At 48.8% G+C, this 72,089-nt stretch overlaps 1 protein-coding gene across 4 annotated transcripts; it reads right to left on the bottom strand.

Moving 5' to 3' along the window:
- Positions 1 to 17,852: 17,852 nt before the first annotated feature.
- Positions 17,853 to 68,933, bottom strand: LOC309554810 (uncharacterized protein). Of its 4 annotated transcripts, none has more exons than XM_082256523.1 (9): positions 68,746 to 68,933; positions 63,016 to 63,141; positions 52,535 to 52,668; positions 49,046 to 49,163; positions 47,292 to 47,362; positions 45,050 to 45,125; positions 33,086 to 33,148; positions 32,931 to 33,000; positions 17,853 to 18,851 (listed from the first exon to the last, which is right to left on the bottom strand). In XM_082256523.1, exons 1-9 carry the CDS (start codon positions 68,857 to 68,859, stop codon positions 18,769 to 18,771), a joined length of 855 nt encoding a protein of 284 aa, XP_082112649.1. In that variant the 5' UTR covers positions 68,860 to 68,933; the 3' UTR covers positions 17,853 to 18,768. The 4 variants fall into 4 exon arrangements, with proteins under 4 accessions (XP_082112649.1, XP_082112648.1, XP_082112647.1 ...); XM_082256522.1 differs by lacking the exon at positions 45,050 to 45,125 and adding an exon at positions 33,466 to 33,541; XM_082256521.1 differs by lacking the exon at positions 17,853 to 18,851 and adding an exon at positions 30,671 to 31,248 and having other exon boundaries at positions 68,746 to 68,932.
- Between the last annotated feature and the right edge of the window lie 3,156 nt (positions 68,934 to 72,089).

Here is a 72,089-nt window from a genome sequence, read left to right as displayed (position 1 = left end):
TACTTGTCCAAAGAGGTGACCACTGGCAGCCATACTTGTCCCTAAAGGTAACCACTTGGCTGCCATACTTGTCTATAGAGGTGGCCCCCGGCAGCAATACTTGTCCATAGAGGTGGCCCCTGGTGCAATACTTGTCCACAGAGGCTGCCCCTGGCTATTATAATTGACTCTAGAAGTGACTCTTGGCTGCCATACTTGTCCCACGAACTGACCCCTGGCTGTAATACTGGTCCCTAGAGGTGGCTCCTGGCTACCATACTTCTCCCTAAAGGTGACCCCTGGCAGCCATACTTGTCCGTTGAGGTGGCCCCTGGTTGTGATACTTGTCCCTAGAGGTGACCCCTGGCAGCCATACTTGTCCCTAGAGGTGACCCCCAGCAGCCATACTTGTCCATAGAGGTGGCCCCTGGCTGCCATATTTTCCATAGAAGTGACCCTTGGCTGCCATACATGTCCGTAGAGACAACCCCTTGGCTGCCATACCTGTCCATAGAGGTGACTCCTGGCTGCCATATTTGTCCCTAGAGGTAACCCCTTGGCTGCCATACTTGTCCATAGAGGTTGCCCCCGGCAGCCATACATGTCCGTAGAGGTGGCCCCTGGCTGCCATACTTGTCCAAAGAGATAACCCCTTGGCTGCCATACTTGTTCCTAGAGGTGACCCCTGGCTGCCGTACTTGTCCATAGAAGTGGCCTATGGCTGCCATACTTGTCCATAGAGGTGCCCCCTTTCTGCCAAACTTGTAAATAGAGGTGGCCCGCGACTGCCATACTTGTCCCAAGAACTGACCCCTGGCTGCAATACTTGTCCCTAGAGGTGGCCCCTGGCTGCCATACTTCATCCTAGAGGTGACCCCTGGCTTTCATACTTGTCCCTAGAGGTGGCCCCTGGGTGCCATTCTTGTCCCCAGAAGTGACCCCTGGCTTTCATAGTTGTCCCTAGAGGTGACCCCTGGCTTTCATACTTGTCCCTAGAGGTGACCCCTGGCTGCCATACTTGTTCCCTGAGGTGGCGCCCGACAGCAATACTTGTGCAAAGAACTGACCCATGGCTGCCATACTTGTCTATTGAGGTAACCCCTGACTGCCATTCTTGGCCCTAAAGGTGGCCCCTGGCTGCCATACTTGTCCCTCGAGGTGACCTCTGGCTGCCATACTTGTCCACAGAGGTGGCCCCTGGCTGACATATTTTTCCCTAGAGGTGACCCTTGGCTGCCATACTTGTTCATAGAGGTTACCCCTGGCAGCCATACTTGTCCATAAAGGTGACCCCTGGCTGCCATACTTGTCCCTAGAGGTGACCCCTGGCTGCCATACTTGTCCCTAGAGGTGACCCCTGGCTGCCATACTTGTCCCAAGAGGTGGCTCCTGGCAGCCATACTTGTCCATAGACGTGACCCTTGGCTTCCATACTTGTCCAAAGAGGTGACTCCTGGCAGCCATACTTGTTCATAGAGGTGACCCTTGGCTGCCATACTTGCTCATAGAGGTGGCCCCTGGCAGCCATACTTGTCCATAGAGGTGGCCCCAGGCTGCCATACTTGTCCATAGAGGTGACCCTTGGCTACCATACTTGTTCATAGAGGTGGCCCCTGGCAGCCATACTTGTCCATAGAGGTGGCCCCAGGCTGCCATACTTGTCCATAGAGGTGACCCTTGGCTGCCATACTTATCCATAAAGGTGACCCCTGGCTGCCATACTTGTCCCTAGAGGTGACCCCTGGCAGCCATACTTGTTCATAGAGGTGGCCCCTGGCAGCCATACTTGTCCATAGAGGTGACCCCTGGCTGCCATACTTGTACCTAAAGCTGATCCTTGGCAACCATACTTGTCCATAGAGGTGGCCCCAGGCTGCCATACTTGTCCAAAGAGGTGATCACTGGCTGCCATACTTGTCCCTAGAGGTGACCCCTAGCTGCCATACTTGTCCCTAGAGGTGACCCCTGGCTGTCATACTTGTCCAAAGAGGTGACCACTGGCTGCCATACTTGTCCCTAGAGGTGACCCCTGGTTGCCATACTTGTCCATAGAGGTGGCCCCCGGCAGCCATACTTGTCCATAGAGGTGGCCCCCGGCTGCAATACTTGTCCCAAGAATTGACCCCTGGCTGCAATACTGGTCCCTAGAGGTGGCCCCTGGCTGCCATACTTCATCCTAGAGGTGACCCCTGGCTTTCATACTTGTCCCTAGAGGTTGCCCCCGGCAGCAATAATTGTCCAAAGAACTGACCCCTGGCTGCCATACTTGTCCCTAAAGGTGACCCCTGGCTGTCATACTTGTCCAAAGAGGTGACTCCTGGCTGCCATACTTGTCCCTAAAGCTTACCCTTGACTGCCATACTAGTCCATAGAGGTGGCCCCTGGCTGCCATACTTGTCCATAGAGGTGGCTCCTGGCTGCCATATTTGTCCCTAGAGGTGACCCCTTGCTGCCATACTTGTCCCTAGAGGTGAACCCTGGTTGCCATACTTGTCCCTAGAGGTGACCCCTGGCTGCCATACTTGTCCCTAGAGGTGACCCCTGGCTGCCATACTTGTCCATAGAGGTGACCCTTGGCTGTCATACTTGTTCATAGAGGTGGCCCCAGGCTGCCATACTTGTTTATAGAGGTGGCCCCTGACTGCCATTCTTGTTCATAGAGGTGGCCCCTTGCAGCCATACTTGTCCATAGAGGTGACCCCTGGCTGCCATATTTGCCCCTACGGGTGACCCCTGGCTGCCATACTTGTCCCTAGAGGTGACCCCTGGCTGCCATACTTGTCCATAAAGGTGACCACTGGCTGCCATACTTGTCCCTAGAGGTGACCCCTGGCTGCCATACTTGTCCATAGAGGTGACCCCTGGCTGCCATATTTGCCCCTAGAGGTGACCCCTGGCTGCCATACTTGTCCCTAGAGGTGACCCCTGACTGCCATACTTGTCCAAAGAGGTGACCACTGGCAGCCATACTTGTCCCTAAAGGTAACCCCTTGGCTGCCATACTTGATTATAGAGTTGGCCCCCGGCTGCCATATTTGTCCACAGAGGCTGCCCCTGGCTGCCATACTTGACTCTAGAAGTGACCCCTGGCTGTCATACTTGTCCAAAGAGGTGACCACTGGCTGCCATACTTGTCCCTAGAGGTGACCCCTGGTTGCCATACTTGTCCATAGAGGTGGCCCCCGGCAGCCATACTTGTCCATAGAGGTGGCCCCCGGCTGCAATACTTGTCCCAAGAATTGACCCCTGGCTGCAATACTGGTCCCTAGAGGTGGCCCCTGGCTGCCATACTTCATCCTAGAGGTGACCCCTGGCTTTCATACTTGTCCCTAGAGGTTGCCCCCGGCAGCAATAATTGTCCAAAGAACTGACCCCTGGCTGCCATACTTGTCTATTGAGGTAGCCCCTGGCTGCCATACTTGTCCCTAAAGGTGACCCCTGGCTGTCATACTTGTCCAAAGAGGTGACTCCTGGCTGCCATACTTGTCCCTAAAGCTTACCCTTGACTGCCATACTTGTCCATAGAGGTGGCCCCTGGCTGCCATACTTGTCCATAGAGGTGGCTCCTGGCTGCCATATTTGTCCCTAGAGGTGACCCCTTGCTGCCATACTTGTCCCTAGAGGTGAACCCTGGTTGCCATACTTGTCCCTAGAGGTGACCCCTGGCTGCCATACTTGTCCCTAGAGGTGACCCCTGGCTGCCATACTTGTCCATAGAGGTGACCCTTGGCTGTCATACTTGTTCATAGAGGTGGCCCCAGGCTGCCATACTTGTTTATAGAGGTGGCCCCTGACTGCCATTCTTGTTCATAGAGGTGGCCCCTTGCAGCCATACTTGTCCATAGAGGTGACCCCTGGCTGCCATATTTGCCCCTACGGGTGACCCCTGGCTGCCATACTTGTCCCTAGAGGTGACCCCTGGCTGCCATACTTGTCCATAAAGGTGACCACTGGCTGCCATACTTGTCCCTAGAGGTGACCCCTGGCTGCCATACTTGTCCATAGAGGTGACCCCTGGCTGCCATATTTGCCCCTAGAGGTGACCCCTGGCTGCCATACTTGTCCCTAGAGGTGACCCCTGACTGCCATACTTGTCCAAAGAGGTGACCACTGGCAGCCATACTTGTCCCTAAAGGTAACCCCTTGGCTGCCATACTTGATTATAGAGTTGGCCCCCGGCTGCCATATTTGTCCACAGAGGCTGCCCCTGGCTGCCATACTTGACTCTAGAAGTGACTCTTGGCTGCCATACTTGTCCCACGAACTAACCCCTGGCTGTAATACTGGCCCCTAGAGGTGGCCCCTGGCTACCATACTTCTCCCTAGAGGTGATCCCTGGCAGCCATACTTGTCCGTCGAGGTGGCCCCTGGCTGCGGTACTTGTCCCTAGAGGTGACCCCCGGCTGCCATACTTTTCCTTAGAGGTGACCTTGAGCGGCCACACTTGTCCATAGAGGTGGCCCCTGGCTGCCATATTTTCCATAGAAGTGATCCTTGGCTGCCATACATGTCCATAGATGTGACTCCTGGCTGCCATATTTGTCCCTAGAGGTAACCCCTTGGCTGCCATACTTGTCCCTAGAGGTGGCCCCTGGCTGCCTTACTTGTAGCAACAAATGACCCCTGGCTGCCATATTTGTCCATAGAGGTGGCCCCTGGCTGCCATACATGTCCGTAGAGGTGGCCCCTGGCTGCCATACTTGTCCAAAGAGATAACCCCTTGGCTGCCATACTTGTTCCTAGAGGTGACCCCTGGCTTTCATACTTGTCCCCAGAGGTGACCCCTGGCTGCCATACTTGTTCCCTGAGGTGGCCCCCGACAGCAATACTTGTGCAAAGAACTGACCCATGGCTGCCATACTTGTCTATTGAGGTAACCCCTGACTGCCATACTTGGCCCTAAAGGTGGCCCCTGGCTGCCATACTTGTCCCTCAAGGTGACCTCTGGCTGCCATACTTGTCCACAGAGGTGGCCCCTGGCTGACATACTTTTCCCTAGAGGTGACCCTTGGCTGCCATACTTGTTCATAGAGGTTGCCCCTGGCAGCCATACTTGTCCATAAAGGTGACCCCTGGCTGCCATACTTGTCCCTAGAGGTGACCCCTGGCTGCCATACTTGTCCCTAGAGGTGACTCTGGCTGCCATACTTGTCCCAAGAGGTGGCTCCTGGCAGCCATACTTGTCCATAGACGTGACCCTTGGCTTCCATACTTGTCCAAAGAGGTGACTCCTGGCAGCCATACTTGTTCATAGAGGTGACCCTTGGCTGCCATACTTGTTCATAGAGGTGGCCCCTGGCAGCCATACTTGTCCATAGAGGTGGCCCCAGGCTGCCATACTTGTCCATAGAGGTGACCCTTGGCTGCCATACTTATCCATAAAGCTGACCCCTGGCTGCCATACTTGTCCCTAGAGGTGACCCCTGGCTGCCATACTTGTCCCTAAAGCTGATCCTTGGCAACCATACTTGTCCATAGAGGTGACCACTGGCTGCCATACTTGTCCCTAGAGGTGACCCCTAGCTGCCATACTTGTCCCTAGAGGTGACCCCTGGCAGCCATACTTGTTCATAGAGGTGGCCCCTGGCAGCCATACTTGTCCATAGAGGTGACCCCTGGCTGCCATACTTGTCCCTAAAGCTGATCCTTGGCAACCATACTTGTCCATAGAGGTAACCACTGGCTGCCATACTTGTCCCTAGAGGTGACCCCTAGCTGCCATACTTGTCCCTAGAGGTAACCCCTGGCTGTCATACTTGTCCAAAGAGGTGACCACTGGCAGCCATACTTGTCCATAGAGGTGGCCCCCGGCTGCAATACTTGTCCCAAGAACTGACCCCTGGCTGCAATACTGGTCCCTAGAGGTGGCCCCTGGCTGCCATACTTCATCCTAGAGGTGACCCCTGGCTTTCATACTTGTCCCTAGAGGTTGCCCCCGGCAGCAATAATTGTCCAAAGAACTGACCCCTGGCTGCCATACTTGTCTATTGAGGTAGCCCCTGGCTGCCATACTTGTCCCTAAAGGTGAGCCCCTGGCTGTCATACTTGTCCAAAGAGGTGACCACTGGCAGCCATACTTGTCCCTAAAGGTAACCACTTGGCTGCCATACTTGTCTATAGAGGTGGCCCCCGGCAGCAATACTTGTCCATAGAGGTGGCCCCTGGTGCAATACTTGTCCACAGAGGCTGCCCCTGGCTATTATAATTGACTCTAGAAGTGACTCTTGGCTGCCATACTTGTCCCACGAACTGACCCCTGGCTGTAATACTGGTCCCTAGAGGTGGCTCCTGGCTACCATACTTCTCCCTAAAGGTGACCCCTGGCAGCCATACTTGTCCGTTGAGGTGGCCCCTGGTTGTGATACTTGTCCCTAGAGGTGACCCCTGGCAGCCATACTTGTCCCTAGAGGTGACCCCCAGCAGCCATACTTGTCCATAGAGGTGGCCCCTGGCTGCCATATTTTCCATAGAAGTGACCCTTGGCTGCCATACATGTCCGTAGAGACAACCCCTTGGCTGCCATACCTGTCCATAGAGGTGACTCCTGGCTGCCATATTTGTCCCTAGAGGTAACCCCTTGGCTGCCATACTTGTCCATAGAGGTTGCCCCCGGCAGCCATACATGTCCGTAGAGGTGGCCCCTGGCTGCCATACTTGTCCAAAGAGATAACCCCTTGGCTGCCATACTTGTTCCTAGAGGTGACCCCTGGCTGCCGTACTTGTCCATAGAAGTGGCCTATGGCTGCCATACTTGTCCATAGAGGTGCCCCCTTTCTGCCAAACTTGTAAATAGAGGTGGCCCGCGACTGCCATACTTGTCCCAAGAACTGACCCCTGGCTGCAATACTTGTCCCTAGAGGTGGCCCCTGGCTGCCATACTTCATCCTAGAGGTGACCCCTGGCTTTCATACTTGTCCCTAGAGGTGGCCCCTGGGTGCCATTCTTGTCCCCAGAAGTGACCCCTGGCTTTCATAGTTGTCCCTAGAGGTGACCCCTGGCTTTCATACTTGTCCCTAGAGGTGACCCCTGGCTGCCATACTTGTTCCCTGAGGTGGCGCCCGACAGCAATACTTGTGCAAAGAACTGACCCATGGCTGCCATACTTGTCTATTGAGGTAACCCTTGACTGCCATTCTTGGCCCTAAAGGTGGCCCCTGGCTGCCATACTTGTCCCTCGAGGTGACCTCTGGCTGCCATACTTGTCCACAGAGGTGGCCCCTGGCTGACATATTTTTCCCTAGAGGTGACCCTTGGCTGCCATACTTGTTCATAGAGGTTGCCCCTGGCAGCCATACTTGTCCATAAAGGTGACCCCTGGCTGCCATACTTGTCCCTAGAGGTGACCCCTGGCTGCCATACTTGTCCCTAGAGGTGACCCCTGGCTGCCATACTTGTCCCAAGAGGTGGCTCCTGGCAGCCATACTTGTCCATAGACGTGACCCTTGGCTTCCATACTTGTCCAAAGAGGTGACTCCTGGCAGCCATACTTGTTCATAGAGGTGACCCTTGGCTGCCATACTTGTTCATAGAGGTGGCCCCTGGCAGCCATACTTGTCCATAGAGGTGGCCCCAGGCTGCCATACTTGTCGATAGAGGTGACCCTTGGCTACCATACTTGTTCATAGAGGTGGCCCCTGGCAGCCATACTTGTCCATAGAGGTGGCCCCAGGCTGCCATACTTGTCCATAGAGGTGACCCTTGGCTGCCATACTTATCCATAAAGGTGACCCCTGGCTGCCATACTTGTCCCTAGAGGTGACCCCTGGCAGCCATACTTGTTCATAGAGGTGGCCCCTGGCAGCCATACTTGTCTATAGAGGTGACCCCTGGCTGCCATACTTGTCCCTAAAGCTGATCCTTGGCAACCATACTTGTCCATAGAGGTGGCCCCAGGCTGCCATACTTGTCCAAAGAGGTGATCACTGGCTGCCATACTTGTCCCTAGAGGTGACCCCTGGCTGTCATACTTGTCCAAAGAGGTGACCACTGGCTGCCATACTTGTCCCTAGAGGTGACCCCTGGTTGCCATACTTGTCCATAGAGGTGGCCCCCGGCAGCCATACTTGTCCATAGAGGTGGCCCCCGGCTGCAATACTTGTCCCAAGAATTGACCCCTGGCTGCAATACTGGTCCCTAGAGGTGGCCCCTGGCTGCCATACTTCATCCTAGAGGTGACCCCTGGCTTTCATACTTGTCCCTAGAGGTTGCCCCCGGCAGCAATAATTGTCCAAAGAACTGACCCCTGGCTGCCATACTTGTCTATTGAGGTAGCCCCTGGCTGCCATACTTGTCCCTAAAGGTGACCCCTGGCTGTCATACTTGTCCAAAGAGGTGACCACTGGCAGCCATACTTGTCCCTAAAGGTAACCCCTTGGCTGCCATACTTGTCCATAGAGGTGGCCCCTGGTGCAATACTTGTCCACAGAGGCTGCCCCTGGCTATCATAATTGACTCTAGAAGTGACTCTTGGCTGCCATACTTGTCCCACGAACTGACCCCTGGCTGTAATACTGGTCCCTAGAGGTGGCTCCTGGCTACCATACTTCTCCCTAAAGGTGACCCCTGGCAGCCATACTTGTCCGTTGAGGTGGCCCCTGGTTGTGATACTTGTCCCTAGAGGTGACCCCTGGCAGCCATACTTGTCCCTAGAGGTGACCCCTGGCTGCCATACTTGTCCATAGAAGTGGCCTATGGCTGCCATACTTGTCCATAGAGGTGCCCCCTTTCTGCCAAACTTGTCCATAGAGGTGGCCCCCGGCTGCAATACTTGTCCCAAAAACTGACCCCTGGCTGCAATACTGGTCCCTAGAGGTGGCCCCTGGCTGCCATACTTCATCCTAGAGGTGACCCCAGGCTTTCATACTTGTCCCTAGAGGTTGCCCCCGGCAGCAATAATTGTCCAAAGAACTGACCCCTGGCTGCCATACTTGTCCCTAAAGGTGACCCCTGGCTGCCATACTTGTCCCTAAAGGTGACCCCTGGCTGCCATACTTGTCCATAGACGTAACCCCTGGCTGCCATACTTGTCCAAAGACGTAACCCCTGGATACCATACTTGTCCATAGAGGTGACCCCTGGCTGCCATACTTGTCCCTAGAACTGACCCCTGGCTGCCATACTTGTCCATAGAAGTGACCCCTAGCTACCATACTTGTCAATAGCGGTGACCCCTGGCAACCATAATTGTCCCTAGAGGTGGCCCCCTGGCAGCCATACTTGTTCATAGAGGTGGCCTCCGGCAGCCATACTTGTCCCTAGAGTTGACCCCTGGCTACCATACTTATCCCTTGAGGTGTTTCCTGACTGCCATACCTGTCCCTAAAGGTGACCCCCTTGCTGCCATTCTTGACTCTAGAAGTGACCCCTGTCTGCTTTACTTGTCCCTAGAGGTGGCCCCTGGCTGCCATACTTGTTCATAGAGGTGGCCCCTTGTTGCCATACTTGTCCCTAGAACTGAACCATGGCTGCCATACTTGTTCATAGACGTAACCCCTGGCTGCCATACTTGTCAGTAGCGGTGACCTCTGGCAGCCATACTTGTCCATATAGGTGGACTCCGGCAGCCATACTTATCCATAGAGGTGGCCCCTGGCTGCCATTCTTGTCCCTAGAACTGACCCTTGGCTGCCATACATGTCCATAGAGGTAACCTCTGGCAGCCATTCTTGTCTCTAGAGGTGACCCCTGGCTGCCCTACTTGTCCATAGAGGTGGCCCTGGCTGCCATACTTGTCCCTAGAACTGACCCCTGGTTACCATACTTGTCCTTAGAGGTGACCCCTGGCTGCCATACTTGTCCCTAGAGGTGACCTCTAGCTACTATACTTATTTCTAGAACTGACCTCTGGCTGCCATACTTGTCCATAGAGGTAACTCCTTGGCTGCCATACTTGTCCATAGAGGTAACTCCTTGGCTGCCATACTGGTCCCTAGAGGTGACCCCTGGCTGCTATACCTGTCCATAGAGGTGGCCCCTGGCTCCCATACTTGTCCATAGAGGTGGCCCCTGGCTGCCATACTTGTCCCTAAAGGTGACCCCTGGCTGCCATACTTGTCCATAGACGTAACCCCTGGCTGCCATACTTGTCCAAAGACATAACCCCTGGATACCATACTTGTCCATAGAGGTGACCACTGGCTGCCATACTTGTCCCTAGAGGTGACCCCTAGCTGCCATACTTGTCCCTAGAGGTGACCCCTGGCAGCCATACTTGTTCATAGAGGTGGCCCCTGGCAGCCATACTTGTCCATAGAGGTGACCCCTGGCTGCCATACTTGTCCCTAAAGCTGATCCTTGGCAACCATACTTGTCCATAGAGGTAACCACTGGCTGCCATACTTGTCCCTAGAGGTGACCCCTAGCTGCCATACTTGTCCCTAGAGGTAACCCCTGGCTGTCATACTTGTCCAAAGAGGTGACCACTGGCAGCCATACTTGTCCATAGAGGTGGCCCCCGGCTGCAATACTTGTCCCAAGAACTGACCCCTGGCTGCAATACTGGTCCCTAGAGGTGGCCCCTGGCTGCCATACTTCATCCTAGAGGTGACCCCTGGCTTTCATACTTGTCCCTAGAGGTTGCCCCCGGCAGCAATAATTGTCCAAAGAACTGACCCCTGGCTGCCATACTTGTCTATTGAGGTAGCCCCTGGCTGCCATACTTGTCCCTAAAGGTGAGCCCCTGGCTGTCATACTTGTCCAAAGAGGTGACCACTGGCAGCCATACTTGTCCCTAAAGGTAACCACTTGGCTGCCATACTTGTCTATAGAGGTGGCCCCCGGCAGCAATACTTGTCCATAGAGGTGGCCCCTGGTGCAATACTTGTCCACAGAGGCTGCCCCTGGCTATCATAATTGACTCTAGAAGTGACTCTTGGCTGCCATACTTGTCCCACGAACTGACCCCTGGCTGTAATACTGGTCCCTAGAGGTGGCTCCTGGCTACCATACTTCTCCCTAAAGGTGACCCCTGGCAGCCATACTTGTCCGTTGAGGTGGCCCCTGGTTGTGATACTTGTCCCTAGAGGTGACCCCTGGCAGCCATACTTGTCCCTAGAGGTGACCCCCAGCAGCCATACTTGTCCATAGAGGTGGCCCCTGGCTGCCATATTTTCCATAGAAGTGACCCTTGGCTGCCATACATGTCCGTAGAGACAACCCCTTGGCTGCCATACCTGTCCATAGAGGTGACTCCTGGCTGCCATATTTGTCCCTAGAGGTAACCCCTTGGCTGCCATACTTGTCCATAGAGGTTGCCCCCGGCAGCCATACATGTCCGTAGAGGTGGCCCCTGGCTGCCATACTTGTCCAAAGAGATAACCCCTTGGCTGCCATACTTGTTCCTAGAGGTGACCCCTGGCTGCCATACTTGTCCATAGAAGTGGCCTATGGCTGCCATACTTGTCCATAGAGGTGCCCCCTTTCTGCCAAACTTGTCCATAGAGGTGGCCCGCGACTGCCATACTTGTCCCAAGAACTGACCCCTGGCTGCAATACTTGTCCCTAGAGGTGGCCCCTGGCTGCCATACTTCATCCTAGAGGTGACCCCTGGCTTTCATACTTGTCCCTAGAGGTGGCCCCTGGGTGCCATTCTTGTCCCCAGAAGTGACCCCTGGCTTTCATAGTTGTCCCTAGAGGTGACCCCTGGCTTTCATACTTGTCCCTAGAGGTGACCCCTGGCTGCCATACTTGTTCCCTGAGGTGGCGCCCGACAGCAATACTTGTGCAAAGAACTGACCCATGGCTGCCATACTTGTCTATTGAGGTAACCCTTGACTGCCATTCTTGGCCCTAAAGGTGGCCCCTGGCTGCCATACTTGTCCCTCGAGGTGACCTCTGGCTGCCATACTTGTCCACAGAGGTGGCCCCTGGCTGACATATTTTTCCCTAGAGGTGACCCTTGGCTGCCATACTTGTTCATAGAGGTTGCCCCTGGCAGCCATACTTGTCCATAAAGGTGACCCCTGGCTGCCATACTTGTCCCTAGAGGTGACCCCTGGCTGCCATACTTGTCCCTAGAGGTGACCCCTGGCTGCCATACTTGTCCCAAGAGGTGGCTCCTGGCAGCCATACTTGTCCATAGACGTGACCCTTGGCTTCCATACTTGTCCAAAGAGGTGACTCCTGGCAGCCATACTTGTTCATAGAGGTGACCCTTGGCTGCCATACTTGTTCATAGAGGTGGCCCCTGGCAGCCATACTTGTCCATAGAGGTGGCCCCAGGCTGCCATACTTGTCGATAGAGGTGACCCTTGGCTACCATACTTGTTCATAGAGGTGGCCCCTGGCAGCCATACTTGTCCATAGAGGTGGCCCCAGGCTGCCATACTTGTCCATAGAGGTGACCCTTGGCTGCCATACTTATCCATAAAGGTGACCCCTGGCTGCCATACTTGTCCCTAGAGGTGACCCCTGGCAGCCATACTTGTTCATAGAGGTGGCCCCTGGCAGCCATACTTGTCTATAGAGGTGACCCCTGGCTGCCATACTTGTCCCTAAAGCTGATCCTTGGCAACCATACTTGTCCATAGAGGTGGCCCCAGGCTGCCATACTTGTCCAAAGAGGTGATCACTGGCTGCCATACTTGTCCCTAGAGGTGACCCCTGGCTGTCATACTTGTCCAAAGAGGTGACCACTGGCTGCCATACTTGTCCCTAGAGGTGACCCCTGGTTGCCATACTTGTCCATAGAGGTGGCCCCCGGCAGCCATACTTGTCCATAGAGGTGGCCCCCGGCTGCAATACTTGTCCCAAGAATTGACCCCTGGCTGCAATACTGGTCCCTAGAGGTGGCCCCTGGCTGCCATACTTCATCCTAGAGGTGACCCCTGGCTTTCATACTTGTCCCTAGAGGTTGCCCCCGGCAGCAATAATTGTCCAAAGAACTGACCCCTGGCTGCCATACTTGTCTATTGAGGTAGCCCCTGGCTGCCATACTTGTCCCTAAAGGTGACCCCTGGCTGTCATACTTGTCCAAAGAGGTGACCACTGGCAGCCATACTTGTCCCTAAAGGTAACCCCTTGGCTGCCATACTTGTCCATAGAGGTGGCCCCTGGTGCAATACTTGTCCACAGAGGCTGCCCCTGGCTATCATAATTGACTCTAGAAGTGACTCTTGGCTGCCATACTTGTCCCACGAACTGACCCCTGGCTGTAATACTGGTCCCTAGAGGTGGCTCCTGGCTACCATACTTCTCCCTAAAGGTGACCCCTGGCAGCCATACTTGTCCGTTGAGGTGGCCCCTGGTTGTGATACTTGTCCCTAGAGGTGACCCCTGGCAGCCATACTTGTCCCTAGAGGTGACCCCTGGCTGCCATACTTGTCCATAGAAGTGGCCTATGGCTGCCATACTTGTCCATAGAGGTGCCCCCTTTCTGCCAAACTTGTCCATAGAGGTGGCCCCCGGCTGCAATACTTGTCCCAAAAACTGACCCCTGGCTGCAATACTGGTCCCTAGAGGTGGCCCCTGGCTGCCATACTTCATCCTAGAGGTGACCCCAGGCTTTCATACTTGTCCCTAGAGGTTGCCCCCGGCAGCAATAATTGTCCAAAGAACTGACCCCTGGCTGCCATACTTGTCCCTAAAGGTGACCCCTGGCTGCCATACTTGTCCCTAAAGGTGACCCCTGGCTGCCATACTTGTCCATAGACGTAACCCCTGGCTGCCATACTTGTCCAAAGACGTAACCCCTGGATACCATACTTGTCCATAGAGGTGACCCCTGGCTGCCATACTTGTCCCTAGAACTGACCCCTGGCTGCCATACTTGTCCATAGAAGTGACCCCTAGCTACCATACTTGTCAATAGCGGTGACCCCTGGCAACCATAATTGTCCCTAGAGGTGGCCCCCTGGCAGCCATACTTGTTCATAGAGGTGGCCTCCGGCAGCCATACTTGTCCCTAGAGTTGACCCCTGGCTACCATACTTATCCCTTGAGGTGTTTCCTGACTGCCATACCTGTCCCTAAAGGTGACCCCCTTGCTGCCATTCTTGACTCTAGAAGTGACCCCTGTCTGCTTTACTTGTCCCTAGAGGTGGCCCCTGGCTGCCATACTTGTTCATAGAGGTGGCCCCTTGTTGCCATACTTGTCCCTAGAACTGACCCATGGCTGCCATACTTGTTCATAGACGTAACCCCTGGCTGCCATACTTGTCAGTAGCGGTGACCTCTGGCAGCCATACTTGTCCATAGAGGTGGACTCCGGCAGCCATACTTATCCATAGAGGTGGCCCCTGGCTGCCATTCTTGTCCCTAGAACTGACCCTTGGCTGCCATACATGTCCATAGAGGTAACCTCTGGCAGCCATTCTTGTCTCTAGAGGTGACCCCTGGCTGCCCTACTTGTCCATAGAGGTGGCCCTGGCTGCCATACTTGTCCCTAGAACTGACCCCTGGTTACCATACTTGTCCTTAGAGGTGACCCCTGGCTGCCATACTTGTCCCTAGAGGTGACCTCTAGCTACTATACTTATTTCTAGAACTGACCTCTGGCTGCCATACTTGTCCATAGAGGTAACTCCTTGGCTGCCATACTTGTCCATAGAGGTAACTCCTTGGCTGCCATACTGGTCCCTAGAGGTGACCCCTGGCTGCTATACCTGTCCATAGAGGTGGCCCCTGGCTCCCATACTTGTCCATAGAGGTGGCCCCTGGCTGCCATACTTGTCCCTAAAGGTGACCCCTGGCTGCCATACTTGTCCATAGACGTAACCCCTGGCTGCCATACTTGTCCAAAGACATAACCCCTGGATACCATACTTGTCCATAGAGGTGACCCCTGGCTGCCATACTTGTCCCTAGAACTGACCCCTGGCTGCCATACTTGTCCATAGACGTAACCCCTGGCTGCCATACTTGTCCATAGACGTAACCCCTGGATACCATACTTGTCCATAGAGGTGACCCCTGGCTGCCATACTTGTCCATAGAGGTGACCCCTGGCTGCCATACTTGTCCATAGAGGTGACCCCTGGCTGCCATACTTGTCCATAGAAGTGACCCCTAGCTACCATACTTGTCAATAGCGGTGACCCCTGGCAACCATAATTGTCCCTAGAGGTGGCCCCCTGGCAGCCATACTTGTTCATAGAGTTGACCCCTGGCTACCATACTTATCCCTTGAGGTGTTTCCTGACTGCCATACCTGTCCCTAAAGGTGACCCCTTGCTGCCATTCTTGACTCTAGAAATGACCCCTGTCTGCTTTACTTGTCCCTAGAGGTGGCCCCTGGCTGCCATACTTGTGCATAGAGGTGGCCCCTTGTTGCCATACTTGTCCCTAGAACTGACCCCTGGCTGCCATACTTGTTCATAGACGTAACCCCTGGCTGCCATACTTGTCAGTAGCGGTGACCTCTGGCAGCCATACTTGTCCATAGAGGTGGACTCCGGCAGCCATACTTATCCATAGAGGTGGCCCCTGGCTGCCATTCTTGACTCTAGTGGTAACCCCTTGGCTGCCATACTTGTCCATAGAGGTGGCCCCTGGCTGCCATTCTTGTCCCTAGAACTGACCCTTGGCTGCCATACATGTCCATAGAGGTAACCTCTGGCAGCCATTCTTGTCTCTAGAGGTGACCCCTGGCTGCCCTACTTGTCCATAGAGGTGGCCCTGGCTGCCATACTTGTCCCTAGAACTGACCCCTGGTTACCATACTTGTCCTTAGAGGTGACCCCTGGCTGCCATACTTGTCCCTAGAGGTGACCTCTAGCTACTATACTTATTTCTAGAACTGACCTCTGGCTGCCATACTTGTCCATAGAGGTAACTCCTTGGCTGCCATACTTGTCCATAGAGGTAACTCCTTGGCTGCCATACTGGTCCCTAGAGGTGACCCCTGGCTGCTATACCTGTCCATAGAGGTGGCCCCTGGCTCCCATACTTGTCCATAGAGGTGGCCCCTGGCTGCCATACTTGTCCCTAAAGGTGACCCCTGGCTGCCATACTTGTCCATAGACGTAACCCCTGGCTGCCATACTTGTCCAAAGACGTAACCCCTGGATACCATACTTGTCCATAGAGGTGACCCCTGGCTGCCATACTTGTCCCTAGAACTGACCCCTGGCTGCCATACGTGTCCATAGACGTAACCCCTGGCTGCCATACTTGTCCATAGACGTAACCCCTGGATACCATACTTGTCCATAGAGGTGACCCCTGGCTGCCATACTTGTCCATAGAGGTGACCCCTGGCTGCCATACTTGTCCATAGAGGTGACCCCTGGCTGCCATACTTGTCCATAGAAGTGACCCCTGGCAACCATAATTGTCCCTAGAGGTGGCCCCCTGGCAGCCATACTTGTTCATAGAGGTGGCCTCCGGCAGCCATACTTGTCCCTAGAGTTGACCCCTGGCTACCATACTTATCCCTTGAGGTGTTTCCTGACTGCCATACCTGTCCCTAAAGGTGACCCCTTGCTGCCATTCTTGACTCTAGAAATGACCCCTGTCTGCTTTACTTGTCCCTAGAGGTGGCCCCTGGCTGCCATACTTGTGCATAGAGGTGGCCCCTTGTTGCCATACTTGTCCCTAGAACTGACCCCTGGCTGCCATACTTGTTCATAGACGTAACCCCTGGCTGCCATACTTGTCAGTAGCGGTGACCTCTGGCAGCCATACTTGTCCATAGAGGTGGACTCCGGCAGCCATACTTATCCATAGAGGTGGCCCCTGGCTGCCATTCTTGACTCTAGTGGTAACCCCTTGGCTGCCATACTTGTCCATAGAGGTGGCCCCTGGCTTCCATTCTTGTCCCTAGAACTGACCCTTGGCTGCCATACATGTCCATAGAGGTAACCTCTGGCAGCCATTCTTGTCTCTAGAGGTGACCCCTGGCTGCCCTACTTGTCCATAGAGGTGGCCCTGGCTGCCATACTTGTCCCTAGAACTGACCCCTGGTTACCATACTTGTCCTTAGAGGTGACCCCTGGCTGCCATACTTGTCCCTAGAGGTGACCTCTAGCTACTATACTTATTTCTAGAACTGACCTCTGGCTGCCATACTTGTCCATAGAGGTAACTCCTTGGCTGCCATACTTGTCCATAGAGGTAACTCCTTGGCTGCCATACTGGTCCCTAGAGGTGACCCCTGGCTGCTATACCTGTCCATAGAGGTGGCCCCTGGCTCCCATACTTGTCCATAGAGGTGGCCCCTGGCTGCCATACTTGTGCAAAGAGGTGGCCCCTTGTTGCCATACTTGTCCCTAGAACTGACCCCTGGCTGCCATACTTGTTCATAGACGTAACCCCTGGCTGCCATACTTGTCAGTAGCGGTGACCTCTGGCAGCCATACTTGTCCCTTGAGGTGACCCCTGGCTGCCATACGTGTCCATAGAGGTGGCCCCTGGCTGCCATAATTGTCCATAGAGGTGGCCCCTGGCTGCCATACTTGTCGATAGAGGTGGCCCCTGGCTGCCATACTTGTCCATAGAGGTGGCCCCTGGCTGCCATACTTGTCGATAGAGGTGGCCCCTGGCTACCATACTTGTCGATAGAGGTGGCCCCTGGCTGCCATACTTGTCCATAGAGGTGGCCCCTGGCTGCCTTTTTTTGTGGCTGTTCATTCTTTTTCTCAATAATAAGATGTGTGGTCCTGCTATCTGCTCTGACAGCTGGTCCTCCACATTTCTCCCATCTGTATAAATGATCTACTGAAAATTCTTACAAATGTCACACATTTAGTCTAGTTTGTATCACAAGGTCATTATCACATTCACCCCAGACTGAGGACGCCTCACGGAAATCCTTGTAAATGACCAATAGAGTCGTCAGATTTGGATTTTTATTGCACATCATCCATATTACAATACGTTCCTTGGTGAGACACCAACCATGGGGTAGATACCTAGTACCGTTCACTGACACCACATGATGGTTTTGAATGTAGAAGTTTAATAGTGAGACTCTATGGAAGGTACATTCAGCACACCATAGATATCAGTTCAGTGTCCCGGGTCAGTGCTTTGGCCATATCAGTGTTGAGCCACCTCTGCTGCAATGGCAGGAGGCTGAACGGAGAGGCCTGGAGGTACCGGTGCATTGGTAATGAGGCTTACCCTCGGGAAGTAGCTGGCACATTATTGAATGCTGGGAATGTCAATGTGATATAGAAGAACTCCGACATCATGAACACAAGGGAAAGATTGGGGTGGGATGTTCTGGACAGGAAGAAATAAGAGACTAATTCTAGAATATCTGGTTACGTGATTGGGTGTAGACTGGAGAGCTCTTATCTAGATAAGATTGGGCCAGGTCACACTTTGGCAGTTTAGGCAAGCTGCGTTTATTAGACGGGTTTTTATACACATTTCAAATGTAACCCGGATTCTAATTAAAACACATCAAAGATGCTGCAAGCAGGACAGGTTTTTTTGCACCTGAAAAGCACCACCAATGTGATGGAACCTCGGATGATTGCTCTGTTCTCATGAAATCAACTCTTTTCACCCGGAAGAAGTCATTTACTAAGATTCGACCTACAATGACTTATCTTCTTCCCCAATCCAACTCCCAAGTAACATCGAATCTCTTCACAAGAACATTCCTCACCTTGGGATACCGGGAGGAATGAAAGGCAATGGAAAGATTAGTAATTGTGAACATCCACAAGTGTACACATGGAAGAGGACGCCATGGTGGACAGTCATCAGATCTTCTTCTGGTCTTTTAGTTCATACTTGGGGTACATAAAGCAGAGCGGGGTGATGGCGTGAGTCGAGATGGGGCAAAGCAGCAGTGGTTACTAAGTGAGCTCCAAAACACAAAGGATCTGTGCCAAGGCTCCACCATTACATGTTGTTCAACTCCACCAAGGTCTGGTCCAGTGTCTGCTGAATAGTAATCTGTTCCTCTTTAGCTGCTGCAAGGGTCTCTGCAGACACAAAATGGCAAGATCAGATGAGAGAGGACTCCACTTACGTCTACACATTACCACATCAGTTATGTTCATAGTTGTTCTAATTATTTTATCTGATCAGGTGTCCTAATATCTTCCCCTCATTGGGGTTTCCCGTATGGAGTTCGCCTTTCTGCAATGTCCCTTAGGGGTTTCGATAGATTCCTTTATTGGCCCTCTCTATCATTTCACCTATGATGTTCTCTTTCTGCAATTTCCATTAAGGGGCTCTTTCCCTTTGGGGGTTCCTTAAGGGGTTCCCCCTCTCCCCTCTGTGATTTCCTCTATAGGGTTCCCTCTCTGCCCTCCTCCTGTGGGGTTCCTTCTCTGTGATTTCCCCAAAGGGGTCCCCTCTCTGCCTTTCTCCTGTGGGGTTCTTTCACTGTGATTTCCCCGATGGGTTTCTGTCTCTGCCAATATCCTGGGGGGGGGGGGGGTCCTTCTTTGTGATTTCCCCAATGGGGTTCCCTCGCTGTCTTTCCCCTGTGAGGTTCCTTCTCTTTTATTTCCCAGATGGGGTCACCCCTCTGCCTTTCTCCTGTAGGGTTCCTTCTCTGTGATTTCCCTGATGGGGTTCCTTCTCTGCCTTTCTCTCATGGAGTTCCTTCTCTGTGATTTCCCCTATAGTGTTCCCTCTCTGCCTTTCTCCTGTGGGGTTCCTTCTCTGTGATTTCCCTGATGGAGTCCCCTCTCTGCCTTTCTCCTGTAGGGTTCCTTCTCTTTGATTTCATCTATGGGGTTCTCTCTCTGCCTTTCTCCTGTGGGGTTCCTTCACTGTGATTTTCCAGTTGGGGTTCCCTCTCTGCTTTTCTCCTGTGGGGTTCCTTCTCATTGATTTCCCCAATGGGGTTCCCTCTCTGCCTTTCTCCTGTGGGGTTATTTCATTGTGATTTCCCCAATGGGGTTCCCTCTGTGCCTTTCTCCTGTGGGGTTCCTTCTCATTGATTTCCCCAATGGGGTTCCCTCTCTGCCTTTCTCCTGTGGGGTTCATTCACTGTGATTTTCCGGTTGGGGTTCCCTCTCTGCTTTTCTCCTGTGGCTTTCCTTCTCTGTGATTTCCCCAATGGGGTTCCCTCTCTGCCTTTCTCCTGTGGGGTTCCTTCTCATTGATTTCCCCAATGGGGTTCCCTCTCTGCCTTTCTCCTGTGGGGTTATTTCATTGTGATTTCCCCAATGGGGTTCCCTCTCTGCCTTTCTCCTGTGGGGTTATTTCATTGTGATTTCCCCAATGGGGTTCCCTCTCTGCCTTTCTCCTGTGGGGTTCATTCTCTGTAATTTCCCCTGTAGTGTTCCCTCTCTGCCTTTCTCCTGTGGGGTTCCTTCTCTTTGCTTTCCGCAATGGGGTTTCTTCTCTGTATTTCTCCTGTGGTGTTCTTTCACTGTGATTTCCCCGATGGGGTTCCCTCTCTGATTTTCTTTCGTGGAGTTCCTTCTCTGTGACTCTCTTTGATTTCCCTTATAGGGCTCTCTCTCTGCCTATCCCCATAGGGTTCCCTCACTACTTTTCTCCTGTCTGGTTTCTTCTCTGTGATTTTCCATATTGGGTTCCCCCTCTGCCTTTCTCTCGTAGGCTTCCTTCTTTGTGACTATCTGTGATTTCCCCTATATGGTTCCCTCTCTGTCTTCCTGCTGTGGGGTTTCTTCTCTTTAAATTATCCCAATGGGCTTCTCTGCCCTTCTCCTGTCAGGTTTCTTCTCTGTGATTTTCTATATGGGGGTTACCCCTCTGCCTTTCTCTCATAGGGTTCCTTCTCTCTTACTATCTGTGATTTCCCCTATGGGGTTCCCTCTCTGCCTTTCTCCTGTAGGGTTCCTACTCTGTAATTTCCCTGATGGGTTTCCTTCACTGCTTTTCTCCTGTGGCGTTCCTTCTCTGTGATTTCCTTGATGGGGTTCCCTATCTGTGGCTCTCTGATTTCCCTGATGGGGTTCCCTCTCTGTGGCTCTCTGATTTCCCTGATGGGGTTCCCTCTCTGCCTTTCTCCTGTGATGTTCCTTTTCTTTGATTTCCCCCGATGGGGTTCCCTTTTTGCCTTTATCCTGTGGGGTTCCTTCTCTGTGGTTTTTCCCATGGGGTTCCCTCTCTGCCTTTCTCCCCTGAGGTCCCTTTCCTGTGAGGCTCTGCGATTTCACCCATGTGACTTCCGCACTGTGATTTCCCTGATGGGGTTCCCGCTCTACATTTCTCTTGGGGGATTCCTTCTCTGTGATTTCCCCTATGTGGTTCCTACTCTGTTATTTACCAGATGGTGTTTCCTCTCTGCATTTCTCCTGTGGGGTTCTGTCTCTTTGATTTTCCTCATGGGGTTCCTTCTCTGCCTTTCTCTCATGGGGTTCCTTCTCTGTGACTCTCTGATTTCCCTGATAGGGTTCCCTCTCTGCCATTTTTCTGTGGTGTTCCCTCTCTGCATTTCTCCTGCAGGGTGCCTTCTCTGTGATTTTCCCCTGATTGGGGTCCCTCTCTGTCTTTCTCCTGTGGGATTCTGTCTCTTTGATTTGCCTTATAGGGCTCTCTCTCTGCCTATCCCCATAGGGTTCCCTCTCTACCTTTCTCCTGTCGGGTTTCTTCTCTGTGATTTTCCATATGGGGTTCCCCTTCTGCCTTTCTTTCGTAGGGTTCCTTCTCTGTTACTATCTGTGATTTCCCCTATGGGGTTCCTTCTCTGCTTTTTTCCTGTAGGGTTCCTACTCTGTGACTTCCCCTATGGAGTTACCTCTCTGCCTTTCTCCTGTAGGGTTCCTTCTCTGTGATTTCCCAGATGGGGTTCCCTCTCTGCCTTTCTCTTGTGGGGTTCCTTCTCTGTGATTTCCCTGATGGGGTTCCCTCTCTTCTCTTCTCCTGTGGGGTTCTTTTACGGTGGTTTCCCCAATGAGGTTCCCTCTGTGCCTTTCTCCTGTGGCATTCCTTCTCTGTGACTTCCCCAATGGGGTTCCCTCTACGCCTTCTTCCTGTGGGGTTCCTTCTCTGTGACTCTCTGTGATTTCCATGATGGGGTTCTCCTCTGCCTTTCTCCTGTGGGGTTCCTTCTTTTTAATTTCCCCGATGGGGTTCCCTTTTTGCCTTTTTCCTGTGGGGTTCCTTCTCTGTTGTTTTTCCCATGGGGTTCCCTCTCTGCCTTTCTTCCCTGAGGTCCCTTTCCTGTGACTCTGCAATTTCACCTATGTGGTTCCCACACTGTAATTTCCCTTTGGGGTTCCCTCTGTGTCTTTCTCCTGTGGGGTTCTGTCTCTTTGATTTTCCTCATGGGGATCCCTCTCTGCCTTATTCTCATGGGGTTCCTTCTCTGCCTTATTCTCATGGGGTTCCTTCTCTGTGACTCTCTGATTTCCCTGATGGGTTTCCCTCTCTGCCTTTTTCCTGTGGTGTTCCCTTTCTGCCTTTCTCCTGCGGGGTGCCTTCTCTGTGGTTTTCTCCGATTGGGGTCCCTGTCTGTTTTTCTCCTGTGGGATTCTGTCTCTTTGATTTTCCTCATGGGGTTCCCTCTCTGCCTTTTTCTCATGAGGTTCCTTCTCTTATTTCCCCGATGGGGTTCCCTCACTCCCTTTGTCCTTCTCTATGTCTCTATGTTTTTCCCCTATAGTGTTCCCTCTCTGCCTTTCTCCTGCAGGGTTCCTTCTCTGTGATTTCCCCTATGGGGTTCCCTCTCTGCCTTTCTCCCATGGGGTTCCTTCTCTGTGACTCTCTGCCATTACACCTATGTGGTTCACTCTCTGTAATATCCTCTATGGGGTTCCTTATGAGTTCCATGTAGGGTTCTTTTTTTGCATTTTATACTATGGTGTTTTTCTCAGTGATTTTCTCCATGGGGTTCCCTGGAGGAGATTTATTTTATGGGCCCCTTTCCTGTGATTTCCCCTGTGCTGTACCACTCTGTAATTTTCCATTGGTGGTTCTCTCTTAGGGATTTCCACTATGGGGTTTCCCACTATAGTTTCCTCTATGAGGTTTCCTTTCTCCATGATTTTCCCTATGGAGTCCCCTCTCTGCAATATTCTCCAATTGGTTCCCTCTTTTTGATTTTTTCTATGAAGTTATCTCTCTGTGGTTTCTCCTCTTGGGTTTCTCCTCTTGGGTTCCCTATCTGTGATTTCCCCAATGGGGTTCCTACTCTGATTTCCCAGATGGTATTCCCTTTCTGCCCTTCTCCTGCGGGGTGCCTTCTCTGTATTTTCAAAATGAGGTTCCCTCTCTGCCTTTCTCTCATGGGGTTCCTTCCCTGTGATTTCCCCAATGGGGTTCCCTCTCTGCCTTTTCCCCATCGGGTTCCTTCCCTGTGATTTCCCCAATAAGGTTCCCTCTCTGCCTTTCTCTCATGGGGTTCCTTCCCTGTGATTTCCCCAATGGGGTTCCCTCTCTGCCTTTTCCCCATCGGGTTCCTTCTCTGTGATTTCCCCAATGGGGTTCCCTCTCTGCCTTTCTCTCATGGGGTTCCTTCCCTGTGATTTGCCCAATAAGGTTCCTTCTCTGCCTTTCTCTCATGGGGTTCCTTCCCTGTGATTTCCCCAATGGGGTTCCCTCTCTGCCTTTTCCCCATCGGGTTCCTTCTCTGCCTTTCTCTCATGGAGTTCCTTCTCTGTGACTCTCTGTGATTTCCCAGATGGGGGTCCCTTCCCTGCCTTTTTCCTGTGGGGTTCCTTCTTAATGATTTTGCCAATAGGTTTCCCTCTCTGCCTTTCTCCTGTGGGGTCCTTCTGTGCAATTTTTCCTATGTGGTTCCCTCTCTGTGATCTCCCTAATGGGGTTCCTTCTCTGCTTTTCATTTGTGGGGTTCCTTCTCTGATTTTCCCGTTGGGGTTCTCTCTCTGCCTTTCTCCTGTGGTGTTCTTTCACTGTCATTTCCCAGATGGGGTTCCCTCTCTGCTTTTCTTTCATGGGGTTTCTTCTCTCTGATTTTCCACATGGGGTTCCCCCTCTGTCTTTTTCTTGTAGGGTTCCTTCTCTGTGTCTATCTGTGATTTCCCCTATAGGGTTCCTTCTCTGTCTTTCTCCTGTGAGGTTCCTTCACTCTGAATTTCTGTGATTTACCTGTGTGGTTCCAACTGAGTGATTTTTCCTGATGGGGTTCCCTCTCTGCCTTTCTCTCATGGGGTTCTTTCTCTGTGACTCTCTGTGATTTCCCTTGTGGGGTTCCCTCTCTGCCCTTTTCCCGTGAGGTTCTTTCTCTGTTGCTCTCTGCGATTTAACCACCTATTTATTTCTCTCTTTGTAATATCCTCTATGGGGTTCCTTAGGAGTTCCCCATGGGGTTCTCTTTTTGTGATTTCCACTCTGGGGTTCACTTATTGTGCTTTCCCCTATGGTGTTTCACACTATGGTTTCCTCTGAGGACCCCTCTTTCCATGCTTTCCCCTATGGAGTCCCCTCCCCTGCAATAGCCTCTAAAGGGCTCCCTCTATTTGATTTTTTTCTAGTTACGTCTCTGTGGTTTCTCCTCTTGGGATCCCTATAAGTGATTTCCTATCTGCGATTGACTCTGGGGGGCTTCCTTCTCTGTGGTTTCCCCTACCGGGTTCCGTCACCATAGTTCACCTTATAGGGTTTCCCTTTTAATGACTTCCGCAATGGGTTTCCATCTCTTCAGCATCCCCCACGTGGTTCCCTCTCTGTGATTCCCTCCATGGGTTTTTATAGGGTTTCCTCTGTGCAATTTTCCACAATGGGATACCCTTTTTGTGACTTCCACTATGCGATTCCCTCTTTGTAATTTTCCCTATGGGGTTTCCTCCATGAAATTTTCAATGTATGGATCCTGTTTGCGATTTCCCCTATGAGGTTCCTTCATTGTGATTCCATCTATAGGGATTCCTGCCTGAGTTTTCTCCTATAGGCTTCTTTCACTGTGATTTCCCATTTAGGGGTTCCATCTATAGGGATTCCTCCTACAGATTTCTTCTATGGGGTGGGGTTCCCTCTTTATTCTGTTTTCTTTATTCTGTTTGATTATCCTCCCCTGAAGATCCAACTGAAGCCTTCCATAGGAGGCTATATTATTACTCTATTTGTAGGGCACCTATTACATGGATTATCTATATATCAGCTTTCTGTTGGTATCATTCTATGTTATAAAGGTCAAACCCCATTCATGTTCAGATACTGCAGCGTCTTTTGCATTATTGCAATATTCCAATCTTCAGTTACCTTCTGAATATGTATTTGTCCCATTCCTCCCACCATGGCTCGGAATACCACAAAAAGAGTGATTCCTTCTCACAGTGAGAGTACCAGCATTGGTCTGTGCTGATGATGGTCATTGGATGGGAGAACACAGGGGAGGACTAAACAGGCAGCCAGAATATGATGGAGCTATAGCCAGAAAGAGGGAGGAATACTCACCTCAATGAAGGATAAATACTCTCCCATCAACCAACATCAGAGAACAGGCCGACGAGAATGAGGTCTCATCCAGAACTGTCATGAGCCAATTAGTCATTGTGTGAGGCTGGACCCTCTACTGTGACAACAAACACTCATCAATAATGGTTATTGTTTCTGGCCGGGATAAGGCCACACTCTGAGCAAAGTGCTGTATTTATGGAGCAGGAGCCTTGGGGGAAATAGACATGTGGTCTTCTGTTTCTAGTGTTTTTATTAACCCTCACCTCCATAAGTTCTAGAAAATACAAGATCTACTTGTGTAATCCTACGGGGAAAAATAAGCCAGAGGAGAATTTGGTCAAGAACTGAGCACCACAAAGAAGTAAAATCCTGATGGAAACATGCTAAACAAGTTTCCTTTTTAAAGCTTTTAAGGTTTAGGGAGGATGAAAAAAATCAGTCTTCAGGGTGGTGTCCACCTATTCCTCCCTATGTTCTTCAGCAATAGTACTGATGGACCAGCAGTGTGGACTCTGGTGATGAGGTGTGATTTTCCCTATAGGGGTTACTTCTTTGTAATTTCATCTATAGGGATTCCTCCCGGAGATTTCTGTTATGGGGTTCTCTCTCTGTGGTTTCCCTCATAGGGGTTCCTTCACTGTGGTTTCATCTAAAGGGATTCCTAACGGAGATTTCTGTTATGGGGTTCCTTCACTGTGGTTTCCCTCATAGGGGTTCCTTCACTGTGGTTTCCCTCATAGGTGTTCCTTCACTGTGGTTTCAACTAAAGGGATTCCTCCCGGAGATTTCTGTTATGGGGTTCACTCACTGTGGTTTCCCTCATAGGGGTTCCTTCACTTCTAAAGGGATTCCTCCCGGAGATTTCTGTTATGGGGTTCACTCACTGTGGTTTCATCTATAGGGATTCCTCCCAGAGATTTCTGCTGTGGGGTTCTCTCATAGGGGTTCCTTCACTGTGGTTTCATCTAAAGGGATTCCTCCCGGAGATTTCTGTTATGGGGTTCTCTCTCTGTGTTTTCCCTTATAGGGGTTCCTTCACTGTGGTTTCATCTATAGGGATTCCTCCCAGAGATTTCTGTTATGGGGTTCACTCACTGTGGTTTCCCTCATAGGGGTTCCTTCACTGTGGTTTCATCTAAAGGGATTCCTCCCGGAGATTTCTGTTATGGGGTTCTCTCTCTGTGTTTTCCCTTATAGGGGTTCCTTCACTGTGGTTTCATCTAAAGAGATTCCTCCCAGAGATTTCTGTTATGGGGTTCTCTCTCTGTGGTTTCCCTCATAGGGGTTCCTTCACTGTGGTTTCATCTAAAGGGATTCCTCCCGGAGATTTCTGTTATGGGGTTCACTCACTGTGGTTTCCCTCATAGGGGTTCCTTCACTGTGGTTTCCCATATGGAGTCTCTTCCTTACAAATTACCTTTGGGGTTCCATTACATAGGGGTTTATATATTAAAGCTAGAGAGGGCACAATTAGTCACAATTCTGCAGATAAACCAATCAGCTTCTAACCTCAGCTTGTTTAATTAGGCTTTAGCAATAAAAGCTGGAAGCGGATTGGTTTCTCTGCAGAATTGTGACTCATTTTGCCCTCTCTAGCTTTAGTAAATAAGCCCCATAATGACCGGTTGGCTCAGGACAGGTCTGGATGAGACATCTCTCAGATTTCCATCGTTCTCTGGGTTAATTGCTAGAAAATCTACTAATCCTAAAATAAACCAGAGGAGAATTTTGGCCAATAAATGGACACCACCAAGAAGTAAATTACTGATGAAAACATACTTTATATATATATATATTTATAGAGCTTTTAGAGTTTACTGAGGATGAAAAATTCCATCAGTCTTCAGGGTGGTGTCCACAAATTCTTCCATATGTTCTCCAGCAATAGTAGTAAGAACCAGGGACACACATGGTAGTCTCCTCCAGCTCATGGCCTTCACCTTGGGACTTTCCCCCATCTTCTATGTATATATCTGAACACCACCTCTAACTCACCACTGGAGCCTTTTTCCTTCACTGACTTAAAATGTACCCAAGGAGAGGGCAAAATGTTACCAACTGCAGAAAACAAGGAGACCCTCACTGAAGGATGATGTCCAAAAGATATATCTTATGTCTCAAGGACTCTGGTGGTGATGTTCTGAGTTCCAGGGTCTGCAGACCTACCATGGTCTCCCAAGACTCCAAGGTGTGTGGAACAGGGCCAGGAACTTTGGTAAGGTGACCTTCCACTGCATTTCCCAAGATATACAAGCCAGAAGCCAACCAGATTGCAGCCCTAACCAACACATCACTTTTGGGTGGATTTAAACTTTCAATCCTGGCTGTGCAATTAGTATTTGTTACTTTTTATATTAGTATTATATATTTTATTCTTTACATCGACCCATATCACCCCCATCAATTTCCTCATTATCTATCTGTCTGTCTGTTTGTTGAGATGAGTTCCCTAATAGGGATGATCGAACGGTTCGGGTCGACCATCGGTTCGACCCGAACATTGGCTGTTCGAGGTTCGGCCGAATTCCGAACTTTTTGCTGAAAAAGTTTGGAATTCGGCAACCAGAACCGACCAAAATGCAATGGGACAGGAAATGGGCTTTAAAAGCCCGTGATTGGACCAGAACCATCAGTAAAAGCCAATTGAGGGGACAGGAGAATGCTAGGAATGTGATTGGAGTGACTAGGGGGTCCAGAGGCCAATCATTAGTGAATACGCCCCCCAGTATATAAGATAGCCCCGCCAAATTCCTAGCATTATAATACAGGGATGTGGAAGAGAGTGGAAGCAGTTCTGTTACTTCTGCTTCAAAAGTGTCATTTAGCATTTATTAATGTGAGGAAAGGGATATCTAGTGTAGTTAGGGTGCTATTTTCCACTTTAGTTAGATTCAAAAATCTAGTTTCTGTAGGGAAAGTGTTAAGTGCCAGGGTGACCGTAATGTAGTGTAGGGTAAACTGACTCTGACTGCTATGGCAGGGTGACCAAACCCTTCCATGTCAGGGTGACCGCTATAGAGAAAAGATCGTTTCTCTTAGGTCACTTATAGAACAGCAATATGGCTTCTCGCCTGTCACCCTGCTTTTTGCTGCAGGCGTTTTATAGGGCTTTTTTGAGGACATTTTTGGAGTCAGGCATGACATCTGAACTTCTGTATAGGGGTATATATACACACACATGTATGTATATATACACCTACACATATATAGGTGTGAAAATAGCAGAACACTATGCTTGCGCTAATGAAATAATTAACAGGCATATGGCTCCGCTCCTATTACAACTATATATGTGTAAGTGTATAAATACATATAAGTGTGTGTGTATATATACCCCTATACAGAAGTTCAGATGTTTTGCCTGCCTCCAAAGACCCCCAAAAAAATGCCCAAAAAAACGCCTGCGCCAAAAAAAAAGCCCAGGTGTGTTATTGCAGGCGTTTTTTTTGGGCATTTTTTGGGGGTCTTTGGAGGCAGGCATGACATCTGAACTTCTGTATAGGGGTATATATACACACACATGTATGTATATATACAGCTACACACATATAGGTGTGAAAATAGCAGAACACTATGCTTGCGCTAATGAAATAATTAACAGGCATATGGCTCCGCTCCTATCACACCTATATATGTGTATGTGTATATATACATATAAGTGTGTGTGTATATATACCCCTATACAGAAGTTCAGATGTTTTGCCTGCCTCCAAAGACCCCAAAAAATGGCCAAAAAAAACACCAGCTACAAAAACGCCCAGTGTTTTTGGCACAGGCGTTTTTTTGGGGTCTTTGGAGGCAGGCAAAACATCTGAACTTCTGTATAGGGGTATATATACACACACACTTATATGTATATATACACATACACAGATATAGGTGTGATAGGAGCGGAGCAATATGCCTGTTAATTATTTAATTAGCGCAAGCATAGTGTTCTGCTACTTTCACACCTATATATGTGTAGGTGTATATATACATACATGTGTGTGTGTATATATACCCCTACACAGAACTACAGATGTTATGCCTGCCTCCAAAGACGCCCAAAAAATGCCCACAAAAACGCTTGCTACAAAACCGGCAAGGTGTGAAAATAGCGGAGCCATATCCCTGTTCTATATTAATTCTAATACAAACAAACTTTTTTTTTCTGGTTCTGGACATGCTACAGAGCTGAATCTTCACAGGTACACTTTTTAGACCCCCCCCAGACACTAAATCCAAAGAAATCTCTTTTTTTTTTTTTTCAATAATTGGCTCTCTATCAAAAATGACAATTTTTAAGAACTTTTTTTTGTGTGATTAATAGTCCCTGGGGCATGACCCAGAACCCTAGGCACTTTTTAGGGGCATTTATTGGGTTTTAGGGCTTCAAAATGGTGTTTTTTGATTACCGAAGTTCGGGTCCCATTGATTTCAATGGGGTTCTGAAATCCGGGCCGAACTTTCGGGTGTTCTGGTCGAACCGAACTTTTGAAAAGTTCGATCATCCCTATTCCCTAATAGCCATACTGAGAGTTTAAGCTTTTGTAAGGCCTCTTGCAGAGCACGGTGTCCATGGACAATCTGTTCTGCATTATCTACCAGAACTTGTAGAGAAGGCTTCAGAGTTCGGTGTCAGGGTCGGTACAAAGAGTTCTGACTGTCTTATCTGCTGGCCAACCCAATGGTGAGCTTGTCATTTATCAAGGTTTTTGGAAAGGGGGGGGGGCACTTTTATAGAAGGCCCCATCTCTCATTGAACTCACCTAAGGGGAGGTTCCCCTCATGACCCCCCCTGTGCAGGCTGTGGGCCTGAAAAGTCCAGGGTCAGAGAGCTGGAGCAAAGTAACCCTCCAACCTCCTGATTGATGGATGATGTGCAGAGTCCCAGCACACCCATTCAGTGACTGCTAGCTGAGCAGCTGTAGACGTCTGTCTGTTCCTTCACCTCTTGTCCTACATTCCTACCAATGTGTAATAAATAGTTCAGAACTACATTCAGGAGCAGACGCACATTCATTGACAAGTGATACACCCGGGGGCGAGGGATGTCTAAGGGGGATCCTACTTGTAATCTCAAGGTCCCTTTAGGTAATAGAAGAAAAGGTTTAAGGAAAGTAGTACTAACTCCGATCCTCGTTACTCTGGTTCTACAGCATGAGGTGGTGCAAGTTCTGTCTGGAGAGCACGACCCCCCCCCCCCCCCCCATAATATATCTACCGATCCCACTACAGCCTGCTCAACATCTCACGTGTACGTCCAGCTGGCTCTATGTTCAGAAGAACATGTGACTCAATCCTTTATGAATTCATTCCCCAACATGTAATCCATATGAGAAGCCATTGTAAAACAATATCACCTCTTCCCCAGGACCCCTCTCCCCACCAGAATGAACCCCTTCATATTGTCATCAGGACTGCTACGTGAACAGAAGAAGACAGAGAAACAGAGAAAGAAAACAGGAAGCAGGAGAAGAGCAAAGAAATGGTTTATTGATCAGCAGAGATGTATGTGGGTTGGGAGTAGAGTGGTCAGAGGTCGGGCCACCACACTCCATGTAGATCCAGCATACTCCATGCACATCACACATCGGAAGATTGTTCATAATATACACCACACACATCGAGATGGGCTCAGGGCTATGTACAACACATGAAGAACCGCTGAGAAGGAGCCTCAGCCATGGTCTATACACATTATACAGACTTCTGCCTGGAGGAGGAACGTTCCATGGCAAGGAAGAGACTCAGACAAGCAAGAAATAAAAGATACAACATTAAGAGAAATAAAGAGGGAGAAGTCACTGAGAAAGGAGGAGGCAGGAGAAATTCTCGGTAAAGATGGAGGCCTCCGGAGAAATGCGTGAAGAGGACAGAGGTGCCATGGTGGACAGCAGAGGAAAGGATGGTGGTGCAATGGCTTGGTACGAGGATGTGATGGCAGGAGGGTGACGGAAGAAATCAGTGCTTAAAGGGAGGTGATGTCATTAAGGGCATTGTCCAACTCCTCACTGATGGCCTTGTACCTCGTCTTCTGGGCATAGACCTCATCTGTGGAGCACAACGCCAAAGGACAAACCACATGGGGGAAGGGAGGGGAGGGGGGAGCCAATAATAAAACGTGTGTTAGATGGTACAAAGGGGGACACAGAGGGAGCCAGCCAAGACAGTGAGGGGACAAGGGCAGAAAAAAAAAGCATGCAGATAAGTGAGGATGGAAAAAAAAACAACTGAAATAAAGGAAAAGTCATACAACTCATAAAATGAAGGATGAATCAACTGACCAAAACCACTGAAGGGGGCAACGCCTACCAAATGTTGAGTAGGAGAAGCACCAATGAGGGGCCAAATAGCAGTTCCTTATATCTCTGACACCACAGTGATGGCATTTCCCCCCAGTAGTTTGTGTCTCTGCCCCTCCCACAATGGTGAGATTTCCTGCAGTAGTTTGTGTCTCTGCCCCTCCCACAATGATGAGATTTCCTGCAGTATTTTGTGTCTCTGCCCCTCCCACAATGATGAGATTTCCTGCAGTAGTTTGTGTCTCTGTCCCTCCCACAAAGTTTAGATTGGTTGGCTGGTGATAGGGAAAAGCTCATCAGAGAGGACTATGGGTGGGAAAATCGGGGGAAGCCAATGAAAATCTTATCAGAGAGGACTATGGGTGGGAAAATCGGGGGAAGCCAATAAAAATCTTATCAGAGAGGACTATGGGTGGGACGATCGGTGGAAGCCAATGAAAATCTCATCAGAGAGGACTATGGGTGGGAAGATCGGGGTAAGCCAATGAAAATCTCATCAGAGAGGACTATGGGTGGGAAGATCGGGGAAAGCCAATGAAAATCTCATCAGAGAGGACTATGGGTGGGAAGATTGGGGGAAGCCAATGAAAATCTTATCAGAGAGGACTATGGGTGGGAAGATCGGGGGAAAGCCAATGAAAATCTTATCAGAGAGGACTATGGGTGGGAAGATCGGGGGAAGCCAATGAAAATCTCATCAGAGGGGACTATGGGTGGGAAGATCGGGGGAAGCCAATGAAAATCTCATCAGAGGGGACTATGGGTGGGAAGATCGGGGGAAGCCAATGAAAATCTCATCAGAGAGGACTATGGGTGGGAAGATCGGGGGAAAGCCAGTGAAAATCTCATCAGAGAGGACTATGGGTGGGAAGATCGGGGAAAGCCAATGAAAATCTCATCAGAGAGGACTATGGGTGGGAAGATCGGGGGAAGCCAATGAAAATCTTATCAGAGAGGACTATGGGTGGGAAGATCGGGGGAAAGCCAATGAAAATCTCATCAGAGAGGACTATGGGTGGGAAGATCGGGGAAAGCCAATGAAAATCTCATCAGAGAGGACTATGGGTGGGAAGATCGGGGGAAGCCAATGAAAATCTTATCAGAGAGGACTATGGGTGGGAAGATCGGGGGAAAGCCAATGAAAATCTCATCAGAGAGCACTATGGGTGGGAAGATCGGGGAAAGCCAATGAAAATCTCATCAGAGAGCACTATGGGTGGGAAGTTCGGGGGAAAGCCAATAAAAATCTCATCAGAGAGGACTATGGGTGGGAAGTTCGGGGAAAGCCAATGAAAATCTCATCAGAGAGGACTATGGGTGGGAAGATCGGGGGAAACCCAATGAAAATCTCATCAGAGAGGGGTAATTGTGGAAAGATCTGGGGGAAGCCAAGTAAAAGCTTCCTTAGTAAAATGAACATTTGTATTGTACCTTCAAGGTCATCGATGGTCTTCTCCAGCTTGGCTACGGACTTTTCTGCAAACTCAACTCGAGAGTCGGTCTACAACAAGAGGAAAGACAATCAGACAATGAACAGTCAACCATGACAGACCCCCCTCTATGTCCGCCTGGTGCCCAACACCCACCTCCTTTAGCCGTTCAGTCAGGTGTTGGATCTCATCTTCATAATGGCCTTCCTTGGATGAATACTACAGAAGAGCACAATAGAAAATCAGAGGAATTGGAAGGAGACACCAGAAAAAGAGGACAGATACTGAAAATCAGGGAATGGAGGCCACAAGGGATGCTGGGATAGCGTTAGGAGGACTTGTGGAGGTTTATTAGTTGGGGCAATCCAATGTTACAGCAAACACGAGCTTCAGGAATACTGAGGACCAGCATGCTATTACAACGTATAATATAGATGAGGGATTCCACATTCTGGGGGTCTCGGCACATTAGAAGAGAATTTCGGGGGTTCCTCCCATGTTAGACATGACTAGACCTAGTAGGGAACACCTAATACCTTCTCTGCTTGTGCCTCCAGGGACTTAAGATTATTGGTGACGTTCTTCAGCTCTTCTTCCAGGTCGGCACATTTACTGTTCCCAGGTAGTGGCACAAGGATGGGGGGAGGGGAGGGTAGGAGGAGGGAGAGAAGTTCAGAGACAGAAAACACGAGATTGACAATTACAGGAGAGGAGAAAGTGGAGCAAAAAAGAAAAATAGATTAGCGTTGTGGACATTGTATGGAGGGTGGGGGAGGGGTGATGGGTGGTAGAGGGGTGTATGAGCAGTGTATGGAAGGGGGGTCATTTGTGGTAGAGGGGTGTATGAGCAGTTTATGGGGGGTGGGGGAGGGGTGATGTGTGGTAGAGGGGTGTATGAGCAGTGTATGGAGGATGGGGATCATTTGTGGTAGAGGGGTGTATGAGCAGTGTATGGAGGGTGGGGGAGGGGTGATGTGTGGTAGAGGGGTGTATGAGCAGTGTATGGAAGGGGGGTAATTTGTGGTAGAGGGGTGTATGAGAAGTGTATGGAGGATGTGGGTCATGGATGGTAAAGGGGTGTATGAGCAGTGTATGGAGGATGGGGGTCATGGAAAGTAAAGGCTTGTAAGAGCAGTGTATGAAGGAAGGGGGTTATAGATGGTAGAGGGGTGTATGGGCAGTGTATGAAGGATGGGGGTCATGGGTGGTAGAGGGGTGTATGGAGGATGGGGGTCACGGTTGGTAGAGGGGTGTATGAGCAGTGTATGGAGGATGGGGGTCATAGGTGGAAGAAGGGTGTATGAGCAGTGTATGAAGGAAGGGGGTTATGGGTGGTAGAGGGGTGTATGAGAAGTGTATGAAGGATGGGGGTCATGGGTGGTAGAGGGGTGTATGGAGGATGGGGGTCACGGTTGGTAGAGGGGTGTATGAGCAGTGTATGGAGGATGGGGGTCATAGGTGGAAGAAGGGTGTATGAGCAGTGTATGAAGGAAGGGGGTTATGGGTGGTAGAGGGGTGTATGAGAAGTGTATGAAGGATGGGGGTCATGGGTGGTAGAGGGGTGTATGAGCAGTGTATGGAGGATGGGGGTCATAGGTGGTAGAAGGTTGTATGAGAAGTGTATAAGGGATGGGGGTCATGGGTGGTAGAGGGGTGTATGAGAAGCGTATAAGGGATGGGGGTCATGGGTGGGAGAGGGGTGTATGAGAAGTGTATAAGGGATGGGGGTCATGGGTGGTAGAGGGGTGTATAAAAAGTGTATGAAGGATGGGGGTCATGGGTGGTAGAGGGGTGTATGAGCAGTGTATGGAGGATGGGGTCATGGGCAGTAGAGGTGTGTATTAGCAGTGTATGGCGGAAAGGGTCATGGATGGTATAGGAGTGTATGAGCAGTGTATGGAGGAGGGGGGTTATGGGTGGTAGAGAGTTGTATGAGAAGTGTATAATGGATAGGGGTCATGGGTGGTAGAGGGGTGTATGAGAAGTGTATAAGGGATGGTTGTCATGGGTGGTAGAGGGGTGTATGAAAAGTGTATGAAGGATGGGGGTCATGGGTGGTAGAGGGGTGTATGAGCAGTGTATGGAGGATGGGGGTCATTGGTGGTAGAGGGATGTATGAGAAGTGTATGGAGGATGGGGGTCATGGGTGGTAGAGGGGTGTATGAGCAGTGTATGAAGGAAGGGGGTTATGGGTGGTAGAGGGGTGTATGAGCAGTGTGTGGAGGATGGGGGTCATGAGTGGTAGAGGGGTGTATGGAGGATGGGGGTCATGGGTGGTAGAGGGGTGTATGAGAAGTGTATGGAGGACAGTGTCATGGATGGTATAGGGGTGTATGAGCAGTGTATGGAGGAGGGGGGTCATTTGTGGTAGAGGGGTGTATGAGCAGTGTATGAAGGAAGGGGGTCATAGGTGGTAGAGGGGTGTATGAGCAGTGTATGGAGGATGAGGGTCATAGGTGGTAGAAGGGTGTATGAGCAGTGTATGGAGGATGAGGGTCATAGGTGGTAGAGGGGTGTATGAGCAGTGTATGAAGGAAGGGGGTCATGGGTGGTAGAGGGGTGTATGAGCAGTGTATGGAGGATGAGGGTCATAGGTGGTAGAGGGGTGTATGAGCAGTGTATGAAGGAAGGGGGCTATGGGTGGTAGAGGGGTGTATGAGAAGTGTATGGAGGATGGGGGTCATGGGTGGCAGAGGAAATATCCCGGGAAATTATAGGCCGGTCAGCCTGACGTCAATAGTATGTAAACTTCTGGAAGGGATGATAAGGGACTATATCCAAGAGTTTGCTAAAAATAACAATATCATCAGCAGTAATCAGCACGGGTTTACTAAAGGTTTACAGTGGATGTGGTGTACCTGGATTTCGCTAAGGCGTTTGATACAGTTCCCCACAAACACTTAATTTATAAAATAAGGTCTGCCGGCATCGACCGCATGGTTTGCTCTTGGATAAAAAACTGGTTAAAAGGGCGTGTCCAAAGGGTGGTAATCAATAAAGCGTACTCAGACTGGTCTGGAGTGGTAAGTGGGGTCCCCCAAGGCTCAGTTCTGGGTCCAATTTTGTTCAATTTATTCATAAACAGCATTGAGGACGGGATCAGGAGTTCAATATCAGTTTTTGCAGATGACACAAAATTGGGCAGGGCAATAACTGCACAGCATGAAGCAGATATCCTACAGAATGACCTGGACAAAATAACAGAGTGGGCAACGACATGGCAAATGAGGTTTAATGTGGAGAAGTGTAAGGTTTTGCACTTGGGGACTAAAAACATAAAAACACAATACACGTTAGGAGGGGAGCCCTTGGGGGAATCAAAAATGGAGAAAGATCTGGGAGTCTTGGTTGATGATAGATTAGGCAACAGCATGCAATGTCAAGCGGCAGCTGCCAAAGCCAGCAGAATATTAGCATGTATAAAGAAAGGGATGTATTCCAGAGATAAGACTATAATCCTTCCACTTTATAAAACTCTGGTCCGACCGCATCTGGAGTATTCTGTACAGTTCTGGTCGCCAGTCCTCAGGAGGGATGTGTTGGAGCTGGAGAGAGTCCAGAGAAGGGCAACTAAACTAATTAGGGGATTGGAGGACCTAAATTATGAGGAACGTCTGCAATCGCTTGATTTATTCTCCCTGGAGAAGAGAAGCCTGAGAGGGGACATGATAGCAATTTACAAATACCTCAATGGGGATCTCAGCATAGAAAAAAAGCTATTCAGTCGCAAGGAATGCATGAGGACACAAGGCCATACAATGCGATTTGAGGAGAAGAGATTTAACCTCAGACTACGCAGGGGGTTCTTTACACAAATGGTGGTAACTGCAGGGAGTATGGCTACTTTGAAAGACTATTAGACGTACATCTCAAGGATGAAAATATTCAGGGGTATGAGAGATGATTATGGCCACACACACCTACACAGGGGGAACTGGATGGACTATTGTCTTTATTCAACCTCAACTACTATGTAACTACGTAGGGGTGTATGAGAAGTGTATGGAGGATGGGGGTCAGGGGTGGTAGAGTTATGTATGAGCAGTGTATGGAGGAGGGGGGATTCATGGGTGGTAGAAGGGTGTATGAGCAGTGTATGGAGGATGGGGGTCATGGGTGGTAGAGGGGTGTATGAGTAGTGTATGGGGGGGGGGTCATGGGTGGTAGAGGGGTGTATGAGCAGTGTATGGAGGATGGGGGTCGTGGGTGGTAGAGGGGTGTATAAGCAGTGTATGGAGGGGGGGTCATGGGTGGTAGAGGGGTGTATGAGCAGTGTATGTAGGATAGGGGTTATGGGTGGTAGAGGGGTGTATGAGCAGTGTATGGAGGATAGGGGTCATGGGTGGTAGAGGGGTGTATGAGCAGTGTATGGAGGATGGGGGTCATGGGTGGTAGAGGGGTGTATGAGAAGTGTATGGAGGATGGGGGTCATGGGATGAGTGGTAGAGGGGTGTAGAAAAAGTGTATGGAGGATGGGGGTCATGGGTGGTAGAGGGGTGTAGAAGAAGTGTATGGAGGATGAGGGTCATGGGTGTTAGAGGGGTGTATGAGCAGTGTATGGAGGATTGGGATAATGGGTGGTAGAGGGGTGTATGAGAAGTGTATGGAGGATGGGGGTCATGGGGGGTAGAGGGGTTTATGAGAAGTGTATGGAGGATGGGGGTCATGGGTGGTAGAGGGGTGTACAGAGGGGGGGTCATGGGTGGTAGAGGGGTGTATGGGAAGTTTATGGAGGAGGCGGGTCATGGGTGGTAGAGGGGTGTGTGAGCAGTGTACAGAGGGGGGGCAGGTTCATGGGTGGTAATGGGGGTATGGGTGGTAAAGGGGTGTATGAGCAGTGTATGGAGGATGGGGGTCATGTATGGTAGAGGGGTGTATGAGCAGTGTATGGAGGATGAGGGTCATTGGTGCTAGAGGGGTGTATGAGCAGTGTATGGAGGATGGGGGTCATGGGTTTTGGAGGGGTGTTTGGGCAGTGTATGGAGGAGGGGGGGAGGGGAGTCACGGGTAGTAGAGGGGTGTATGAGCAGTGTACGGAGCAGGGGTCGTGGATGGTAGAGAGGTGTATGAGCAGTGCATGGGGGGGGGGGGTTCATGGGTGGTAGAGTGGTGTATGAGCAGTGTACGGAAGGGGGGCAGGTTCATGGGTGGTAGGGGGGGGGGTATGGGTGGTAGAGGGGTGTATGAAGTGGGGGTTATGGGGGGTAGAGGGGTGTATGAGCAGTGTATAGGGGGGGGCAGGTTCATGGGTGGTAGGAGGGGGTATGGGTGGTAGAGGGGTGTATGAGCAGTGTATGGAGGATGACGGTCATGGGTGGTAGAGGGGTGCACGAAGGGGGGGTCATGGGTGGTAGAGGGGTGTATGAAGGGGGGGTTATGGGTGGTAGAGGGGTGTATGAGCAGTGTATGAAGGGGGGGCAGGTTCATGGGTAGTGGGAGGTAGAGGTGTGGGTGGTAGAGGGGTGTATGAGCAGTGTATGGAGGGGGGCGCAGGTTCATGGGTGGTGGGAGGGGGGGGGTATGGGTGGTAGAGGGCTGTATGAGCAGTGTATGGAGGATGGGGGTCACGGGTGATAGAGGGGTGAAAGAGTGTATCAATGCGCCTTACTGAAATATTATATTTCAGAATACATTTCAGCTCATGCCCACTTTCCAATGGAATGTGGTCCCTTGCAATTACATATTAACGAGTCAGACTAACACACCTCATTCATACATCCTTTGACACTTGGCAGTTGTATTTTGCATATAGACGACAAGACATTGATAGGTGTTTACATTTTAAACACCTTTTCATTCATTCATTTGGACACTTAACAAGTTAGGCTTCGCATAGAGATTACAGACAACACCTAAACACAATTGACAATTGCTTACATTAACACATCAGACAGCTGAACACAGACGGAGCGGCTTTTCCACAAACACAATCTCAGACATGAGACACCGCACATTGACAGAGATGTATGGGGAACACAAGGGCCTTTTCATGTATTGTTTTTGGTGGAGATATGTTCTATTGTTAAGTTGACCCATGAATTGAAACTGGTTTAAAGTATTTTTTGCCGCTCAAATTTCCTTTAAAAATGTGAATGAAACTTGAAATAAATTAGATGTGTCTACGCTAAGCTTAAGTTGCTATGTGTCGCTGCATCTCCTGGCCAGCAGACGGAGAATTCACTACACAGGGGGAGTTAGGACTGAAGGGCCGTCAATCATCTTGTAATTGCCTCCTGACAAGATTGAGCTAACAGTTTGGTGTCAAGAAGTTGGGATCTGCCATAACACAGTATTGGGTGAGTAATTCTATTTTTTATTTATTACCACCCTATACTGTCAGAGCAGAGTAACGGTACCCAGTTAGCGCTATTTTTAGCGCCTCCCAGGAATCTGATATTCCTAAAGAAAATAGGGGTCTGAAGCCCCAAAGATAATAAGGGGTCTGATACCCCAGGGTCTGAAACCCGGTTACAAAGCAGTACTGTGTGTGATAGTGAATTCTCCCTCTAAACCTTGTATATTAGCTGTATAGACATTTAAGTGTATTTTTAGTCGTTATATACGATTGCATGCCATTGTATAGATGTATGTGGAGATTATATGTGATATTAAGCTGAGCTTGAAGGTATAAACTTGCCCACCAAGGATAGTTAACAGCAAACCATAAATTGGGTGTATATAAATCTGATTATAAAGACGCAGGAAACCACATAAGTTGGGAAACTAGGTTTTCCAATAAAGTCTAAATACTGACCTCACCATCCCTATATATATATATAAACCTTCAAACTCAGCTAATCTCACTTTGTATTCTGAGCTTAAGATAATGGGCAATTCTCAAGGTAAGGAGAATCCCAAGGAAAAAAAATGAAATTTACGTTTAGGAAAATTGTATGAAAATTGTATCATGTATGGGCAACCTTAGTTGTGTAGAGGTGTGTGAGATCCATGGATCGTTATGTTGTGTTAGTTTTAATAATGTTCCTAAAAGTGCTGTATCAGCAAAGCATTTCATAACACTGAATGAATACTGGTTGCATAATGATTTGTTTTGTCTTTATTACTTATGTTTTAAAGTGATGTGATTTTGCCACGAGTACAACAAAAAGGTAACAAATCCATGCTATGCTGGTCATGGCAGCTTTTAGAAGCAAGAAAATATATTTGGTGTGTAAAGTGTGACCTTAAGGACTAAAATTTTACTTCTATCCTTAAAATCGTGAGCAATTTTGAACTTTTATCATTGAGGCTTTTGTCACTGACTTTTTATCTTTATCACTGGCTTTTTAAACCAAAAAAATTTGGTGCCTTTTTCAGCACACACCCCCCCACCCCCACCCCCGTCCGTGACACAGGTAATTGCAAAAGCTAGGGAGTGTAAACAGTTGTTGTATTGTCATGCCAACTGACTGAGCTGAGTAAACTTGAAGAGGAAAGTACAAAAGAATCTGTTAATTGTATATGCAGATGTGTATTAACTATCAGTTTTTGCTTTTGTAGAAAAAACTGTTTTGAAGAATGTTCCAAATGGGTGAAAAAAATGGTGACGTATAAGTTCTTGTAGCCAAATGGGAAATTACTAATGTTTATTTTTGAGCTGCTCATTTTTTTAACCATGGTGAACAATAATAATTTTTTCTTTAAATTTATGGTATACCATAACAAAAAAAAATATAGAAATCCACGTGGTAATAATTAATTTGACGTCAACAATTTTTGGTATTAGAGAAGTGCACTGTTAGGAAGGAAAATGTTTGACATGCTTACTGTATGCTAAATTCCTCTAACCATTGGTTTATTTTTAGGAGGAAAAGTAAAATGTTTTGTTACTAAATCTTTCTTGATGCTTATTTCTCAGATAAATTTGATTTGAGACTTTCAGAACGAAGGACGATCACAGCCTTCAATGACAACTCACCAATGGGAGTATTGTTTACAAATTGTTTTTTTTTTCTGATTGATTAGACTGTTTTTATGGGTGTTAGAAAGTTCTTATTTATTGGGTGTCAGATATTTGATGTGTTCTAATTTGACATATATGAGCTCTGGCATTAATGAGGTTCTATGCCTTAGATAATTAAGCATCTTTTGTCTTATAAAGTTTTTTATTATATTGTGAGATGGAAAAATAGAATTGGATAAATTGTTGCTCTATTACTACACCTATAGTGTGCTAAGAATTACAACAAAGTTATGTCAGTGTTACTACATTATTTGTTAAGATTATTTTGGTATTGTAAGATTTAAACTTTAAGACAAGGTAACCTCCTGTTGTGAATTCAATTAGTTGCATGGCCAGCCAAGCCATCTCTTTTCATTCTAAGGTGACTTATTGCCCCAGGCTTTGCATATAAATGGTCCTTGAAGTCAAACCCTGTGTCTGCAAGGCTATTTGGTTTCAATTTTCTGCTTGGTGTCACTGGGAAACTGCAATCCCTTATAAATTTATGTTTGCATGGGTACTCACTTCTACCTGTTTTGTGTGTCTCTGTGTGTCCATGTACACAAGACAGCTTGAATTTTACTCCCTACTGTTCAGTGATCACAGCATCTTAGCCATGCAAGGGATTCTCAGTTGTCTATTGGCCTTTAGTTCTAGGTAGCTGCCTGCTTGGGTGAGTAAGAGGACTGCAAGTTAACCCATCTCCACCTTTGGAGAATACAAGGCAGTTCAACCCCTCCAAGGGCCCTCACCATTGTTGCATGTGTGGACATGCTGTGTTCTCCCAAGATAGTGCCATTAGGTATCCTTCCTGTCTTAGGGTTACCTGCCTTCCTGTAGGCCCTAAACCCCAGTGCTGCGAGTGGTTCTTACTAGCATTTATTTTGCTGCCTGCCTGTAAGACCAGAAGCCCAGTGCCGCAATATACTCCTGCCATTCTTGTAAAACTTGTATTCTTGTCTCTGTACTTACCTGCTATTCTTGCTGAAGTCAGAATGACTCCAGACCCAAGTACCAAGCTATCTCCCTTTTAAATTTTGATGGGGAGACCCTTCCCAACCCCATGAATCCATTAATTCTCATATCTAGAGATTTGCAGCAGATGCAAGAGGAATATGTGGCAGAATTAATTGAAAAATTAAACAGTGATTATGGTGATATTTTGCTCTCGTTTCCTTTGCCAACAGGTGCACCGACCCACCCATTCAAGCCTGGAGACAGAGTCCTGGTGAAGGCCCCCCATAAGCTGACGTTGCTAGACCCACCCTACGGACCTCCTGCGACAGTTCAAGCAGTGACCAGAACAGCGGTATTGACAGACCACTCCCCGGTTTGGATCCACGCATCACGACTGAAGGAAGCCCCACCTCTGGACCCCACGACTGCGGACCGGAGATTGTGACGAGCACCAGATGAATTCCAGTTGGATCCAGACAGACGCATTGGTACAATGCCAACGGACACCCCTACTCCTGGAAGACTTCCCATTCGTGCAGCAGTGGTACTCTTTGTAGCAAGCTTAACACTAGTAGCCACTGTCTGGTTACTTGCAACATGTGCTCACCATCCGGAGAACCTCTCCTCATTTTGCCCTTCCTCACCCCAGGAAAGGAGAGAGACACGAGACATTCATGTCTCCACTTTACAGTTGAAGTCAAGCCTATTGGACACAAAGGACATTGTTTAACGTTGTAGCCGCCAGGGATTTAGTCTGACCGCTCTGATGATACGGGGGTCGAAAGGGAATTTTTTCCTCCCATTGAACGGGGGGTTTATTTTTGCCCTTTCCTGGAAAAGGCTTTAGGTGATGTTGAAGATTCACATGCTATAGTCAACAGGTGGTATGTGCTGCCATGGTCTATTTGTAGTGACTTTATTGCCATAATATGGAGTTTAGATTTTTCAGGCCATAGATTCTTGCACGCTATGACCCTCCCCATTGAACATGTCTGTTTTTGATTTGATAGAATTCTAAGAAGTTATATCCCTATGTGCACACAACCAAGTCGCCAGCCTACATACACCTTAGAATATAATGTCACCTGTTTTATGCAAGTCAGTTACCAATAATATGACATGCACTCATACAATAACACAACCCAGGTATGTCAAGAATGTCCAGCTCATTAAGGGATGGTTACTATCATGTGGGACTCATAGTTGGACATATATCCCAGGAGGGCACATAGTGCTATTCACAGACTCTAGGTGACCCCACCCTTATGAATAAGGTTGGGATCAAAGGTTGGGTTGAAAGAGTGTATCAATGCGCCTTACTGAAATATTATATTTCATAATACATTTCAGCTCGTGCCCACCTTCCAATGGAATGTGGTCCCTTGCAATTACATATTAACGAGTCAGACTAACACACCTCATTCATACATCCTTTGACACTTGGCAGTTGTATTTTGCATATAGACGACAAGACATTAATAGGTGTTTACATTTTAAACACCTTCTCATTCATTCATTTAGACACTTAACAAGTTAGGCTTCGCATAGAGATTACAGACAACACCTAAACACAATTGACAATTGCTTACATTAACACATCAGACAGCTGAACACAGACGGAGTGGCTTTTCCACAAACACAATCTCAGACATGAGACACCGCACATTGACAGAGATGTATGGGGAACACAACGGCCTTTTCATGTATTGTTTTTGGTTGAGATATGTTCTATTGTTAAGTTGACCCATGAATTGTAACTGGTTTAAAGTGTTTTTTTGCCACTCAAATTTCCTTTAAAAATGTGAACGAAACTTGAAATAAATTAGATGTGTCTACGCTAAGCTTAAGTTGCTATGTGTCGTCGCATCTCCTGGCCAGCAGATGGAGAATTCACTACACAGGGGGAGTTAGGACTGAAGGGCCGTCAATCATCTTGTAATTGCCTCCTGACAAGATTGAGCTAACAAGGGGTGTACGAAGGAGGGGCTATGGGTGGTAGAGGGGTGTATGAGCAGTGTACGGAGGGGGGGATATGGGTGGTAGAGGGGTGAATGAGCAGTGTATGGAGGGTGATCATGGGTGGTAGAGGGGTGTACGGAGAGGGGGTCATGGGTGGTAGAGGGGTGTTTGGTCAGTGTATGGAGGGGGCGGGTTCATGGGTGGTAGAGGGGTTTATGAGCAGTGTATGGAGGGTGATCATGGGTGGTAGAGGGGTGTATGAGCAGTGTATGGGGGGGGGGGGTGGGGTGGTAGAGGGGTGAACACTGTATGGAGGGTGATCTTGGGTGGTAGAGGGGTGTTTGGTCAGTGTATGGAGGGGGCGGGTTCATGGGTGGTAGAGGGGTGTATGAGCAGTGTATGGAGGGTGTTCATGGGTGGTAGACAGGTGTATGAGCAGTGTATGGGGGGGTGGTAGAGTGGTGAACACTGTATGGAGGGTGAACATGGGTGGTAGAGGGGTGTACGGAGGGGGGTCATGGGTGGTAGAGGGGTGTTTGGTCAGTGTATGGAGGGGGCGGGTTCATGGGTGGTAGAGGGGTGAATGAGTAGTGTATGGAGGGTCATCATGGGTGGTAGAGGGGTGTATAAGCAGTGTATGGGGGGGTGGTAGAGGGGTGAACAGTGTATGGAGGGTGATCATGGGTGGTAGAGGGGTGTACAGAGAGGGGATCATGAGTGGTAGAGGGGTGTACGGAGGGGGGGTCATGGGTGGTAGAGGGGTGTTTGGGTAGTGTGTGAAGGAGGGGGGGTCACGGGTGGTAGAGGGGTGTTTGGGCAGTGTATGAAGGAGGGGGGGTTATGGGTGGTAGAGGGGTGTTTGGGCAGTGTATGAAGGAGGGGGGGTCATGGGTGGTAGAGGGGTGTATGAGCAGTGTACGAAGGGAGGATGTGGGTGGTAGAATGGGTGTATGAGCAGTGTACGGAGGGGGGGGGCAGGTTCATGGGTGGTGGGGGGGGGTGAGCACTGTATAGATAGGATAACATTCATTTATCATTGTTCTGTACTGGTGCAATATGAGGGACACAGTCTAGTATTGCCATTCCCCCAGATTGGACCTCCATCTTGGGGGTTTGTCCTGTCTGTGCTATAGGAGGGCTTCAGATAGCGCCACCGTGTGGATGCAGCAGGAAATACGTGTTATCAGAGGAAAGATATTTTAGAATATAGATAAATAGAGAGACAGGGGAAGAGACAGAAGAAAGAGTCTCCTCTCCGGTACCTCTTCCTCTGCTGCTATCAGAGATTTCAAGGCTTGGTCCATTGTTCGCAGTTCTATCTCTAACTCTCGGTAACGACTTGGAAAGGAGAAATGGAAGAATATTAGGAGGAGAGGGATAGCCTGGCAGGGAGAATCTTTCCTAACAATCATCATTAAAGAGATCTTTCCAGATAGCCTTGTCACTGACCTAACCAGCTATATCCTCCGGGTCAGACTTCAAGATCCTGGGTCAGAGACTTTAGGATTCTAGGTCAGAGACTTCAATACTCTCAGTCAAAAACTTCAGTACTACGGGACAAAGACTTTATTACTCCATATCATTCTGGTCCTATTCTACGCTCTCTAACCCACATCTTCAATCTCTCCCTCTCTTCTGGCATCTTCCCCAACTCTCTAAAACATGCACTAGTCAGTCCCATACTTAAAAAGCCCTCACTGGACCCAACCGATCTGAACAACCTACGCCCTATTTCCTTGCTCCCCTTTTCATCCAAACTCCTCGAACGTCTGGTCTACAACCGACTGTGCGACCACCTTGCCGAGAATAGCCTCCTTGATCCCCTTCAGTCTGGATTTCGGCCTCAACACTCCACTGAATCTGCTCTCCTAAAACTGACAAACGATCTACTAACGGCCAAAACCAATGGACACCATTCTGTACTCCTCCTCCTGGACCTCTCTGCTGCCTTTGATACGGTTGACCATCACCTCCACCTCAAAAAACTCCATGCCTTTGGTCTCCGTGACTGCACTCTTCACTGGTTATCTTCCTACTTATCCAACCCCACCTTTAGCGTTACATACAATTCTACTTCCTCCTCTCCTCTTCCCTTCTATGTTGGGGTCCCCCAAGGCTCTGTTCTTGGACTCCTCCTATTTTCAGTCTACACCTCCTCTCTGGGTCAGCTGATAGCCTCCCACGGCTTCCAATACCATCTCTACACTGACGATACCCAAATCTATCTATCCACCTCTCAGCTCTCTCCCTCAGTCTCCGCACGTATCACTAATTTACTGTCAGATATATCCGTCTGGATGTCTCGCCACTTCCTCAAACTCAATCCATCCAAAACCGAACTTATAATTTTTCCTCCACCACGTGCCCCTTCCCCCGATCTCTCTGTCAGTATCGATGGCACAACTATCAGCCCTTCCCCGCATGCCAAGGTCTTAGGTGTTGTCCTGGACTCTGAACTCTCCTTCAAACCCCACATCCAATCGCTGTCCAAATCTTGCAATCTTCGCAACATCTCCAAAATACGCCCCTTTCTAACCAAAGACACAACAAAACTCCTAGTTCACTCCCTGGTCATCTCACGCCTCGACTACTGCAATTCCCTTCTCATTGGCTAACCTCTACACAGGCTCCTCCCCCCTTCAATCCATCATGAATGCTGCCGCCAGACTCATCCACCTCACCAATCGCTCAGTGTCCACTGCTCCTCTCTGTCAAGCCCTCCACTGGCTTCCGCTCACCCAACAAATTATATTCAAAATACTAACAATATCTTGCAAAGCCATCCACAGCTTAGCCCCCAACTACATCTCCAGCCTCGTCTCCAAATACCAACCTAATCGCTCTCTTCGTTCCTCTCAAAACCTCCTGCTTTTCTAGCTCCCTCATCACCTCCTCCCATACTCACCTCCAGGACTTTACCAGAGCCTCTCCAATCCTATGGAACTCCTTACCCTTATCTGTCCGATTATCTCCTACTCTATTAGCTTTGAGGCGATCTCTGAAAACCCTCTTCTTCAGAGAAGCCTATCCTACCCACACCTAACAAATATACCTCCATTTCACCATCTGCCCATCCCCCTCGGTTACTGCCTTTTGTTTCACTTGACCCTCACTTCTAGATTGTAAGCTCTAATGAGCAGGGCCCTCTGATTCCTCCTGTATTGAATTGTACTGTAACTGCATTGTCTTCCCCCACATTGTAAAGCGCTGCGCAAACTGTTGGCGCTATATAAATCCTGTATAATAATAATATCAGAGACTTTAGGACTCCTGTACTGAGACTTCAAGACTCCGGGTCAGAGATTTCAATACTTTGGATTAAAGACGTCAATACTCCAGATCAGAGGATTTAAGACTCCAAAACTGAGACCTGACCTTCAAGACTGGGTCAAAAACATCAAGACTCCAGGACTGAGATTTCAAGACTCTAGTCCCATGATACCCCTGTTGCAGTACTAACATCCCCACCAGTATTACGACATTCATTCACAGAAAGTGGCTTACATCTCAGCAACTTCAGCTCTTTCCTCAGATCGTTCCAGCTCCCCCTCAATATGCACTAATTTTTTGGCAACCTGTGAACATAAAAATCCAATATGTGAGAAATGTCTATAAAAAACATTAGTTGGTCGATTTATGGTCTTTGTGAAGATGGGGTGGAATTGTGTAAATAACCAACCTATATGGAGGATGAGGGGCTGCATCCAAACAATGCTCCAATTATGGGCATACAAGGCACCCATGGTGGACAGCTGAGCTCCAAAAATTGGAGATACAAGGCACCCATATTGGACAGATGGACTCCAGTGATTGGAGATAAAAGGCACCCATGATGGGCAGTTGAGCTCCATTGATTGGAGATACAGGAACCCATGATGGGCAGGTGAGCTCCAGTAACTGGAGATACAATGCACCCATAATGGACAGGTGGTCTCCAGTGATTGGAGATACAAGGCACCCATACTGGACAGGTGAGCTCCAGTGACTGGAGATACAAGGCACCCATAATGGACAGGTGGTCTCCAGTGATTGGAGATACAGGGACCCATAATGAACAGGTGAGCTCCAGTGATTGGAGATACAGGGACCCATAATGAACAGGTGAGCTCCAGTGATTGGAGATACAGGAACCCATAATGGACAGGTGGTCTCCAGTGATTGGAGATACAGGAACCCATAATGGACAGGTGAGCTCCAGTGATTGGAGATACAAGGGACCCATAATGGACAGGTGGTCTCCAGTGATTGGAGATACAGGGACCCATAATGGACAGGTGAGCTCCAGTGATTGGAGATACAGGAACCCATAATGGACAGGTGGTCTCCAGTGACTGGAGATATAAGGCACCCATAATGGACAGGTGAGCTCCAGTGACTGGAGATACAAGGCACCCATAATGGACAGGTGAGCTCCAGTGACTGGAGATGCAAGGCACCCATAATGGACAGGTGGTCTCCAGTGACTGGAGATACAGGAACCCATAATGGACAGGTGGTCTCTAGTGACTGGAGATACAAGGCACCCATAATGGACAGGTGGTCTCCAGTGACTGGAGATACAGGAACCCATAATGGGCAGGTGGTCTCCAGTGATTGGAGATACAGGAACCCATAATGGGCAGGTGAGCTCCAGTGACTGGAGATACAAGGGACCCATAATGGGCAGGTGAGCTCCAGTGACTGGAGATACAAGGGACCCATAATGGGCAGGTGAGCTCCAGTGACTGGAGATACAAGGGACCCATAATGGACAGGTGAGCTCCAGTGATTGGAGATACAAGGGACCCATAATGGGCAGGTGGTCTCCAGTGATTGGAGATACAAGGGATCCATGATGGGCAGGTGGTCTCCAGTGATTGGAGATACAAGGGACCCATGATGGGCAGGTGAGCTCCAGTGAATGGAGATACAGGGACCTATGATGGGCAGGTGGTCTCCAGTGATTGGAGATACAAGGGACCCATAATGGGCAGGTGGTCTCCAGTGATTGGAGATACAGGGACCCATGAGGGACAGGTGAGCTCCAGTGATTGGAGATACAAGGGACCCATGATGGGCAGGTGGTCTCCAATGATTGGAGATACAGGGACCCATAATGGGCAGGTGGTCTCCAGTGATTGGAGATACAGGGACCCATGAGGGACAGGTGAGCTCCAGTGATTGGAGATACAAGGCATCTATGGTACACAGCTAAGCTCTAAGATGAAGATAAATGGCACCCATTGTGAACTAGTGAACTCCATTGATGGAGAACTTACCTCTTCATACTTCCTGTCAGAGTCCTCAGCTACATGCTTGGCCTCTTTCAGCTGCAGGTCCTGGTCATGCATCTTCTCTCCATCTTTGGTGGCTCTGTTCTCAATGACCTTCAATCCTCTGAAAGAGAGACATTTTCATATATGAGATCCGAAGGAACCATACTGGAACTGACTGGATTGTGGAAACATATAAGAAGCCGGGAATCACGTGTAGAAGAACAAACCACCCAACACACGGATATTCTACGTCCCATGTGATTGTATGTCTATATGCTGCACACTGTACCCCTCCCCCGTCTGTCTGTCCTACACACCTGACGTGTGTTTCCTTATCAACCAAAATTCATACAAAAAGTTTCCTTATTCCGAGACGTGGATGTATTCAAATTTACGAATCCCGATAGTAACAAATTATAATAAACCAACGATCCGAATTAGAAAATTAAATAAAATGGGAAGATATTGCACTCAATACAGTGTGGTATAAAAGTGTAATAAGATACATATTCCTATAGAATAGAATAAAACAGAACCGAATAGAAAATAAAATAAAAGAATAGAAAACAATATAATACAGTAGAAAATAAAGGAATAACATATAATGAAATAGAATAAAAAAAAAATTAAGGAATATAATAGAAAATAATAGATTAGAATAGAAGATAGATGTTTATATTATGTTGTATTCTTTTCTTTTCTATTCTTTTCTTTTTCTATTATTTAATATTCTATTCTTTATTTGTATATACTATTCTAGTTTTTTTCTATTCTAGTCAATTTTATATTTTCTATACTACTCTATTCTATAAAGAAGCTTGAATAGGAATTATAACCTTATTTCACTTTTATACCTTGTTGTATTTATTGCAATACGTTTCCATTTTGAATTGGATTTGAAAATAAGGAATATAGGAAACAAATCGGAATATACAAAATAAATTCTGAACACGTATGGTTCTAACGTACGGAACGAATCAGAAAGGAAAGAAATGTATCCGTGGTGGGCACCCGTAGTCTGTCCTAGAAGGACTTGTGGATCTTCAGAGGTCCGTATCATCACTAATCTCAGGTATTGCAGTGTTTGGATGACAGCCAGAGAACCAGCATGTTCAGAAGGGGAGGAGTGTAATGTTTTCCCATGGCAGGCGTTCTTTCACGAGAGGCAAAGGATTCGGCCCGAAGGGGGCATGGGGGGGGGGGGAGGGGAAATATGAGGGTTCGGCCAGTTAAGAAAAGGTTTGGAATACAGAAAAAAACCCAACAATTGCATCACATGACAAGCATTGGCTCTAAATTTGGCCACACACATTGGATGGTGGGCGTGTCTTTATGTATCCACCAATCATTGTTGTGTCCTACGAGACCACATGATTCTGTATGTATTGATGGGTACCACATAGTGTGTGTACTGAAGGAGGACTAAATACCATGTCCTCAGGAAGGGGGGACCAATATCAGTAAACCAGCTGAGCACCAGGTCCCGTGTCCCAGCTGAGCACTAGGTCCCGTGTCCCAGCTGAGCACTAGGTCCCGTGTCCCAGCTGAGCACTAGGTCCCATGTCCCAGCTGAGCACTAGGTCCCATGTCCCAGCTGAGCACTAGGTCCCGTGTCCCAGCTGAGCACTAGGTCCCATGTCCCAGCTGAGCACCAGGTCCGTGTCCCAGCTGAGCACTAGGTCCCGTGTCCCAGCTGAGCACTAGGTCCCGTGTCCCAGCTGAGCACTAGGTCCCATGTCCCAGATGAGCACTAGGTCCTGTGTCCCAGATGAGCACTAGGTCCCGTGTCCCAGCTGAGCACTAGGTCCCATGTCCCAGATGAGCACTAGGTCCTGTGTCCCAGATGAGCACTAGGTCCCGTGTCCCAGCTGAGCACTAGGTCCCGTGTCCCAGCTGAGCACTAGGTCCCGTGTCCCAGATGAGCACTAGGTCCTGTGTCCCAGATGAGCACTAGGTCCCGTGTCCCAGCTGAGCACTAGGTCCCATGTCCCAGATGAGCACTAGGTCCTGTGTCCCAGATGAGCACTAGGTCCCGTGTCCCAGCTGAGCACTAGGTCCCGTGTCCCAGCTGAGCACCAGGTCCGTGTCCCAGGTGAGCACTAGGTCTCGTGTCCCAGGTGAGCACTAGGTCCCATGTCCTAGGTGAGCACTAGGTCCCTTGTCCCAGGTGAGCACTAGGTCCCATGTCCTAGGTGAGCACTAGGTCCCGTGTCCCAGATGAGCACCAGGTCCGTGTCCCAGATGACCACTAGGTCCCGTGTCCCAGCTGAGCACTAGGTCCCGTGTCCCAGCTGAGCACTAGGTCCCGTGTCCCAGATGAGCACTAGGTCCTGTGTCCCAGATGAGCACTAGGTCCCGTGTCCCAGCTGAGCACTAGGTCCCGTGTCCCAGCTGAGCACCAGGTCAGTGTCCCAGGTGAGCACTAGGTCTCGTGTCCCAGGTGAGCACTAGGTCCTGTGTTCCAGATGAGCACTAGGTCCCATGTCCCAGCTGAGCACCAGGTCCCGTGTCCAAGCTGAGCACTAGGTCCCGTGTCCCAGCTGAGCACTAGGTCCCATGTCCTAGGTGAGCACTAGGTCCCTTGTCCCAGGTGAGTACTAGGTCCCATGTCCCAGCTGAGCACTAAATCCCGTGTCTCAGGTGAGCACTAGGTCCCGTGTTCCAGGTGAGTCCCAGCTGAGCACTAGGTCCCGTGTCCCAGCTGAGCACTAGGTCTCTTGTTCCAGGTGAGAACTAGATTCCGTGTCCCAGCTGAGCACTAGGTCCCGAGTCCTAGCTGAGCACTAGGTCCCGTGTCCCAGCTGAGCACTAGGTCCCTTGTCCCAGGTGAGCACTAGATCCCGTGTCCCAGGTGAGCACTAGATCCCGTGTCCCAGCTGAGCACTAGGTCCCGTGTGCCAGCTGAGCACTAGGTCCCTTGTTTTAGATGAGCACTAGGTCCCTTGTCCCAGGTGAGCATTAGGTCCAGTGTCCCAGCTGAGCACTAGGTCCCTTGTCCCAGGTGAGCATTAGGTCCCGTGTCCCAGCTGAGCACTAGGTCCCATGTCCCAACTGAGCACTAGGTCCCTTGTCCCAAGTGAGCACTAGATCCCTTGTCCCAGGTGAGCACTAGATCCCTTGTCCCAGGTGAGCACTAGATCCCTTGTCCCAGTTGAGCAATAGATCCTGTGTCCCAGGTGAGCACTAGATCCCGTGTCTTAGGTGAGCACTAAATCCTGTGTCCCAGGATGGCATTAGATCCCATGTCAAAGTTGGGCACTAAGTCACTTATCCCAGGTGAACACTAGATACCTTGTCCCAGGTGAGAACTAGATCCTGCATCTCAGGTGGGCACAAAGTCCCATCTCCTAGGGGAGAAGATCCTGTGCTCATGGTAAGTATGATCCCATGTCTTGACTGGGCACCAGATGTAATGTTCTGAGTAGATACTGGATCCCATGTCTGTAATGACCACAGGGTTGCGTGTATTTAGTGAATGGGCACCAGACATACCTTTCGCTCTCATCCACAAGCTTCTCAGTCTCCTCCAGTTTCTGCAGAGCTGTTGCCAATCGTTCCTGGGCGCGATCTAACTCTTCCTCTACCAGCTGGATACGTCTGTTCAGAGAGGCCACATCAGCTTCAGCCTACAAGATGGAGAAGAAAAGAGGAAGGTTCATGAATATGACGGGATGGGTCATCTCACCGTCTTCCTATGACATGGATATGATGGGACGGGTCATCTGATCGTCTTCCTATGACATAGATATGAAGGGACAGGTCATCTGACCATCTTCCTATGACATGGATATGACGGGACAGGTCATCTGACCATCTTCCTATGACATGGATATGACGGGATGGGTCATCTGACCGTCTTCCTATGACATGGATATGACTGGACGGGTCATCTGACCATCTTCCTATGACATGAATATGACGGGACGGGTCATCTAACCGTCTTCCTATGACATGGATATGACGGGACGGGTCATCTGACCATCTTCCTATGACATGGATATGACGGGACGGGTCATCTGACCGTCTTCCTATGACATGGATATGACGGGACGGGTCATCTGACCGTCTTCCTATGACATGAATATGACGGGACATGGATATGACGGGACGGGTCATCTGACCGTCTTCCTATGACATGATTATGATGAGATGGGTCATCTGACCGTCTTCCTATGACATGGATATGACGGGACGGGTCATCTGACCGTCTTCCTATGACATGGATATGACGGGACAGGTCATCTGACCGTCTTCCTATGACATGGATATGACGGGACAGGTCATCTGACCGTCTTCCTATGACATGAATATGACGGGACATGGATATGACGGGACGGGTCATCTGACCATCTTCCTATGACATGAATATAACGGGACGGGTCATCTGACCGTCTTCCTATGACATGAATATGATGAGATGGGTCATCTGACCGTCTTCCTATGACATGGATATGACGGGACGGGTCATCTGACCGTCTTCCTATGACATGAATATGACGGGACAGGTCATCTGACCGTCTTCCTATGACATGGATATGAAGGGACGGGTCATCTCAGTGCTTTAAGTGGGCCGGTATGCACTGGTACTCAGTACCGCCACTTCCAAATATGGCTCTTGAGCATACCGCCACCTCTCCGTGCGCCTTAGCGTACCAGTACGCTCATTTTGGACATCTGTGCCCTCAATTGCCCCCCCTCCCAAGAATATTTCCCACTCCAGAGCCAGACCAGTGACCACCAGTGAGTCCCCCTGCTCCAGAGTCCCAGCCCAGGCCAGGGGGGGTGCTCTGTGGGTACCCTGATGTGGGGTGGGGGGGCTAAAAAATTTATAGGCTATAATAGAGTACCGGCACTTCTTTTGGGCCACTTAAAGCACTGGGTCATCTGACCATCTTCCTATGACATGAATATGACGGGACATGGATATGACGGGATGGGTCATCTGACCATCTTCCTATGACATGAATATGACGGGATGGGTCATCTGACCATCTTCCTATGACATGAATATGACGGGATGGGTCATCTGACCATCTTCCTATGACATAAATATGATGAGATGGGTCATCTGACCGTCTTCCTATGACATGAAAATGATGAGATGGTGTAATGATATCCTGCACTGGATATCCTAAAAGCTGTTGCAAGCAACCATTTTGTCACAGCAACCATTTTGTCAGAGCAGTCATGACAGTTTACAAAGCCCCTCACTCACACAGCCCCCTCCCCTACCTCAATTAATTCCTGGAATGCAGTGAGTTTCGATTTCAAACAAGCCATTATCTGAACAGATGTCTGGACGGATATCTGTTCTGATACTCAGGCCAGGATGTAAAGCCATAACCGAGCAAAGAAGGATAATGGCTAATGGTAACGAGATCACACATGACCACTTTAGGTCCTATGGGAGACAAGCTAGCTGTCAGATGCCTTACGGGTCAGAGGTTACTTTGAGATAACCCGTGTTTAGTGTCTATGGATACAGAATTCAATGCTGCACCATAATCTATCAGTCTCAAGAAGGCAACTGGTAGATACTGGAAGCTATGAATTATGTTATAAATCTGTCTATACGGGAGGTTCCTTGGTATGGTCATAAACCTTAGGGGCAGCCCATGGCCACTGTGTTTATTGATCAGGGACCTCTGGTAACACCCCATGCGGTCTCAGAGAAAAGGAGAGAGGCAGATGGGGTTAGAGAGTTCTCATGGTAACATCAAGAAAGAACATCTATCAAGTTTGAGAACTGATCACTGGCTCAGCTCTGAACTCTGGTAACACAAGGACATTGAATGCAAGTATTCTTATTTCTCAAATTCTATCTTATTCTTCTAATTGCTGAATTATGTCGCTATTTCTTTGAAACACCTTTTTCTGTAAATTTTTTATTTGCACCAATTTTAACCTTTTTATTATTAAACCTTATTTTGAAAAGTGTTAATCTTGTCCCTAAGCTCTTAATGCAAACTAACAACGAACCTGTCTCTTGAAGAGTGCTACTGTATAGATTAAATCCTCTGGACACTCCTGTCTGCGGTGACATTGCGTGTTACAGACGGTTATTCTAAAGTCATAATTGGTATTTCTAAAATTACGAGCGTCCGCTGGGCTCATCATAACATAGCGGTGGTGGCAGTGAAAGGGTTAATTGCTTAATTAGCCTGGTGACAATCGCTCTCAGCCTAGATTGTGGTCCCGCAAGCTGAAAAATCTATGTGCCGGGTGCAGCTGAGAGTGGCATTGTTACGCAAGTGACAGCAGGGTGTGAGATTGCCTGGTCCTTGGTCACGAGTTAGTGAGAAGGGCAGGGGTCTGATACCCGCCACCGTCACAGATGGGTCATCTGACCGTCTTCCTATGACATGAATATGATGAGACGGGTCATCTGACCATCTTCCTATGACATGGATATGAGGGGATGGGTCATCTGACCGTCTTCCTATGACATGAATATGATGAGACGGGTCATCTGACCATCCTCCTATGACATGACTATGATGAGACGGGTCATCTGACCATCTTCCTATGACATGAATATGATGAGACGGGTCATCTGACCATCTTCCTATGACATGGAAATGACGGGATGGGTCATCTGACCATCTTCCTATGACATAGAAATGACGGGATGGGTCATCTGACGTCTTCCTATGACATGGATATGACGGGACGAGTCATCTGACTGTCTTCCTATTACATGAATATGACGGGATGGGTCATCTGACCATCTTCCTATGACATGGAAATGACGGGATGGGTCATCTGACCATCTTCCTATGACATGGAAATGACGGGATGGGTCATCTGACCATCTTCCTATGACATGGAAATGACGGGATGGGTCATCTGACGTCTTCCTATGACATGGATATGACGGGACGAGTCATCTGACTGTCTTCCTATTACATGAATATGACGGGATGGGTCATCTGACCATCTTCCTATGACATGAATATGATGAGATGGGATATCTGACCATCTTCCTGTGACATGAATATGATGAGACGGGTCATCTGACCATCTTCCTATGACATGGATATGACAGGACGGGTCATCTGGCCATCTTCCTGTGACATGAATATGACGGGACGGGTCATCTGACCGTCTTCCTATGACATGAATATGATGGGATGGGTCATCTGACCATCTTCCTATGGCATGAATATGACGAGATGGGTCAACTCAACATCTTCCTAGGACATGAATATGATAGGACAGGTCATCTCATCATCTTCCTATGACATGGATATGATGAGACAGGCCATCTGATGATCTGACCATCTTCCTATGACATTTATTTGACAGGACGGGTCATCTGACCATCTTCCTATGACATGAATATGACAGGACGGGTCATCTGACCATCTTCCTATGACATTAATATGACGGGACGGGTTATCTGACCGTCTTTCTATGACATTAATATGACGGGACGGGTTATTGGAGGAAACCCTTACTGAGGCAATATGGAGGCTGCTACTGCTGACTTGTAAGTGTTAGTTGTACATCATATAAACATGTGACGGGAGTAACTTTGGTTGGGGGGCCTGTGGAACCCAGCTTACCATAGAGAGGCTGGGAAATCCCTGTCTCAGCTCCCTAGGCTTCTCTTATGTGTAAGTCACCCTGTGTCTATTATTGGCACAGGGTGACCAAGAAAATGATGGACTTAATGGACACTGAGAATATGGTTTGGATTACTCAAATTGGACAATATTATTTGTCAACAATATATCTCAAAGAATATATGAAGACTCTGGGACTCTAGGCCTAGCTGCCTATTACCAATAAGGCTTCACACAGTCAGACTCCTAGCAGATGCAAATATCATCAGCTCAACCACCTGTCTTCCACACATCCTAATTATGCTGATTTACTCTGTGTTTACACTTATAATAATTTGTAATTTTGTATTTTGTTTTAGCCTTGTTGCCGGCAGTTTGGTCCTCCAGGCTGGTTTAAGTGCGCTGAGTTAATTAGCATGTTGATGATAACCTTGTCTAGATGGGATTAGCCATGAGTCAGCTGTACCTCGTTATCTAACCATTGTGTGATGTTTTGGGTAAATATTGGGGTCATTGTTCATGTAGTGACTGACATACTTCCCAAGTGTATAAAAGTATGTTTCTTGTTCAATAGAGGAGTTAGTTGTTTTCAGATACATACAAGCTAAGTCGTCGGCTAGTTTTGTATGGGGGCAGCTGGAGTTTCTGATATCTATGTTCAGACTGGAGGAAGCCTTATACTGATGGAAGCACACAAACACAGTGTGGGTAGAGGAACCGTTACACTGGTTGGCAGCAGTGGGGTGCTTCCTGCAGTCTGGGACATCCAAACATACACTGGGATCCAAGGTTTAGATAGCAGAAGAGAGGTACAGATATCAGCCGCCATGGAAGAGGAATTCGGAAAGGAGGTTGTGAGAGATGCAGATACAGCACAGGGGACCAGTGTCAGGTCCTGCTAGGATGGTATGATTTGAACTCTGGAAGGAAATGCTAGCCTGTGATCAGCGACACCAGGGAAAAATCCTCCCCTCCATCCAGGAAAGGTACTGGTCGCAGTATGGATTGTGGTTGCTGGTTTTTGGAGACAAACCGCACAAGGAATGGAAAGCTGAGTTAAGCAGGCTTGTCCAGGAGGAGATGCGATTGGAGGAGAGCTACAGAGCTCTCTGCTGGTATGTAACCCAAGTGTGCCCATGGACATCGGACGACAGCCCAACGGAAGGCTTTGGCTACGGCGGCCTGGGACTGTCATTAGAGAGGTGGTCAGAGGACCCTAACTTTGGGAGTGATTTGAAGTGGCGATTAGAGGAAATTATGGATTCCAGAGAAAAGATCCTGAACATATCAGAAGTGCTCTGGGCACTGGAAGATATGGAGTTTCTGGCCGTACAGCAATGGGAGCTGGAGATCACCTATAGACGGCTGCTAGACTCTGCTCAGCACCAGCCAATGTTACCGGGAGAGGAGATTGTAGGTCCCTCGTCCCAGCAGCAGCCAACAGCACTGGGAGTGGAGATGGTCGGTCCCACTACCCAGCACCAGCCAGTGTTACCGGGAGAGGAGATTGTAGGTCCCTTGTCCCAGCTGCAGCCAACAGCACTGGGAGTGGAGACGGTCGGTCCCACTACCCAGCACCAGCCAGCGTTACCAGGAGAGGAGATTGTAGATCCCTCATCCCAGCAGCAGCAACAGCACTGGGAGTGGAGACGGTCGGTCCCACTACCCTGCACCAGCCAGCATTACCGGGAGAGGAGATTGTAGTTTCCACTCCCAGTGCTATTGGCTGCTGCTGGGACGAGGGGGCGATCGGTCCCACTACCCAGCACCAGCAAGGGTTACCGGGAGAGGAGATTGTGGGTCCCTCGTCTCAGCTGCAGCCAAGAGCACTGGGAGTGGAGACAGTCGGTCCCACTACCTAGCACCAGCCAGCGGTTCAGTCTGCCCAGATTTCCAACAGCCTGACGAAGTCAGCCCAGCCACCCTGTCTTCTCTCCAGCGGCTGAAAGGACTCCCGGGAGAAGGGCCAGTCCATGCTTCTCCCCAGCAGTGGGTGTTTTCTATGAGAGAGGCAGAGGCTGGGTGGGTAAGTAACGCTGTGTTCCAACAATTTTTTTGGGGTACTGTGTGGGTACAGACATTGGGGGACGGGAACTATGGACTAACTTTGAAGTCAACCCGTTTGGGGTCTCCTCCTGCGTTAGTCTCCTTCGGAAAGGGGAGAGATGTGACGGGAGTCACTTTGGTTGGGGGGCCCATGGAACCAAGCTGTTGTGGAAATTTTATTAATATTTGTGTGGATATTTCTTTAGGATGTATATTTAGTTAAATTGCCATTATGTTTCCCAGTGTCAGTTTACCGGTAGTCGTTATGCACAGTGAATATTGCTTTAGCTGGCATTGAGGAAAGACCTGTAGATGTGGAAACCTTCCATTAGACCGAACGCTACTTGTGACAGTGCAAGAACTCCACCATACAAATGTATATCAGCCAACCGGGGCCCCGGTATTCATTGCGGAGATATGTTTGTGGTGTGGAATTCTTATTGTTTTAATAATATCTGCCCTTTACCAGGATTAATGGCTGGCATCTTTCTGTCATATTTGATCCATATGATTGAAATACTGCTGCTATTGTCTTACGCAGATATAATAAAGTCCCATTTACTGGAACAATAGCATGATCACAATCAAATATGGTTTTTATGAACTATATTATATAGGATTCACTCTAACAGGTTATGACGGGAGTGCATGCTTGTGAATTAGTGTGGCCGAGTCCAAGAGAATCCATGTGGCAGCCATGTTGCTTTGTTCACTTGGCAGTTGGAGTCTCTGCACACAGCTATTTTTGTACATAAACATTCACACCTCCTTTTCTATTGTACTTTTGAATGTATACATGTCTGTGATTGGTGGTCTTGAAGCCACTCCCCTGTAACCCCCTTCCTTTTGTTCTCTGGCTGTAAATAAACCTGGGCTCTGCTCTGTAGGACACAGAGAGACCCTTCAGTTGGCATCAATATGACCCAGCATGTGTCTGTTCTTTTCTTGTCGCCAAGCGCTTGGCTAACCTCATACAAAAGAGCGGTACATTGTACTTTTCAGTACAAGGGATTAATGGCCACAAGCACGCTTTTCAGGGCAGCGAAGTCTTCAGCGCACCGAGCAAATTTTTATGCTCCAGGCTCCATTCATTTCCACAACAGTTTATAGTGGGAGGGATCGGTCACAGTAAAATTGAGGAAGGAGGTTGGGATTGTAGTGGGAGGGATCGGTCACAGTAATATTGGGGAAGGAGGTTGGGTTTGTAGTGGGAGGGATCAGTCACAGTAATATTGGGGAAGGAGGTTGGATTTGTAGTGGGAGGGATCAGTCACAGCAATATTGGGGAAGGAGGTTGGGTTTGTAGTGGGAGGGATCAGTCACAGTAATATTGGGGAAGGAGGTTGGGTTTGTAGTGGGAGGGATCGGTCACAGTAATATTGGGGAAGGAGGTTGGGTTTGTAGTGGGAGGGATCAGTCACAGTAATATTGGGGAAGGAGGTTGGGTTTGTAGTGGTAGGGATCGGTCATTGTAATATTTGAGAAGGGGCGGAGTTTGAGTAATTACTCAATGTGACGGTATTCACCGTCACTGGGAGTGAACGACTGATACTTAAGTATGAATTGCTTCAAGTGGGACAGTAATATTTGTCAACTGTTCGATTCTGAACATGTTCATTGAAAGAGCTAATCACATTGGCTTCTGTTCCATGTCCTTCAATGTCAGAGACAGGCTTTCCCTATTGTCTGTGTATTGAGGTGTGATGTGGATTGTGTTAAGTCTGTCTGTCCCATTGTTAAATGTTAATGACCTCACATTTTTCTGTCCAGATGGCTAGATAATTCGTTCAGGTTAATTATTTTTCTGTATACAATTTCATCTGCATATGATAATGTATTCAGGCAACCCCAAACCTGTGTGTGGTAATCTGATCAGGAGGAGGAGGTCCATGCTGTATATAAATTCTGTGTGACTGTTCAATAAAGAGTTCTGCTTCACCCTCAATCTAGAGTCCTGTCTCTTATTGGGGGAATCTGCTACAAGGGATTGCTATGTTCTTCATACTCCCTTGGATAATCACTAAGCTCTTGTAAGAGCTTGTTCCTGCTGACCTCTCTGGGGAAAGAAAGGTTCACCCACTGGAACCTGGAGCCTTGTCGTAGGTCCAGGGTGGGTAGGAGACGTCGAGACCCCAACCAAGCTGTGCGTGGGGTCTGCGGTGGTTATGGTGTCTGGTGGAGTGCTTGGAGCCCTCCGGAAGCACTAGGAGCATCCGTCAACGGAGGTACCCGGTCGGGCTGCCAGTTGATCCGTTACACTCAATGATGGTCATTTTTCAGCCATCTGTTGGGTTATTTATACCGGGGGTGGAACTCGATATCAGGCATTTAAATAAGATGTTTATTGCTGAGTCAGATGCAGCTTCTGCTGATTTTTAATTTGATGTGACCAAGAAGATCAACTTCTTCACACCTTATAAATAACATCTCATTCAATCCAAGTATCCCAGGGGACCTCCGAACCATGACCTTACCAAAAGGGACACAGCGGGGGAGGGAGGGTAAAGGGGGAAATTAAGAACTGGGGGAGGGGGGATGGAGAGAAGAGTGAGAGGATAATGTAGTACTGTTGGTGGGGAGATAAATGGAGAACAGAAGAGGAAAGGAAGGTTTGATAAAAGGGCTGGTATGGAGGAGGGATGAAGAAGGGAAAGTTTGGGAAGGAGGATGAAGGAAAGGATGAAGAAGGGAATGTTTGGGAAGGAGGGTGAAGGAAAGGATGAAGAAGGGCGTGTTTAGGAAGGAGGATGAAGGGAAGGATGAAGAAGGGCATGTTTAGGAAGGAGGATGAAGGAAAGGATGAAGAAGGGAATGTTTGGGAAGGAGGATGAAGGGAAGGATGAAGAAGGGAATGTTTGGGAAGGAGGATGAAGGAAAGGATGAAGAAGGGAATGTTTAGGAAGGAGGGTGAAGGAAAGGATGAAGAAGGGCGTGTTTAGGAAGGAGGATGAAGGGAAGGATGAAGAAGGGCATGTTTAGGAAGGAGGATGAAGGAAAGGATGAAGAAGGGAATGTTTGGGAAGGAGGATGAAGGGAAGGATGAAGAAGGGAATGTTTGGGAAGGAGGATGAAGGAAAGGATGAAGAAGGGAATGTTTGGGAAGGAGGATGAAGGGAAGGATGAAGAAGGGAATGTTTGGGAAGGAGGGTGAAGGGAAGGATGAAGACGGGAATGTTTGGGAAGGAGGATGAAGGAAAGGATGAAGAAGGGAATGTTTGGGAAGGAGGATGAAGGGAAGGATGAAGAAGGGAATGTTTAGGAAGGAGGGTGAAGTAAAGGATGAAGAAGGGAATGTTTGGGAAGGAGGGTGAAGGGAAGGATGAAGACGGGAATGTTTGGGAAGGAAGGTGAAGGAAAGGATGAAGAAGGGAATGTTTGGGAAGGAGGGTGAAGGAAAGGATGAAGAAGGGAATATTTGGGAAGGAGGGTGAAGGGAAGGATGAAGACGGGAATATTTAGGAAGGAGGATGAAGGGAAGGATGAAGAAGGGAATGTTTAGGAAGGAGGGTGAAGGGAAGGATGAAGAAGGGAATATTTGGGAAGGAGGGTGAAGGGAATGATGAAGACGGGAATATTTGGGAAGGTGGTGAAGGGAAGGATGAAGAAGGGAATATTTGGGCAGGAGGGTGAAGGGAAGGAGGAAGAAGGGAATGTTTGGGAAGGAGGGTGAAAGAAAGGATGAAGAAGGGAATATGTGGGAAGGAGGGTGAAGGGAAGGATACAGAAGGGAACATTTGGGAAGGGGGATGAAGAGAAGGATGAAGAAGGGAATGTTTGGGAAGGAGGATGAAGGAAAAGATGAAGAAGGGAATATTTGGGAAGGGGGATGAAGAGAAGGAGGAAGAAGAAAAATGTTTGGGAAGGAGGGTGAAAGAAAGGATGAAGAAGGGAATGTTTGGGAAGGAGGGTGAAGGAAAGGATGAAGAAGGGAATATGTGGGAAGGAGGGTGAAGGGAAGGATACAGAAGGGAATATTTGGGAAGGGGGATGAAGAGAAGGATGAAGAAGGGAATGTTTGGGAAGGAAGGTGAAGGGAAGGATGAAGATTGGAATGTTTGGGAAGGATGATGAAGGAAAGGATGAAGAAGGGAATATTTGGGAAGGGGGATGAAAGAAAGGATGAAGAAGGGAATGTTTGGGAAGGAGGGTGAAGGAAAGGATGAAGAAGGGAATATTTGGGAAGGAGAGTGAAGGGAAGGATGAAGAAGGAAAGGGGGAGGGTAATTACCAGCATACAGTGGATGGACTGAAAGTTAAACAATGAGATTTGAGGATTGGATGGACTGCAGGATATTCAGATCGGGAGGAGGCAGAGGATGACGATGAAAATGGGGGATCAATTCTATAAGAACATGTACTTACATCTCCAGCTTTCTTCTCCGCCAGCTCCAGGCTCTCCTGAGCATCCTTCACAGACTCTGAATATTTCTCCACCTCGTCCTCTGTGCTCTTCAGCTTCTTCTGCATCTCCATCACCTCTTCTTCTAGCTGTGGAGACACATACATTGTATTATAGGTGAGGAGACCCATACATTGTATTATAGGTGAGGAGACCCATACATTGTATTATAGGTGAGGAGACCCATACATTGTATTATAGATGAGGAGATCCATACATTGTATTATAGGTGAGGAGATCCATACATTGTATTATAGGTGAGGAGATCCATACATTGTATTATAGGTGAGGAGACCCATACATTGTATTATAGGTGAGGAGACCCATACATTGTATTATAGGTGAGGAGACCCATACATTGTATTATAGGTGGGGAGACCCATACATTGTATTATAGGTGGGGAGACCCATACATTGTATTATAGGTGGGGAGACCCATACATTGTATTATAGGTGAGGAGACCCATACATTGTATTATAGGTGAGGAGACCCATACATTGTATTATAGGTGAGGAGACCCATACATTGTATTATAGGTGAGGAGACCCATACATTGTATTATAGATGAGGAGATCCATACATTGTATTATAGGTGAGGAGACCCATACGTTGTATTATAGATGAGGAGATCCATACTGTGACAGGAGTCACTTTGGGCATGGGGGTTGTGGACCCCAAATTCCTTTAAAGAGGTTGGGAGGCACCATGTCCAGCCTTGTGTGGCTTTCTTATGTTTAAGTCACCCTGCATCTTTTATGGATGCAGGGTGACCGGGAGGGTGGTTTACACTGAGAATATGGTTTGGACTACTTCAAATGGGACAGTAATATGCATTACCAGTATCTCTCAGGAAATATGGAGATCTATCTTATTCCTATACACTGTAAGGCACAGGAAGTGCAACTCCTAATTTGGGCGTCCAGGAACTATGAGAGACACCATGTCTGCTAATCAATGTGTATTAGCTGCCGAGAGAGGGGGGATTATTTCCAGCAGCCCCTCCTAAAGAATGTCTATTGATTAACTAAGTGCTTTTGTCTAAAATAGGACAGTATGTTAATTGGGTCTGAGACTATTGATAAGTATGTTAATTAGCTCACCTGGCTGTCTACTACGGGATGTAATTACACAGTCATTGTTCATGTGGTATTCTCAAAGTGTATATAAATGCTGTGTTTCTTTCAATAAAGAAGAAGAGAATTTCTCTTGATCGAAACTCACTACAGAGCCTTGTCTCGTACTTGGGGGGATTATTGATAGGCTTCATGTATGGCGGATTGGAGTGGTCGATAGTTGTCCTGGTGTTTGGGAGTGGATTATCTTAGACGACTGTAACCCCTTTCATACATGGGGTGTCGTTACACATACATTGTATTATAGGTGAGGAGAACCATACATTGTATTATAGGTGAGGGGACCCATACATTGTGTTATAGGTGAGGAGACCCATACATTGTATTATAGGTGAGGGGACCCATACATTGTATTATAGGTGAGGAGACCCATACATTGTATTATAGGTGAGGAGACTCATACATTGTATTATAGGTGAGGAGACCCATACATTGTATTATAGATGAGGAGATCCATACATTGTATTATAGGTGAGGAGAACCATACATTGTATTATAGGTGAGGAGACCCATACATTGTATTATAGGTGAGGAGACCCATACATTGTATTATAGATGAGGAGACCATACATTGTATTATAGATGAGGAGACCCATACATTTTATTATAGATGAGGAGATCCATACTGTGACAGGAGTCACTTTGGGCATGGGGGTTGAGGACCCCAAATTCCTTTAAAGAGGTTAGGAGGCACCATGTCCAACCTTGTGTGGTTTTCTTATGTTTAAGCCACCCTGCACCTTTTATGGATGCAGGGTGACCGGGAGGGTGGTGTACACTGAGAATATGTTTGGACTAATTCAAATGGGACAGTAATATGCATTACCAGTATCTCTCAGGAAATATGGAGATCTATCTTATTCCTATACACTGTAAGGCACAGGAAGTGCAACTCCTAATTTGGGTGTCCAGGAACTATGAGAGACACCATGTCTGCTAATCAATGTGTATTAGCTGCAGAGAGAGGGGGGCTTGTTTCCAGCAGCCCCTCCTACAGAATGTCTACTGATTAACTAAGTGCTTTTGTCTGAAATTGGACAGTATGTTAATTGGGTCTGAGACTATTGATAAGTATGTTAATGAGCTCACCTGGCTGTCTACTAAGGGATGTAATTACACAGTCATTGTTCATGTGGTATTCTCAAAATGTATATAAATGCTGTGTTTCTTTCAATAAAGAAGAAGAGAGTTTCTCTTGATCGAAACTCACTACAGATCCTTGTCTCGTACTTGGGGGGGGGGGGGGGATTATTGATGGGCTTCATGTATGGCGGATTTGAGTGGTCGATAGCTGTCCTGGTGTTCGGGAGCGGATTATCCTAGACGACTGTAACCCCTTTCATACATGGGGTGTCGTTACACATACATTGTATTATAGGTGAGGAGAACCATACATTGTATTATAGGTGAGGAGATCCATACATTGTATTATAGGTGAGGAGAACCATACATTGTATTATAGGTGAGGAGAACCATACATTGTATTATAGGTGAGGAGACCCATACATTGTATTATAGGTGAGGAGACCCATACATTGTATTATAGGTGAGGAGAACCATACATTGTATTATAGGTGAGGAGACCCATACATTGTATTATAGATGAGGAGACCCATACATTGTATTATAGGTGAGGAGATCCATACATTGTATTATAGGTGAGGAGACCCATACATTGTATTATAGGTGAGGAGACCCATACATTGTATTATAGGTGAGGAGACCCATACATTGTATTATAGGTGAGGAGACCCATACATTGTATTATAGGTGAGGAGACCCATACATTGTATTATAGGTGAGGAGACCCATACATTGTATTATAGGTGAGGAGATCCATACATTGTATTATAGATGAGGAGACATATACCTTTTATTATACATTGATGTGGTGGAACGGTGTGATTGGCCAGTGGCCTCATACATTGATATGGCAGAGCTGTGTGATTGGCCAGTGATCTCGTACATTTATATGGCAGGGCCAAGCGATTTGCTAGTGGTCTCATATATTGATATGGTAGAGCTGAGTGATTGGACGGTGTCATATATTCCTGTGGTGGATCTCCATGTTTGGCTGATGGTGTCATATATTCCTGTGTTTGGCTGATGGTGTCATATATCGCTGCAGTCACCGGACCATTTAGTGATTATGATGATCTTGCAACGTCCAGAGAATATTATACTACATGTAATCCAGAGATTGCTGCTCTGCCAGATGACAGCAGGGGGCGCCATTCTACACATTGAGATCTAAACTTTACCAGATTGTGATCTCTCCCATTCTGAGGGCCAATAAACTCTTTGTCATATCAGTGCTTTCCATTCCACTCGGAATTATCATTTATAAGTGACGATCATCGTTCACTTCAGAGAAAAATTTATCAACATTTTCACTTAACATTCAACCGAGACTCACCCAACATTCACCCGAGACTCACCCAACATTCACCCGAGACTCACCCAACATTCAACTGAGACTCACCCAACATTAACCCAACATTCACCCAAGACTCACCCAACCTTAACCCCGAGACTAACCCAACATTCACCTGAGACTTACCCAACATTCACCCAAGACTTACTTAACCTTAACCCCGAGACTAACCCAACATTCACCTGAGACTTACCCAACATTAACCCAACATTCACCCAAGACTCACCCAACTTTAACCCTGAGACTCATCCAACATTCACCCAAGACTCACCCAACATTAACCCAACATTCAACCGAGACTCACCCAACATTCACCCGAGACTCACCCAACATTCACCCGAGACGCACCCAACATTCACCCGAGACGCACCCAACATTCACCCGAGACTCACCCAACATTCATCCAAGACTCACCCAACATTCACCTGAGAGCCACCCTGTTGATTTTGGGGTGATGTCAGCCCTGCCCAGATTTATTTTGCTAAACCACTCAGTCCATCCCCCTGTCTTCATCTCCAAAGCAGAGGCATTAATTGACTTGTAATCCATAGGAGGAGAACCGGAAGGACTAAGTGGTCTCCTGAGATAACCCCAGAAATGTGTGCAGGGAAGCCCCCATTCCTGGCAGGATCAACACCTATTTTTTTGCATTTGTTGAACAGAAAAAAAAAAAAAACCTCTTCCAATAGGAAAGTAAACCGACCACAGAGGAGCCAATAGGGGATCATTGTTAGGGGTTTCCAGCTTAGTCAGGGCTTGTTAGGGTTAATTAGGGGATCATTTGACAGGAAGGCGCAGAGATTGTATACACAACACATTGTAACTTCATTGTTACATTGTATCTATCAGCTTGTTGTGTCTGACATTAACCCCTTCTTCTATTCATGTCCCCATGCCTGACTTTTCCATCCAAAAACATAAATTTGGTGTCATACTACACTCTATATGGAGACCCCAATCGCCTGACCAACAATCTGTGTGAACCCCAATCTCCTGACCAACCCTGTCTGTGGACCTCAAACTAATGGCCAACCCTCTGTGTGGACCCCAATGTCCTGAGCAACCCTCCTTGTGAACCCCGATCTCCTAACCAACCCCCAGTGTAGACCATGATCTATATATAGATCCCTAATGTGCTCATCTTGTGAGAGTAGTAGTGATAGGATGGGGTAGTAGAATATTGGGGATAGTAGTAGTATATTAGGAGTAGTAGTGATAGGATGGGGTAGTAGTATATTGGGGGTAGTAGTATATTGGGGGTAGTAGTGAAAGGATGGGGTAGTAGTATATTGGGGGTAGTAGTAGTATATTAGGGGTAGTAGTGATAGGATGGGGTAGTAGTATAATTGGGGTAGTAGTATATTGGGGTTAGTAGTGATAGGATGGGGTAGTAGTATATGGGGGGTATTAGTAGTATATTGGGGGTAGTAGTAGTATATTGGGGGTAGTAGTGATGGGATGGGGTAGTAGTAGTATATTGGGGATAGTAGTAGTATATTGGGGGTAGTAGTATAATAGTGGGGGTAGTAGTAGTATATTGGGGGTAGTAGTATAATAGTGGGGGTAGCAGTATATTGGGGGTAGTAGTATAATAGTGGGGGTAGTAGTATATTGGGGGTAGTAGTATAATAGTGGGGGTAGTAGTATAATAGTGGGGGTAGTAGTATATTGGGGGTAGTAGTATAATAGTGGGGGTAGTAGTATAATAGTGGGGGTAGTAGTATAGTGGGGGTAGTAGTATATTGGGGGTAGTAGTATAATAGTGGGGGTAGTAGTATATTGGGGGTAGTAGTATAATAGTGGGGGTAGTAGTATAATAGTGGGGGTAGTAGTATAGTGGGGGTAGTAGTATATTGGGGGTAGTAGTATAATAGTGGGGGTAGTAGTATAGTGGGGGTAGTAGTATATTGGGGGTAGTAGTATAATAGTGGGGGTAGTAGTATAGTGGAGGTAGTAGTATAGTGGGGGTAGTAGTATAATAGTGGGGGTAGTAGTATAATAGTGGGGGTAGTAGTATAGTGGGGGTAGTAGTATATTGGGGGTAGTAGTATAATAGTGGGGGAAGTAGTATATTGGGGGTAGTAGTATAATAGTGGGGGTAGTAGTATATTGGGGGTAGTAGTACCTGCTTGCAGTGATCCTCCGCCTGCTTCTTCTCGGACTCGGCTTGCTCGGCTCGGTCGAGGGCATTTTCTTTGTCCAACTTCAGCATTTGCATCTTCTTCTTTATGGCGTCCATGGCTGCTGGAGGAGATCGGGCGGTCGGAGCGGAGAAAAGATCGGAGAGGAGTCCGGAGGCTGGAGGAGATCTGATCCGATCCCCCGATTTATATCCCGAGACCGGGACCCGCCCCGATCACATCGCACTCCATGTATGGAGGAGGGGGGAGGGGATCCTCATACCGGACACCACCGACTACACTCCTCACCATCCTCATCTCCACCCCCATCATCCTCCACTACACTCCTCACCATCCTCATCTCCACCCCCATCATCCTCCACTACACTCCTCACCATCCTCATCTCCACCCCCATCATCCTCCACTACACTCCTCACCATCCTCCTCCTCCACTACACTCCTCACCATCCTCATCCTCCACTACACTCCTCACCATCCTCCTCCTCCACTACACTCCTCACCATCCTCATCCTCCACTACACTCCTCACCATCCTCATCTCCACCCCCATCATCCTCCACTACACTCCTCACCATCCTCATCTCCACCCCCATCATCCTCCACTACACTCCTCACCATCCTCATCCTCCACTACACTCCTCACCATCCTCATCTCCACCCCCATCCTCCTCCACTACACTCCTGGTGCTCAACATTTTTGGGGGGGCGCAAACAGAAAAATGTAAAAGGCGTTGCTTTGCGGCAAAAAACGCTGTAAAAAAATTGCGTGACTTTGAGGTCGAAAAGGGTCCTTCAGTAAATAAGGTATAGCATGCCCCCATTCAATGCAGAGTGACCAGCGTGCCCCCATTCAATGCAGAGTGACCAGCGTGCCCCCCTTCTATGCAGAGAGACCAGTGTGCCCCCCTTCTATGCAGAGAGACCAGTGTGCCCCCCTTCTATGCAGAGAGACCAGTGTGCCCCCCTTCTATGCAGAGAGACCAGTGTGCCCCCCTTCTATGCAGAGAGACCAGTGTGCCCCCCTTCTATGCAGAGAGACCAGTGTGCCCCCCTTCTATGCAGAGAGACCAGCGTGCCCCCTTTCAATGCAGAGAGACCAGTGTGCCCCCCTTCTATGCAGAGAGACCAGTGTGCCCCCCTTCTATGCAGAGAGACCAGCGTGCCCCCTTCTATGCATAGAGACCAGTGTGCCCCCCTTCTATGCACAGAGACCAGCGTGCCCCCCTTCTATGCAGAGAGACCAGTGTGCCCCCCTTCTATGCAGAGAGACCAGAGTGCCCCCCTTCTATGCAGAGAGACCAGTGTGCCCCCCTTCTATGCAGAGAGACCAGTGTGCCCCCCTTCTATGCAGAGAGACCAGTGTGCCCCCCTTCTATGCAGAGAGACCAGCGTGCCCCCTTTCAATGCAGAGAGACCAGCGTGCCCCCTTCTATGCAGAGAGACCAGCGTGCCCCCCTTCAATGCAGAGAGACCAGCGTGCCCCCTTCTATGCAGATAGACCAGCGTGCCCCCTTTCAATGCAGAATGACCAGCATGCCCCCTTTCAATGCAGAGAGACCAGCGTGCCCCCCTTCAATGCAGAGAGACCAGCGTGCCCCCTTCTATGCAGAGAGACCAGCGTGCCCCCTTTCAATGCAGAGAGACCAGCGTGCCCCCCTTCAATGCAGAGAGACCAGCGTGCCCCCCTTCAATGCAGAGAGACCAGCGTGCCCCCTTCTATGCAGAGAGACCAGCGTGCCCCCTTTCAATGCAGAGAGACCAGCGTGCCCACTTCTATGCAGAGAGACCAGCGTGCCCCCCTTCTATGCAGAGAGACCAGCGTGCCCCCTTTCAATGCAGAGAGACCAGCGTGCCCCCTTCAATGCACAGTGACCAGCGTGCCCCCTTTCAATGCAGAGAGACCAGTGTGCCCCCTTTCAATGCAGAGAGACCAGCATGCCCCCATCAATGCAGAGAGACCAGCGTGCCCCCTTTCAATGCAGAGAGACCAGCATGCCCCCATCAATGCAGAGTGACCAGCATGCCCCCTTTCAATGCAGAGTGACCAGCGTGCCCCCTTTCAATGCAGAGAGACTAGCGTGCCCCCATCAATGCAGAGAGACCAGCGTGCCCCCTTTCAATGCAGAGAGACCAGCGTGCCCCCTTTCAATGCAGAGAAACCAGCATGCCCCCTTTCAATGCAGAGAGACCAGCATGCCCCCATCAATCCAGAGAGACCAGCGTGCCCCCTTTCAATGCAGAGAGACCAGCGTGCCCCCTTTCAATGCACAGTGACCAGCGTGCCCCCTTTCAATGCAGAGAGACCAGTGTGCCCCCTTTCAACGCAGAGAGACCAGCATGCCCCCATCAATGCAGAGAGACCAGCATGCCCCCTTTCAATGCAGAGAGACCAGCATGCCCCCATCAATGCAGAGTGACCAGCGTGCCCCCTTTCAATGCAGAGTGACCAGCGTGCCCCCTTTCAATGCAGAGAGACCAGCGTGCCCCCTTTCAATGCAGAGAGACCAGCGTGCCCCCTTTCAATGCAGAGAGACCAGCGTGCCCCCTTTCAATGCAGAGAGACCAGTGTGCTCCCTTTCAGTGCAGAGAGACCAGCGTGCCCCCTTTCAATGCAGAGAGACCAGCATGCCGCCTCTCAATGCAGAGAGACCAGCATGCCCCCATCAATGCAGAGAGACCAGCGTGCCCCCTTTCAATGCAGAGAGACCAGCGTGCCCCCTTTCAATGCAGAGAGACCAGCGTGCCCCCTTTTAATGCAGAGAGACCAGCGTGCCCCCTTTCAATGCAGAGAGACCAGCATGCCGCCTTTCAATGCAGAGAGACCAGCATGCCCCCATCAATGCAGAGAGACCAGCGTGCCCCCTTTCAATGCAGAGAGACCAGCGTGCCCCCTTTCAATGCAGAGAGACCAGCGTGCCCCCTTTCAATGCAGATTGACCAGTGTGCCCCCTTTCAATGCGGATTGACCAGCGTGCCCCCTTTCAATGCAGAGAGACCAGCGTGCCCCCTTTCAGTGCAAAGTAACCAGTGTGCCCCCTTTCAATGCAGAGAGACCAGCATGCCCCCTTTCAATGCAGAGAGACCAGCGTGCCCCCTTTCAATGCAGAGAGACCAGCGTGCCCCCTTTCAATGCAGAGAGACCAGCATGCCCCCTTTCAATGCAGAGAGACCAGCGTGCCCCCTTTCAATGCAGAGAGACCAGCGTGCCCCCTTTCAATGCAGAGAGACCAGCGTGCCCCCTTTCAATGCAGAGAGACCAGCGTGCCCCCTTTCAATGCAGAGAGACCAGCATGCCCCCATCAATCCAGAGAGACCAGCGTGCCCCCTT

The sequence above is a fragment of the Pelophylax lessonae genome (assembly GCF_965119305.1).
Source record: "Pelophylax lessonae genome assembly, chromosome: 1".
Classification (NCBI taxonomy): Eukaryota; Metazoa; Chordata; class Amphibia; order Anura; family Ranidae; genus Pelophylax; species Pelophylax lessonae.
The sequence above is the reverse complement of the archived record's forward strand: the minus strand, read 5'-3'. Positions and strand labels throughout refer to the sequence as shown.

Bases quoted from the DNA above. Each gene is read 5' to 3' on its own strand.
- LOC309554810 (XM_082256523.1), bottom strand. From the start codon at position 68,859: ATGGACGCCATAAAGAAGAAGATGCAAATGCTGAAGTTGGACAAAGAA. The intron at 49,164-52,534 runs GTATGTCTGGTG...TCTCTCTTTCAG, and splicing joins CTTGTGGATGAGAGCGAAAG to AGGATTGAAGGTCATTGAGA. The intron at 18,852-32,930 runs GTACAATACAAA...TTGTGTCTGCAG, and splicing joins GACCATCGATGACCTTGAAG to AGACCCTTGCAGCAGCTAAA.